This window comes from Papaver somniferum, chromosome 4 (genome assembly GCF_003573695.1).
Source record: "Papaver somniferum cultivar HN1 chromosome 4, ASM357369v1, whole genome shotgun sequence".
NCBI lineage: Eukaryota > Viridiplantae > Streptophyta > Magnoliopsida > Ranunculales > Papaveraceae > Papaver > Papaver somniferum.
Genome location: NC_039361.1, coordinates 90,155,715 through 90,227,803, shown reverse-complemented (window position 1 = coordinate 90,227,803; position 72,089 = coordinate 90,155,715). Strand labels below are relative to the sequence as shown.

Sequence of the window (72,089 nt, the reverse complement as noted above, 5' to 3'; positions counted from 1 at the left end):
TGGTCATTTCACAGACCGGTGTTATCTGGAGCCAGTCACAGGTTAAGGGGATACTACTAGGTGGTCCATATCCATCAGTGGGTGCAAATAAACATCCCAGTTCACTACACAACACTGTATCGATAATTCTCTTCTCATTACAACTCACCTGAAACCAAGAGATGTGTGAAGAAATGGCTGCAGGTTTTTGTCTGAGAATCGAGAGAGAAAAGAGGCGAATCAACATCTCAGTTGCTGAATCAACTCGAGAATGAAATGGAGGAGATGATTGTGGTGGTTAGATCGAGAAGTCAGAGATGTTGATATCTAGGGTTTGATGGGAAGATTTGGAAGCTGATTCAGAGTTTAAATGGAGAATTGTGGATGAATAACAGATGGGTAATGGTCAAAACTCGAATTCAGAGAGAAGAAAAGAAGAATTGAAGCCGAGAAACACACACAGTTGTGGTTTGATGTCGTTACAAGTGGTTTGTGCTTGGGGTTAGTGAAACAGATGGTGTCGAACAGATCCATGGAGAAATTTTTGAGCGTTTGTGAAATTAGAAGATGGGTTTTGCAGTATGAGCTCGAATTTGCATGGAAGAAGATAAATGCAGTTAAGGGTTGATTAGATGGAGGATATTAAGGTGATGATGCTCATTAATGGGTCGAGACTACAGTTCCTCAGCTGAGAAGGAAATGAAGAAGTTGTAGCCTGTTTGGGTTTAATTTGAAGCTGTTGTTATTATCAAAGTTGCAATGGTTATGAAGTCAGTGGTTAAGCTGCAGAATGGAGTTGGTGGCACTGATATTGCAGAAGGGTAATTGGTTGTTGTTGGTCCAGAGGGAGATGCAGATGCAGTTGCAGTTGCTTAGGTTGGAGGTTTTGGTGGTGGATTTGGTTGAGCTTTGTACTGCTGATGCTGAGTTGGTTTTGCAGGCATGTTGCAGCTAAAGTAACTGAATTAGCTACGAATCTGGTGGAAGTTTGAGTTATGAACTCAGGAGGTGGTGCACTGATGCAGTTGCAGGTCTATGGGGAATGAGGAGATAGAGTTGAGATGTTGTTCGAGAGAAGGAAGTGATGTTAGCAAGGATTCGAGATTGAATGACCTGAGCTGGTATTGATAGTGTTGTTTAGCTGCAATCGTGTACAAGGCAAAAGCTGAAACGAAGTTAGTAGTTGCAACTGCAGGGAATGATGTTGAACAGAAGAAGGCACTGGTGCTATAAATGGATGATCCCCAACTTTTTCGATTATTGGTATATAGAAAATTCGTCTTGCAAGTTGGGATGACGACTTTAAACAAAGCGCTAAATGGAAGGCAACCCACTAGTTTTGTGTATCTATCTCTATCTTTTTATTTTTTAAGTCTTTTATCTTTAATTTTCTTATTTTGGATATTTGCATATCAAAACTCCAACTTTTAGAGATTTTTGAACAATTTAGAATAAACACTAGCCTTTTTAAGTAGATGGAATTTTTTCTTAACAATGAGGTATGTATATTGGCTGAGTTGGGATGAGATGCCAACTAAATAGCTTGTTTAGTATTTATCCTCTATTGTTCAGAAGTAGCTATGAGTTGGAGTATTCAGTTTTTTTTTCTTACGCATATTATCTTCTTATTTTGTATATTATGTTATAAATTTCCCATCTTAAAATTTACTTTGGATGACTTAATTTACATCGAGGACAATGTAAAGTTTAAGTGTGGGGGAGTGTTTTCGCATATAGAGTTTTTAATCTTGTTAGTTTTCACACAAAAAAAAATTATTATAAAAAAAATTGTTTTAAACGCTCTGAAACCTAGAAACATGTGCCTTTAGGATGACACTATCAATCTAAATGGATGGAACCATCTTGGATGCAGGAGTTGAGGAACCCATAAACTAAAAGGACGGAATTATTCAACTGTTAGAAATAATATGATAGTTGTTACCATATCTCGCAATGTCACCATATCACCTTCTGTTTTTATTTTTGCAAACTTTTTGTTTATCTAAGTGATTTGGTGGGTCACTAACATCGAATTGTTATTATGCTAGGATGAAATAGAGTGATTGAGTTACTAAAAAAAAAAAAGACTGACCAATTAGACCAACCGGAATAAAAAATATGACACTTGGATAGCAATATGTGTGTGTTTTCCCGTCTCTGTCGCCTAAGCAAGCGTGGAACGCAGGATCCACATGAATTACCATGTAACTGCTGACAAGAAACATGCGCTTGGACCCAAAAGATCTAATCATGTCGTCAAGTAAAAATAAAATAAAAATTATCACTATTGTTATTATTTGTTCAATAAAATCGACTCATGGTTCCCTTGTATATGTCAGTAAATTAATCTAGAATTAAGTTTGTCGACCGCTGGTTCCTTTGTATATGCCAGCTGTGTTGATATTAGAATTCAGACCAGTATCTCAATCCAATAGGATTCATAGGTTCATATTGGCGGTGCCCTTCAGACAGATATGGGATACACTATTCACTTAGTCAACATTCACAAACATCTATCTCTATATCCATCTTATTAATCTATTCATGTGTGATTGTGGTTAGTCAGATTCCGAGTATTGTGGTTTGTTCAACTTTCTGAGTAGAGCTTAATTTACATATATATTAATTTGGATTCGCATCAGGGTACCTCCTCCAATAGCCATTTTGGATTCGTTCATAGATTTTTCACAGGTAGCTGGAGTTGGAAATACAGGTTTTGTAGGTAGACCTCTTGTAAACCTTCACGAGACTATAACTCGTCCACTAGCGACACCTAGGGGTTCAAAGGCCTGTTATTCATGCTAAGAGTAACCGTATCCTCGGCGACACGGAGTTGTATGTATGTTTTAGAATTGTTTTGTTTGATTTGCTCGAGGACTAGCAAAGTCTAAGTGTGGGAAAATTTGATAGGTGTGATGAACCTAGATTTGTATCTTTCGTTTATGCTTTCTTTGCGAGTTTTCATGTAAATTATGTATCTTATGTGTGCTTTTGAGTTATTTAGGTACTTTGGAGTCATTCGGAGCGAAAGAAGAGGAAATAGGCGCAAAATGAGTATTATGGTCATTTCACAGGCCGGTGTTATCTGGAGCCAGTCACAGGTTAAGTGGATACTACTGGGTGGTCCGTATCCATCAGTAGGTGCAAATAGCCATCCCAGTTCACTACACAACACTGTATCGAGAATTCTCTTCTCATTACAACTCACCTGAAATCAAGAGATGTGTGAAGAAATGGCTGCAGGTTTTTATCTAAGAATCGAGAGAGAGAAAAGAGGCGAACCAACATCTCAGTTGCTGGATCAACTCGAAAATGAAATGGAGGAGATGATTGTGGCAGTTAGATCGAGAAATCAGATATGTTGATATCTAGGGTTTCATGGGAAGATTTGGAAGCTGATTCATAGTTTAAATGGAGAATTGTGGATGAATAACAGATGGGTAATGGTCAAAACTCGAATTCAGAGAGAAGAAAAGAAGAATTGAAGACGAGAAACACACATAGTTGTGGTTTGATGTCGTTACAGGTGGTTTGTGCTTGGGGTTAGTGAAACAGATGGTGACGAACAGATCCATGGAGAAATGTTTTAGGGTTTGTGAAATTAGAAGATGGGTTTTGTAGTATGAGCTCGAATTTGCATGGAAGAAGATAAATGCAGTTAAGGGTTGATTAGATGGAGGATATTAAGGTGCTGATGTTCATTAATGGGTCGAGACTACAGTTCCTTAGCTGAGAAGAAAATGAAGAAGTTGTAGCATGTTTGGGTTTGATTTGAAGTTGTTGCTATTATCAAAGTTGCAATGGTTATGAAGTCAGTGGTTAAGATACAGAATGGAGTTGGTGGCACTGAGATTGCAGAAGGGTAATTGGTTTTTGTTGGTCCAGAGAGAGATGCAGATGCAGTTGCAGTTGCTTAGGTTGGAGGTTTTGGTGGTGGATTTGGTTGAGCTTTGTGCTGCGGATGCTGAGTTGGTTTTGCAGGCATGTTGCAGCTGAAGTAACTGAATTAGCTATGAATCTGGTGGAAGTTTGAGTTGTGAACTCAGGAGGTGGTGCACTGATGCAGTTGCAGGTCTATGGGGAATGAGGAGATAGAGCTGAGAGATTGTTCGAGAGATGGAAGTGATGTTAGCAAGGATTCGATATTGAATGGCCTGAGCTGGTATTGATAGTGTTGTTCAGCTGCAATCGTGTACAAGGCAAAAGCTGAAACGAAGTTGATTGACACAATTTTGTGTCTGTATTGTCCTCAGTGTCTGTATTGTTAGTGCTTTATTTTATACTTATTATAGTGTTTTTATGTTGGTTTAGGTGTTTTTGGAGAAGTACACTTGTGTGGAAAAAGTTGCTCGAAAAGTGCTTTTCGGACACCCGGAGAAAAAAATACTAAAGGCACCCTCACTTTGGATAAGGGGCACCTCAGTTGGGCACCTGCTATTTGCACCCACGGTTTGGTTAGGGTAGGTCACCTTCTTCACCTTTGAATTTGGAAATTGGCAGGAAAATTTGGTGTTTTAATGGCAGAATTAGGGTTCGAGTTTTGGTGCTCTTCCGGGGAGACTCAATGGCTGAAACTGATGGCAAGCATCTGTTAGAGCATAACAAGGATAGTAGGAGTGATTTTCTCGATTGAATTTGGCTAGAACTAGAGTTGGAAGGAAAATGAGGTGTGAACTTTTCACGGGTATTTCAAGCAAGATTTTGCTGGAGCTTTGGCCGGATTCAATGAGTTCTTTGGATTGGATATACCCTGCTTCGACTAAACAGGGTTGGTAATCACTTCAGATTCGATAAAACATGGTTTAATTCTTGTGTCAAGCAAAACAGGGGAAGAATATTTACTCGAGGATATCAATGGATTTCTGGTTATGTTTGGGAAGAGTTCTTGTCGCCTGAGCGTGTTTGATACATGCTGGGATGTGTGGAAGAGTGTTTTGATGGAGGTTGACTACAACAGACGCATGAAGAAGACAAGAATGGGAAGAAAACTTCTCGGGAATATTTTCATTGACTGCCGAGTAATGGGAACATTTCTTGGATTGATGAGGAGTTATTCTTGGTCCAAAGGTGTATAAATAGGTTGCTGGGGTCGAGCAGAAGGTGACGGAGAGTTTGGGAGATTACAGAGCATCACAGAGTCGGGAAAATCAAGTTTTGCTGAAATCACCATTTCTGCTACTGTGAAGAACACGAAGAACAAAAGACCCACAGAGACAGTCGTTTATCAACAGTGACAACGACAGAGGGGTGAGGGTCGTATGATACAACATCAGTGACAGTTTACATATATCGTTCTCTGTAACAGTTCGGTTTGTAACACTTATAACTGTTACAAACCCGATTTTTAATAGTTTTCTTCCATTTCATCTTTGTAAACACCCTTTGAGCAATAAAAATGAATTTTGAGTGTGTTTCCAACATGATGATGATCTAATTCTCCCACAACCAAGGCAATGAGGAAGCTATTCATGTATGAATAATTGGTAACTATTTTATTCTCTCTAATTTATAATTTATAATTCACTCAATCACTGCTTTGCAGAGTTTCAAATTGTTTGCATGATTTTCTTAATTACTTGTGATTCAAATTGATAGGTTATACTTTGTTTAGATAATCTATGCTTAGGGAATACAATTAATGTTTGAGAATATGCCTGATTATTTGTGAATTAAGAAATAATGGACTTAGAAGATAATTAGAGTTTTAGATTATATACCATAACTTATTCATGTGTGATAGTGGAATCAGTTTCTTGGTTATTTTTAATATCTTGAAATCAATTTTACAATAAGTTTTCTATTTTCAAGTTTTATAAGTCTAAAATCTTTTGCTTTCACAAGTCTCAACGAACCTATTTCTACAACAACTCAATTGAAAATCACATCAATTTTTGGCGCCGCCGACGCCGACTTGTCTTTAGGCTAGAGTTTTTAGATTTTTTTTTTTAGGTTTTTATTTGTTTTTCATTTTCATTTTATTTGTTCTTCTTTACGTTTTTGGGTTTTTGTCTTTTCCTTACAGATTTTGGAGTTTGGAGCGAAAGAAAAATTTGCCAAAAGCTTTTGGTGAATACTTAAAGATTTGGAGTAAAAGCAAAGCGAAAAGAGCGAAAGAAAAGGAGAATAAAAATTAATTAAAAAAAAAAAAGAGAGAGAAACATTTTTTTTAAGAATTTCTTTTAGATTATCTTTTTCTTTTGCACTTTATTTTTGGACTGTGGCATTTGGGACTTTATTTTTTTAACCCTACGGAAGGGTAGTTTAAATATAAATTGTTTGCAGAGAAGGACGACGATTACGATATCGCCTCGACCCCTCAGGTTCGTACATGACATAGGAGTTCTCGCCCGAGTCGACTATAACGGTTCATCCCCCGTCTAGTACGGGAGGTAAGTTTTTCGAAACACTCGCTAATCCCCTGTCAGCGAGTTATTGTATTCCTTCGTTTGCATATATGCTGAGGATTTGAAAACTGCTGCTTTAATTTCCTAGTAAAGGGCAAGGACTGGCCATATAAGATAAGGGTTCGGATTTCGTCACCGTTCCCTTCTAGCCCGCCTTAGGAAAACGAAACCAAACGCGAACCTAAGCCGATAATTTGACTAGAACGAGACCTATAGGGTAACGAGCTTAATAGGAAAGTCATTCGAAAAATATTGGTTACTCTGTTAAGCATGCTTCAAAGTTCATGATGGTTTCTGTGAGTTGAATACACCGCCTTGTAACGCCGGTGAGGTCTTGGGTATCAAAGCTCCACTGAGCTTCCCTCGTCTCGATTCAACTTACTTTAACTCGGATTGATTCCAGAGGGGTTTGCTTAAATTGTAACGAATTCCCTTTCGAAGGATTATAAGCTGGTCTAGAAACAATCTAAGTGGAGCCATCATAATTTTTGTTTGCTAGAAATCAGTAGGTTTCCTGTGGTGGAGTCAGCCTTGTTTGTGTTTTCATAGAACTTCCCTTCCTTTTAGGATTTCTTGCTTTTTCTTTTGTTTTTCTAGTGTATTCCCGAGGTCATTAGAAAACGGGCTTGGAAAAGAGATAATCTAGGTCGATTGATTAGTGAAAAACCTAGTAGTTCTTCTTGTGGAAGCGGGGAGCTTGAAGACTCTTCTTTTGAGAGCCCTGTTTTTGGAAACTTCAGTTTTGAGAATCTGTCTCTTCGTGAGGAAAATACCCCTAGTACTTCAGTTGTGCCAACGATGTCAACTTTGAAATATTACATGTTCCCAACTAGGTCCACCCGAGCTTCGTGGATTAAATTTCCAGCCACTATGTCTAATTTCGAGATAAAACCTAGTATTCTTCAGATGATCCCTATATTCTTAGGGAAAGATGATGAGAACCCTTATTTTCATATTAGGGACTTTGAGGAAATTTGTGGGACAATTAGAATAAAAGACCTTACTGATGAAGTCTTGAAACTTAAGATGTTTCCCTTTTCCTTGAGAGATAAAGCCAAGACCTGACTGAACAACCTACCATCTGAATCCATTAAACATGGCAGGAACTTATTGCTGCTTTCTATATGAAATTCTACCCTAAGCATAAAACTACGTCTGTTAGGCAGAAAATTAGTGCTAGTGTGCAACAAGAGGGAGAGTCTCTTTATAGGTTTTTAGAGAGATTCAATGATCTCCTATCCCAGTGTCCTCACCATGGATTTGATAAGATGAAACTCGTAGAGATTATTTATGATGGTTTAGACTATTCAACCAAAGCCATGGTTGAGTCTATGTGCGTTGGTGAGTTCACTAGTAAAAGTGTTGATGATGCTTTTTCCTTCTTAGGAGTTGTCGCTGAAAAATCCCAACAGTTGGAGTCTTGTGTTGAACCCCCCAAAAGACTCTTGGTCAATAGAAGTAGCACCAATGTGGTAGATACAAGCTTAGGGTCTGATGCTAAGTTTTCTTCTTTGTCTAGAAGGTTAGAAGCTTTGGAATTGAATTATCCTAAACATAGGTCTCTTGTTGAACCTGATGATAGGTTTAGAGCCTCTCAAGTGTCTAGTTGTGGAGTAGAACCCGATAACTCATTTTGGGAAGGTCAGGTTAGTGAAGAGCAAGCCCATGTTTTCTATAACAATGCTAGGTTTGAGAACCGTCAAAAGTTTGACCCATCCTCAGAGAATTACAACCCTGGTTGGAGAAACCATCCTAATTTTTCTTGGTCTAAGGGTCAGAATCAAGGACAGTCTAGTAATTCTCAGCCTCCCCCAGGTTTTGGTTATGCTAAGAACTCTTCAGGTCAACCCCAGTTTCAGAATGAGAAAAAATCTCCACCTTAGAAGAAACCCTTACTATGTTAGCAAAGAACCATGAGATGTTATCAAAGAACCACTATGGTTTTCAAGAAGAAACCAGGCAGAATTTTAAGAATAATTCCCAGTCTCTTGCTAACTTAGAACTTCAAGTCGGCCAAATAGCTAAGTTTCTTAGTGAAAGAGAAGATGGAAGGTTCCCTAGTCAAACTGATCCTAACCCTAAAGGAGAGAAATCGTACAATCATGTGAATTCTATAACAACCCTTAGGAGTGGAAAGAAAGTTGACAATAAGGTTGCCATGCCTGATAGTGAACATGTGTAGTTCACCCTTCTGAGCCAGAAAATGAGGAGACTGATAGAGTCTCCAAAGAGACCAATGAGGGTCATGCTGAGCCCGGCTTTGTTCCCAGAGCCCCGTTCCCCCAGCTGCTAGTTCCAACTAAGAGGGAGTCCAACTTTAATGATATATTGGAGGTTTTTAAGCAGGTTACTATCAACCTCCCATTGTTAGATGATTAAGAGATTCCCGCTTATGCCAAGTTTCTTAAGGATATGTGTACGCGAAAGCGAAAACTTAGTGTCCAGAAGAAAGCCTTCCTAGCTAGTCATGTGAGTTCTATTATTCAGAATACCACTACTCCTAAGTATAAAGACCCAGGGTCCCCTACTATTTCTTGCACAATAGGTAAATACCGTGTCGAGAAAGCTTTGCTTGACTTAGGAGCCAGTGTGAACTTACTCCATACCATGTGTACCTTAAGCTAGGACTTGGTGAGATGAAACCTACCCAGATGACACTTCAGTTAGCTGATAGGTCCGTTAAAATTCCTCGTGGTGTGATCGAGGACGTTCTTATTGAGGTCGACAAGTTTATTTATCCAGTGGATTTTTTATCCTAGATACCCAACCTGTCCCTGACCCAGAGAACCAAATACCAGTGATTTTAGGTCGCCCGTTTTTAGCTACATCCAATGCGATCATTAACTGTCGAAATGGTATTATGAATTTGTCTTTTGGTAATATGACTATTGAGCTGAACATTTTTAATATTAGTAAGCTACCCTCTGAACTAGATGACTCGAGCATAGAAGAGGTGAACATGATAGGAACATTAGTCGAGGAGTCATTACCAAACACTTTGTTAGAAGATCCATTAGAGAAATGCCTAGCCCACTTTGGGATTGATTTTGATGATGACGATGTGATTAATGAGGTGAATGCTTTGTTAGATTCAACCCCTTTGATAGACACTAGTAATGGCTGGAAACCTAAGTTCGAACCTCTACCCGTTTCTAGTCTACCCTAGTTCCTTCGTTAGAAAAGCCTCCTAAGTTGGACCTTAAACCATTACCAGATTCCCTGAAGTATGTGTTTTTAGGCCCATCTGAAACTTTACCTTGATTATAGCATCCGACTTGGATAGTGATCAGGAAAGTAGGCTAGTGACCGTCCTTCAGAATAACAAGGAAGCTTTAGGGTGGACCATAGCAGACATTAAGGGTATAAGTCCTACTGATTGTATGCATCATATCTATTTAGAGAGTGACACCAAACCTTCTAGGGAGATGCAACGTCGACTGAACCCTAATATGAAAGAAGTAGTTCGAACCGAGGTTCTTAAGCTGTTAGATGCAGGCATTATCTACCCCATTTCAGACAGTAAGTGGGTCAGCCCCGTTCAGGTTGTTCCCAAGAAATCCGGTATTACTGTAGTCCAGAATGATAACAATGAGTTAATCCCAACCCGGGTGACCACGGGTTGGCGTGTCTGTATTGACTATAGGAAATTGAACAAGGTCACTAGGAAGGACCACTTTCCCCTTCCCTTCATCGACCAAATGCTAGAGAGATTAGCTGGACGTAGCCATTATTGCTTTTTAGATGGATACTGCGGTTATAATCAGGTTGTCATAGCCCCAGAAGACCAAGAGAAAACCACTTTTACCTGTCCCTTTGGTACCTTTGCGTATAGACGCATGCCTTTCGGGCTATGTAATGCCCCTGCGACCTTTCAGCGTTGTATGCTGAGCATATTTTCTGACATGGTAGAACGGTTCTTAGAGGTCTTTATGGATGATTTTTCAGTGTTTGGTTCGTCTTTCGATGAGTGCTTGCATCATTTGTCATTAGTTTTGACTAGGTGTAAGGAAAAGAATTTAGTGCTTAATTGGGAGAAATGTCACTTCATGGTTCGTTCAGGAATTGTTCTAGGGCATATCGTATCTTCGAAGGGTATAGAGGTAGATAGAGCCAAAGTTGACCTTATTAAAACTTTACAGGTCCCAAAAACCGTAAGAGATATTAGGTCATTCTTAGGGCATGCAGGTTTTTATCGTCGATTCATTAAGGATTTTAGCTTGATTTCTAGACCTCTTTGCAATTTGCTTGCAAAAGACGTTAAGTTTGTCTTTGATGATGCTTGTTTAGAGGCTTTTGAGAAGCTTAAGAATTTACTCACTACCGCCCCCATAGTCCAGGCACCCAACTGGAACCTACCCTTTGAGATCATGTGTGATGCTTCAGATTATGCTATTGGTGTTGTGCTAGGTCAGCGAGAAATAAGTTACTTCATGTGATTTACTATGCTAGCAAAACTCTGAATGATGCCCAGTTGAACTATACCACTACGGAAAGGAACTATTAGCTATTGTGTTTGCCTTAGACAAGTTTAGATCCTACCTTAGGTTCTAAGGTCATAATCTTACTGATCATGCTGCTTTGAAATCTTCTTCCAAGAAGGATACTAAACCTAGATTGATTAGATGGATCCTATTGTTGCAGGAATTTTCCTTAGACATTAGAGATAAAAAGGTGCAGAAAATGTAGTAGCAGACCACTTGTCTAGGCTTTTGTGGATACCCTTAATGATTCCCTCCTGTAGGGATAGTTTTCCTGATGAACAACTGTTCTTTGTTACCCAATTACCTTGGTACCCGAATATAGTGAATTATCTTGTTACTGGTCGAATGCCCCATCATTAGGGTAAAAAAGATCGTTCTAGGTTTTTAGCCGAGGTTAAGCACTTCTTTTAGGATGATCCTTATTTATTTAAGTATTGTCCCGACCAAATTATTAGGAGATGTATACCTGAGAGTGACCAGTCCAGTATTATTTCCTTTGGTCATGATCATTCTTGTGGGGGTCACTTTAGTGCTAAGAAGACTGCTCCTAAGATATTACATTGTGGATTCTATTGGCCTTCATTGTTTAAAGACTCCCACAGTTACCGTGTTACTTTTGAACGTTGCCATAAATTAGGAACCATTTCCCGTAGGCACATGAAGCCCTTGAACCCTATTTTAGTTGTTGAGGTCTTTGATGTGTGGGGTATTGACTTTATGGATCCGTTTCCTAATTCTTTTGGTAACCTTTACATCCTTGTCGTTGTAGACTATGTCTCTAAGTGGATTGAGGCGGTTGCGTGTAAAACCAATGACCATAGGATTGTGATTGAGTTCTCGAAAAATAATATACTTACACGTTTTGGTACACCGCGTGCTATAATTAGTGATGGACGGTTGCACTTTTGTAATGGACCTTTTAGGCTTTTGATGAAGAGATATGGTATTACACATAAGGTAGCTACCCCATATCATCCATAGACCAGTGGTCAGGTAGAGGTTTCCAATAGGGAGATAAAGCGTATATTAGAGAAAACAGTTAATCCTAATCGGAAAGACTGGTCGTCTAGGATTACTAATGCCTTATGGGCTTACCGTACTGCATTTAAGACCCCCATTAGATTGTCACCTTATCGACTTGTTTATGGAAAGGCATGTCACTTACCTGTTGAGTTAGAACATAAAGCATATTGGGCTGTTAAGCAGCTAAATTTTTTACTAGACAAGGCAGGAGCCCATAGGAAACTCCAGCTCAATGAGTTGGAAGAGATTCATAGAGATGCATACGATAGTGCTAAGGAGTATAAGAACAAAATGAAACTTGTTCATGATAAGAATATTTTAAGAAAGTCATTTTCTCCAGGTCAAAAAGTTCTTCTGTATGATACCCGCTTGCATCTTTTCCCTGGGAAGTTACATTCTCGGTGGACGGGTCCTTTTATTGTTCGCACTGTCTTTCCTCATGGAGATGTTGAATCGAGACACCGTATGGTAGTAGTTCTTCAAAGGTTAACGGTCAAAGATTGAAACCCTTTTTAGAGCCCTTTCCTACAGGTGATGTTGAGGAGGTCCCTCTAGAGGACCCTGTTTACCCTTGATTGACCATCGAGGCGATTGTATGTTGTATATTAGTTTTTGATTTCTCTCTTCACCCAAGTACTATCTTTCCGACTTCTCTCTTTACTGATTCCTCATGTTACTTTACTTTTTGGTATTGCTCTTTCATTAAAAACATTGAGGACAATGTTAGATTTAAGTTTGGGGGTGGGGAAGAAACTTTTTGTTAGCTTTTAGTTGCAATAAATAAACTCTAGAGCCTAGAAATTTATGCTTATTAAGGTTGGCACTAACCAATCTAAGTGGATGGGAACATCTTGGTTGTAGGAGTTGAGGAACCAATCTGATTAGATGGAAACATCTAAAGAGTCTATTCATAAAAGCACATAGCTCAGGTGTTAGAATTAAAAAAAAAAAACATGGTAGTTTCGCCATATCTCGTTGAATCCTAATCCCTTTTGTTTTTATTTTCTTAAGTGATTTGGTGGGGCACACGATTCAAGTTGTTACCATTTCCAGGTGAAATAGAGTGATTGAGATACAAAAAAAAAAAAATTGAGACCAGACCATCAGACTAACCGGAATAAATTCAGTAAAGTCGACCACTGGTTCCCTTGTATATGCCAGTTGTGTTGACCTAGAGTTGGGTTTAACGATCACTGGTGCCCTTGTATATGCCAGTGGTGTTGATATTAGTCAGACCGGTATCTCAGTTAGGATAGGTTCATCTTGGCAGAGGCCTTCAGACAGATATGGAAAACACCGTGCACTTTAAACCATCAATTTTTTTTCTCTTTATCCATCTTCTTAATCTTTCCATGTGATTGGTTGACTCCGGTTATGATGTACAAAAACTATCTGAGTAGAGATCTGTCACTTATATAAGAATTTTAGTATGCTTGAGTGCAAACTCGTGTACATCAATTGGAATTTCGCATCAGGGTACTACCTCCTTTAGTCAATGTTTGTATGCCAACCAAGGAGATTCTTTAGTGCTTTCCAAGGTTCTGCGTAAACAGCTAGGGTCTGGAGTAAAGGTTTTGTGGGTACACCTCTGGTAAACCCTTCGGAGACAACACTTCGCCATCAGGGCCACCTAGCGGTTTAACGGCTTGCTGCACGTGCTAAGTGTAGTCATTTTATTTTGTAGATTATTTTTGCTCGAGGACTAGCAAATAATAAGTTTGAGGGTATTTTATTGACACAATTTTGTGTCTGAATTGTCCTCAGTGTCTGTATTGTTAGTGCTTGATTTTATACTTATTATAGTGTTTTTATGTTGAATTAGGTGTTTTTGGAGAAGTACACTTGTGTGGAAAAAGTTGCTCGAAAAGTGCTTTTCGGACACCCGGAGAAAAAAATACTAAAGGCACCCTCACTTTGGATAAGGGGCACCTCAGTTGGGCACCTGCTATTTGCACCCACGGTTTGGTTAGGGTAGGTCACCTTCTTCACCTTTGAATTTGGAAATTGGCAGGAAAACTTGGTGTTTTAATGGCAGAATTAGGGTTCGAGTTTTGGTGCTCTTCCGAGGAGACTCAATGGCTGAAACTGATGGCAAGCATCTGTTAGAGCATAACAAGGATAGTAGGAGTGATTTTCTCGATTGAATTTGGATAGAACTCGAGTTGGAAGGAAACTGAGGTGTGAACTTTTCACGGGTATTTCAGGCAAGATTTTGCTGGAGCTTTGGCCGGATTCAATGAGTTCTTTGGATTGGATATACCCTGCTTCGACTAAACAGGGTTGGTAATCACTTCAGATTCGATAAAACATGGTTTAATTCTTGTGTCAAGCAAAACAGGGGAAGAATATTTACTCGAGGATATCACGGGATTTTTGGTTATGTTTGGGAAGAGTTCTTGTGGCCTGAGCGTGTTTGATACATGCTGGGATGTGTGGAAGAGTGTTTTGATGGAGGTTGACTACAACAGACGCATGAAGAAGACAAGAATGGGAAGAAAACTTCTCGGGAATATTTTCATTGACTGCCGAGTAATGGGAAGATTTCTTGGATTGATGAGGAGCTATTTTTGGTCCAAAGGTGTATAAATAGGTTGCTGGGGTCGAGCAGAAGGTGACGGGGAGTTTGGGAGATTACAGAGCATCACAGAGTCGGGAAAATCAAGTTGCAGAAATCACCATTTCTGCTACTGTGAAGAACACGAAGAACAAAAGACCCACATAGACAGTCGTTTATCAACAGTGACAACGACAAAGGGGTGAGGGTCGTATGCTACAGCATTAGTGACAGTTTACATATATCGTTCTCTGTAACAGTTCGGTTTGTAACACTTATAACTGTTACAAACCCGGTTTTTAATAGTTTTTCTCCATTTCATCTTTGTAAACACCCTTTGAGCAATAAAAATGAATTTTGAGTGTGTTTCCAACATGATGATGAGCTAATTCTCCTACAACCAAGGCAATGAGGAAGCTATTCACACATGAATAATTGGTAACTATTTTATTCTCTCTAATTTATAATTTATAATTCACTCAATCACTGCTTTGCAGAGTTTCAAATTGTTTGCATGATTTTCTTAATTACTTGTGATTCAATTTGATAGGTTATACTTTGTTTAGATAATCTATTCTTAGGGAATACAATTAATATTTGAGTATATGCCTGATTATTTATGAATTAAGAAATAATGGACTTAGAAGATAATTAGAGTTTTGGATTATTTACCATAACTTATTTCATGTGTGGTAGTGGAATCAGTGTCTTGGTTATTTTTAATACATTGAAATAAATTTTGCAATAAGTTTTCTATTTTCAAGTTTTATAAGTCTAAAATCTTTTGCTTTCACAAGTCTCAACGAACCTATTTCTACAACAACTCAATTGAAAATCACATCAAAAGTTAGTAGTTGCAACTGCAGGGAATGATGTTGAACAAAAGAAGGCACTGGTGCTATAAATGGATGATTCAAGGGATAAAGAGATTATGAACACAGGAAAAAATAGAGTTGTTGATTACTAAAGTTACATGTCTTGACGCTACCGTAGGACATGGAAGACATGGGTTATAGTACTGGAAAAGTTGAATTCAGGTGAAGTAACGGATGGGTATGAAACTGAGTTGCACTGATGGATGAAATGGTGTTGAATTGGCAGTGTTGTTATTGCAGTATGGATTTGAATTGTGCAAGGATGAATGCTTGAAATGTATAGATGAATGTTAGGACAGGGAGATGTGGTCGCTGCTGTTGGTTGTCTGTCGGGAAGGAGATAAATTTTGTTTTAGGAATCACACAGGATGCTTGTTTAAATTCCTGGATTACTTTTTTTCTCGACCGGAAGTGAATGTTGATGCTAAGGTATGTTGGGCAATGTATGGAAGGGTTAAGAAGGTACTGATAGAGGCCAATAGGGATGCATTGTCCGGGTATGAACTGATGGAAATATGGGTTAGTATTGTCTCGAGTCTGAAGGTTGTTTTAGGAGATGTTTTGTTGCTGCAGGATGTGAGCTGTAGTGTTGGTCTTTGGCAACTTAGCCAAGACATAGCTTCAGCTAGCCTTGGTTCTGATGGTGGTAATGTGTTGGAGTTGTTGGGCTCCGTTTGAGGCCTGAGTTGTAGGCGAGAGTATTTGGTTGTAGTAAAACCCAGGTTTGGAAGGTGAAGTTTTGGTGGTATAAAAGGAAACCAAAACAAGGGGATCAATCTTATCTTCTTTTCTACTTTTGTTCCAGGGTTTAAAACACGAAACTTCTTTTTATTCTTGTTATGAACTCCATGAGCATAAGTACTTAATTTCTTTTAGTTATGGATTAGTTGGATTTCACATAACATGATTCTTTGATTCAATATATTAGTTTTGTCTCATATTTATCGTTCATGATTCTCTGAAAATATAGTTATGTGATTGACGTATTACAACATGATTTGATTGTTTGTTTTGTCAAGTTGCAAATTGGTAAAACTTGTAATCACATCTATTGCTAGTTTAGGGTTAATCATCGAGCGATAATCCTTGAACACAAGTAGCATAATTATGATTATAGCTTGTAGTGATACATCCTTGTAATCATATGTGAATCTTGACCTTTGTTAAATTATCTGCGCAATGTATTTCGATTGCATTGACTAGCCTTATTTCATGAATCTTAATGATCCATGGGAGTTGAACTTGATTAGCGCAAGGCGTTAGGTTATTCTTTTGGTAGAATTCATAATCGCATATTTTAATGTGTTTGTTGATGAAATCAGGAAATTAGCGGGATATCCTTTCGACAAGGTATTCTAGGGCTATTGATAATGAGAGATTAAATACCAATTCTAGTTATTAAGACAAGAACATGTTTGTGATTGAAAACGAAATCCTTAACCAATATCTTTATATCTTGATTTGCGTGTTTTATTTTCTTATTTGCTTTTAGTATAATTTTACTTTCATAAAAATCAGAAAAATCCCCGTTGCTTTACATAAGGAACCGAAACATATCGACAACCTAGACCTCTCTGTGGGAACGATCTTTTCTTGCCCTTGCTATATTTATATTTTGAGTAGTAAGAAAGTGTAATTATTTTTGACGCCTACGACAGCGATCACTCGCCGAGTAATCGCTACAGGCTAAATAACCGAGGCGATTTCCGATTTTTAGCGACTAAGACAACCGATTTTTGAGCGAAACTAGTTAACGATTTTTCCGAGTCGACCTTGCATGCACTAAAATAAGAAAGAAATTTTTTATAACCCCTCAGATGGGAGTTACCAAATAGAAACACCTCTAGATACATGATAAATACGTTCAATATAAAAATATTACACACTTATTTACTGGATAGTGCTAAATTTTAATTTTAATTAGGTACAAACCATGACTTATAAGCATCAATATAAAAGTCTCTAATAAATAGGTTCCAAGTATTAGACCGAGTTTTGGCGATTTCCAAGTCCGAACTTATTGCTCCTCGCTCTAAGCTCCCAACCGAGTAGGACCCAGGAACGATTTCGATTACTTTGGTTGTCGATTTAATTTCTGAAAATATGAATAATGCAAAAACTACAAGAAAAATATGAATGTACAATGAGGATGAGAATGATTAGGGGATCTTTCTTCACTAGTGAACATGGATCTTCTTGAAAATCGTTTCAACAAGTCCATATTAAACTAGATAAGTTCAAAATCACTTAAACTCCAAAATCACTTCGTAGAATAAATTCTCTACTCATTTATAGTCAATCAAGCCACTTTGAGTAAGCTCTTTAGTGTAACTTAACTAACCGGTATTTCTATGAGTCGGATTGATCCTTACCACATGCTCGTAAGTTCGACATGTTAACTTAGGGTTGTCAAATACACATCAAAATCCACAACATCAAATGATTTTGTGGAACCGTTATTTCCGAACAAGACATGGTTGGATTCTATTAAGATGTTGATGGATGCATATAACATGGATCCATCTAGAACATTGCAACAAAGTGTATGCTACGACTAACCGGAATTGGTCAGTGATAGACACACTTTTGTGTCTGAATTGTCCTCAGTGTCTCTATTGCTAGTGCTTGATTTTGTACTTATTATGGTGTTTTTATGTTTGTGTAGGTGTTTTTGGAGAAATACACTTGTGTGGACAAAGTTTCTCAAAAAGTGTTATTTGGACCCCTGGAGGACATTTGCTATACGGACCCCAGATTTGGCTAAGGGGCACCCAAGGTTATGCATAGCCCAAATTCATCCTCAGCACCCATCTGCTATTCGCACCCCAGAACAGGATAAGGGCACTTCATCTTCAACATTTCAAAACTGAATTTTGGCGGGAAAATAAAAACAGAACTGTGTGATTTTTCGATCGATATTTGAAGGAGTTCTGGGTCGATTAAAGGGCTGAAATTTGTTGGGTAGTTGTGATATGTCCCAAAAAACTATCATGAGTGATTTAATTGGCTAAATTTGGCTAAATAATTCACGGGAAGAAAACAGGGGAGTTTATTCTCGGAAGAGGATATCATGGGATTCGCGCGAGCAGCAGAGGAGTTTGCACGTGTTTGGAAGACCCTAACAACTATTTGGAGTGTGAAGGAGTTAAATATGGAAATTTGGAAGCTTCAAAACGCGTGTAGAGATCAAAAATCTGAATTAATTCCTAAACTGGCCGTGAAGAATAATGGAGAATTATACGAAGTTATTACGTGAGATTTTGTTGTTGCTGGGTTATAAATAGGTGCTGGAATATCATAGAAGGTTTACGGAGAGTTTGGGAGATTATAGAGCATCACATATTCGAAAAAAATCAAGTTCCAGATATATTTTTTTGCTGCTGTTCATCTGAAGAACGCGAAGAACAGACCATCCAAGACAGTCGTTTTTCAACAATGGAAACGACACACGAGCGTGGGTCGAGAATCAGCAAGAGTACTGTTCTATCGTTCTTTTCAGTTTGTAACACTTATAACTGTTTCAAACCCGGTTATCATTGTTTCTCCCATTTCATCATTTTTACACCACCTTTGAGCAATAAAAAATGAATTTTGAGCGTGTTTTCCTAATGATGAGCTAAACCCAATCCTTGGGGTGACGGAGGAAGCCATTCTCTCAAGAATTATGTGGTAATATTAATTTAATAAATTTATGCAATATTTTTATATGATTAATTGCATTGATAAAAAATAAATTAAATGATTCTTATTAATCAAATGTGTTTTCTCTTGATGATGCATGCTTAGTTTTTAGACTCTTAATGCGTTATACTTGCGATGAACATTTGATATTTTGGGAATCTGATTTTGGCAATACTTTAAAATCGAATCAACTGTTTAAATTGCATGATATAAATTAATTTAGAACCACATAAGTATTGATGAATGGTGAAATCCTAGCTCCAGCCTCTCCATAATTTTCACAACATATCAACATTTATTTGCTTTATTTTCTTTGCTTTAAAATTAAGTCTAAAATCGATTGCTTTCACAAGTCTCAACGAACTTTTCACTATAACTCAATTTGAAATCACATCATATCTATTTAGATAGTGATACCAAACCTTCTAGGTAGATGCAACGTCGACTGAACCCTAATATGAAATAAGTAGTTCGAACCGAGGTTCTTAAGATGTTAGATGCAGGCATTATCTACCCCATTTCAGACAGTAAGTGGGTCAGCCCCGTTCAGGTTGTTCCCAAGAAATCTAGTATTACTGTAGTCCAGAATGATAACAATGAGTTAATCCCAACCCGGGTGACCACGGGTTGGCGTGTCTGTTTTGACTATAGGAAATTGAACAAGGTCACTAGGAAGGACCACTTTCTCCTTCCCTTTATCGACCAAATGCTAGAGAGATTAGCTGGACGTTGCCATTATTGCTTTTTAGATGGATACTACGGTTATAATCAGATTGTCATAGCCCCAGAAGACCAAGAGAAAACCACTTTTACCTGTCCCTTTGGTACCTTTGCGTATAGACGCATGTCTTTCGGGCTATGTAATGCCCCTGCGACCTTTCAGCGTTGTATGTTGAGCATATTTTCTGACATGGTAGAACGGTTCTTAGAGGTCTTTATGGATGATTTTTCAGTGTTTGGTTCGTCTTTCGATGATTGCTTGCATCATTTGTCACTAGTTTTGACTAGGTGTAAGGAAAAGAATTTAGTGCTTAATTGAGAGAAATGTTACTTCATGGTTCGTTCAGGAATTGTTCTAAGGCATATAGTATCTTCGAAGGGTATAGAGGTAGGTAGAGCCAAAATTTAACCTTATTAAAACTTTATAGGTCCCAAAAACCGTAAGAGATATTAGGTCATTCTTAGGGCATGCAGGTTTTTATCATCGATTCATTAAGGATTTTAGCTTGATTTCTAGACCTCTTTGCAATTTGCTTGCAAAAGACGTTAAGTTTGTCTTTGATGATGCTTGTTTAGAGGCTTTTGAGAAGCTTAAGAATTTACTCACTACCGCCCCCATAGTCCAGGCACCCAACTGGAACCTACCCTTTGAGATCATGTGTGATGCTTCAGATTATGCTATTAGTGTTGTGCTAGGTCAGCGAGAAAATAAGTTACTTCATGTGATTTACTATGCTAGCAAAACTCTGAATGATGCCCCGTTGAACTATACCACTATGGAGAAGGAACTATTAGCTATTGTGTTTGCCTTAGACAAGTTTAGATCCTACCTCTTAGGTTCTAAGATCATAATCTTTACTGATCAGATGGATCCTATTGTTGCAGGAATTTTCCTTAGACATTAGAGATAAAAAAAGGTGCAGAAAATGTAGTAGCAGACCACTTGTCTAGGCTTGTTGTGGATACCCTTAATGATTCTCCTCCTGTTAGGGATAATTTTCCTGATGAAAAATTGTTCTATGTTACCCAAGCACCTTGGTATGTGAATATAGTGAATTATCTTGTTACTGGTCTAATGCCCCAACATTGGGGTAAACAAGATCGTTCTAGGTTTTTAGCTGAGGTGAAGCACTTCTTTTGGGATGATCCTTATTTGTGTAAGTATTTTCCAGGCCAGATTATTAGGAGATGTATACCTGAGAATGACCAGTCCAGTATTATTTCCTTTTGTCATGATCATGCTTGTGAGGGTCACTTTAGTGCTAAGAAGACTGCTGCTAAAATATTGCAGTGTGGATTCTATTGGCCTTCGTTGTTTAAAGACTCCCACAGTTACTGTGTTACTTGTGAACGTTGCCAGAAATTAGGAACCATTTCCCGTAGGAACATGATGCCCTTGAACCCTATTTTAGTTGTTGAGGTCTTTGATGTATGGGGTATTGACTTTATGGGTCCGCTTCCTAATTCTTTTGGTAACTTATACATCCTTGTCGCTGTAGATTATGTCTCTAAGTGGATTGAGGCGGTTGCGTGTAAGACTAATGATCATAGGGTTGTGATTGAGTTCGTGAAAGATAATATACTTACACGTTTTGGTACACCGCGAGCTATAATTAGTGATGGAGGGACGCACTTTTGTAATGGACCTTTTAGGCTTTTGATGAAGAAATATGGTATTACACATAAGGTAGCTACCCCATATCATCCAAAGACTAGTGGTCAGGTAGAGGTTTCCAATAGGGAGATAAAGCGTATATTAGAGAAAACAGTTAATCCTAATCGGAAAGACTGGTCGTCTAGGCTTACTGATGCCATATGGGCTTACCGTACTGCGTTTAAGACCCCCATTGGAATGTCGCCTTATAGACTTGTGTATGGAAAGGCATGTCACTTACCTGTTGAGTTAGAACATAGAGCATATTGGGCTGTTAAGCAGCTAAATTTTTCACTCGACAAGGCAGGAGCCCATAGGAAACTCCATCTCAATGAGTTGGAAGAGATTCTTATAGATGCTTACGATAATGCGAAGGAGTATAAGAAAAAATGAAACTTGTGCATGATAGAAATATATTAAGGAAGTCATTTTCTCCAGGTCAAAAAGTTCTTCTGTATGATACCCGCTTGCATTTTTCCCTGGGAAGTTACGTTCTCGGTGGACGGGTCCTTTTATTGTTCGCACTGTCTTTCCTCATGGAGCTGTTGAGATCGAGACACCAGATGGTGGTAGTTCTTCGAAGGTTAACGGTCAGAGATTGAAAACCTTTTTAGAGCCCTTTCTTACAGATGATGTTGAGGAGGTCCCTCCGGAGGACCCTGTTTACCCTTGATTGACCATCGAGGCGATTGTATGTTGTATATTAGTTTTTGATTTCTCTCTTCACCCAGGTACTATCTTTCCGACTTCTCTTTTACTGATTCTTCATGTTACTTTGCTTTTTGGTATTGCTCTTTCATTAGAAACATTGAGGACAATGTTAGATTTAAGTTTAGGGGTAGGGAAGAAACTTTTTGTTAGCTTTTAGTTGCAATAAATAAACTCCAGAGCCTAGAAATTTATGCTTATTAAGGTTGGCACTAACCAATCTAAGTGGATGGGAACATCTTGGTTGTAGGAGTTGAGGAACCAATCTGATTAGATGGAAACATCTAAAGAGTCTATTCATAAAAGCACAGAGCTCAGGTGTTAGAATTATTAAAAACATGGTAGTTTCGCCATAACTCGTTGAATCCTAATCCCTTCTGTTTTTATTTCTTAAGTGATTTGGTGGGTCACACGACTCAAGTTGTTACCATTTCTAGGGTGAAATACGGTGATTGAGATACCAAAAAAAAAAAAAGTTTGAGGTCAGATCATCGGACCAATCGGAATAAATTCAATAAAGTCGACCACTGGTGCCCTTTTATATGCCAGTTGTGTTGACCTAGAATTAGGTTTGTCGACCACTGGTCCCCTTGTATATGCTAGTTGTGTTGATATTAGTCAGACCGATATCTCAGTCCATTAGGATAGGTTCATCTTGGCAGAGGCCTTCAGACAGATATGGGAAACACCTTCACTTTGAACCATCTATTTTTCTCTTTATCCATCTTCTTAATCTTTCCTTGTGATTGGTTGACTCCGGTTATGATGTCTAGAAACTATCTGAGTAGAGCTTTGTCACTTATATATGAATTTTATTATGCTGAGTGCAAGCTCGTGTACAACAATTGGAATTTCGCATCAGGGTACTTCCTCCTATATTCAATGATTGTATGCCAACCAAGGAGATTCTTTAGTGCCTTCCAAGGTTCTGCGTAGATAGCTAGGGTCTGGAGTAAAGGTTTTGTGGGTACACCTCTGGTAAACCCTCCGGACACAACACTCCGCCGCTAGGGCCACCTAGCGGTTTAACGGCTTGTTGCACGTGCTAAGTGTAGTCATTTTATATTAGATTTTCTCGAGAACTAGCAAATAATAAGTTTCGGGGTATTTGATAGACACACTTTTGTGTCTGAATTGTCCTTAGTATCTCTATTGCTAGTGCTTGATTTTGTACTTATTATGGTGTTTTTATGTTTGTGTAGGTGTTTTTGGAGAAATACACTTGTGTGGAAAAAGTTGCTCAAAAAATGATATTTGGACCCCTGGGGGACATTTTCTATACGGACCCCAGATTTGGCTAAGGGGCACTCAAGGTTATCCGTAGCCCAAATTCATCCTCAGCACCCAAATTTTTCCTCAGCACCCATATGTTATTCGCACCCCAGAACAGGATAGGGGCACTTCATGTTCAACATTTCAAAACTGAATTTTGGCGGGAAAATAAAAACAGAACTGTGTGATTTTTCGATCGATATTTGAAGGAGTTCTGGGTCGATTAAAGGGCTGAAATTTGTTGGGTAGTTGTGATATGTCCCAAAAAACTATCATGAGTAATTTAATTGGCTAAATTTGGCTAGATAATTCACGGGAAGAAAACATGAGAGTTTATTCTCGGAAGAGGATATCACGGGATTTGCGCGAGCAGCAGAGGAGTTTGCACGTGTTTGGAAGACCTTAACAACTATTTGGAGTGTGAAGGAGTTAAATATGGCAATTTGGAAGCTTCAGAACGCGTGTAGAGATCAAAAATCTGAATTATTTCCTAAACTGGCCGTGAAGAATAATGGAGAATTATATGAAGTTATTACGTGAGATTTTGTTGTTGCTAGGTTATAAATAGGTGTTGGAATATCATAGAAGGTTTACGGAGAGTTTGAGAGATTATAGAGCAACACAGAGTCGAAAAAAATCAAGTTCTAGAAATATTTTTCTGCTGCAGTTCATCTGAAGAACGCGAAGAACAGACCATCCAAGACAGTCGTTTTTCAACAGTGGAAACGACACACGAGCGTGGTCGAGAATCAGCGACAGTACTGTTCTATCGTTCTTTTCAGTTTGTAACACTTATAACTGTTGCAAACCCGGTTATCATTGTTTCTCCCATTTCTTCATTTGTACACCACCTTTGAGCAATAAAAAATGAATTTTGAGCGTGTTTTCCTAATGATGAGCTAAACCCAATCCTTGGGGCGACGGAGGAAGCCATTCTCTCAAGAATTATGTGGTAATATTAATTTAATAAATTTATGCAATATTTTTATATGATTAATTGCATTGATAAAAAATAAATTAAATGATTCTTATTAATCAAATGTGTATTCTCTTGATGATGCATGCTTAGTTTTTAGACTCTTGATGCGTTATACTTGCGATTAACATTTGATATTTTGGGAATCTGATTTTGGCAATACTTTTGAATCGAAACAATTGTTTAAATTGCATGATATAAATTAAACCACATAAGTATTGATGAATGGTGAAATCCTAGCTCTAGCCTCTCCATAATTTTCACAACATATCAACATTTATTTGCTTTATTTTTTATTTTTTTTGCTTTAAAATTAAGTCTAAAATCGATTGCTTTCACAAGTCTCAACGAACTTTTTATTACAACTCAATTTGAAATCACATCAGTCAGTATCAGTTTCATGGGATATACTGTGCAGATATATCCTTTTCTGGGATCTGCAAAGGAGTTGTGCACTCCTTTACAAACTTTTCGAACGTGGAGAGCTTGGAGTGAAAACATGTTTACGTTTAATGTCAGGCCCGTTAAGGATGACCCTTGTGAATCTCCGCTTGTATATTTCCTGGACAGGCTAGATGAAATTGGAGGTCAGGATGAAACGCTTAGTACGTATAAGAGTTATTCTGATGAGATGAGGCTAGAATGAAATGCGATCATTCTAAATATGTTGCTGCTATGAATGTGACAAAGATCTTGGTTTCTACTTCCAGAATGGAGAATAACGAGTGGCTAAAGGTATGCATGCTCTTCTTCATTTCACATTTTCCTTCTTCTTATTTTTGAGTTGTTTGAAACTTTTGACCCTAGGGTTAGTCTCGGTCTACCAAATTTCAGAATGATGCACGCCCAAGAAAATTAGTATCACAAGCTTTCTGCAAGTCAATCTCCATGGAGCATTTAGGACTGCCATTACTTCTACGATAGTTTTTGACAATTTCATGAGCAAGCATGATATTATACGGAATTCTCCAGACCTTCCGGAATTGAAGGCAAATTGACAAGGACTAATAAAATTTTAAAGAACATACTTCATTCTCATAGAAATGATTTTAGTAATGCACTTGTAGGTAACATTACAACAATATATAGGCCAGCGGAAGAGTTCATTAGATTATCCACATTAAGATCTAAATTATGAGTTAGAGACGTTTTCCGAAGTACCATACTCCATACATATTATTTTTTATGAAGCTTAGGGTTCAGAATAGGCTTGAGAACCTCTCTGACACCACCACCACCCCCATCACTCTGCATATAACCACATCATCCTAAACAATGTCATGAGAAACATCCTTATCTCCAGAATCGGAACTAGAGCTACTAGCATCCTCAAGAAGAGGATTTCTAGTCCTTTTTGAAGTATTAGTCACCAACCCTCCTTGTCAACAACACTTCTCACGTACCTTCTTCTGAGAACCAACATTCATCTTCTTCTTAGGCTCAGACTCTCTCTCTCTCTCTCTCTCTCTCTGTATGCTGAGGCAGAACAATGTCTTTAGGAATAAATGTTTTGTTGGCACAAGCACCACTAGTATTACTAAAAACAGAACAATGTTCACACCTAGGCGGTTTCCAGGTATACTCAACAAGTATATTCTTAAGCCTCTGGTCGTCTAATTTATTGCAGGTCTCACCTTCCTTCCTCTCAATATAAGAATTGGTTGGGATTGATCTTGTACTTGTTTTTATAGCACATCATTACTCTTATCATTTGATATTGTAGATGCAACACGCTTAGTTTTCCGTGAGTGGGGAAGCAGAGAGGCAAGCAATTGTTATTGCACAATCATAAGGTGGGGGGAAGAGTCAGATTCTGATACAAGTTAGATTTTTGTAGGGTGTTTTTATCTTACCTGTATGATGAACTCCGTTATACCAACGATGGAAAGATGGACGAATACTACAAGACGCTAGAGAGACTTCTGAGCAACATTCATGTGAACTACTAATGATGCAAGTTAATGTAGCACAATGTGAAATTCAGAATTCTAGCTTAAGTTTATGAGTCAAGCAGCAGTAGACGTGTATATATGTACTTATGATATGTTTATAATCACCAAAACCAAAAAATAGTACAATGCTTTCGACAATTGTACATGTTCTCACGTTTTCTCTATAGAGATGATATCCCAAACATTAATGGAAACAGCACGAAGTTCATCAGTAAGAAGTTTACTTAGCACAGTGAGGAAGATGTCCTTTCTTTCATTACTACTAATCTCTGTATCAAGAAAAATGCTTGTCCTCTGTCATGCTATAAATAAACCTTGATCCATAATAGGATACTCTAATGTCGATTCGCAGAGGTAATCATTAGTAAACCTGACTTTGTCTAATAAGTGAGCTGGAACGTCCGCAAACATATCAGGATCATGGTAGTTCATAGACGCAATGTTGTTTAGCTCAACATCCTCAATAAATAAATAATCTTGAAGAAGGCCAAGATGTGATTCCTGCTGAGAACAATATGAAGTCGACTCGTTTCCTTGAATCTGGTTTCTTTGGTCCGGTTTCCATGTGCTTGCATTCGTGTTTGTGCAGTGCTGATTGTATCCTTGAAGTTTCATGCACGGCAAATCAGTATTAATTCTGAGGATGGGTCGAAATTCTTGAGAACTTGTATTCTCTGCATCAGCCTGTAATAGGTTACTTATATGTGGTGCTGTTGGAAATCCGTGCTTGAAGTCGTCACTTTTATCTTCAAGATGCAAAGGCTTGATTTCCAAATGACATGCTTTATCTCTTTCGCCAACCGATGTTCCAAGATTAATGGAGGAAGGACTTGGCTGTAGAGATTCAGACTGGATCTTGTTCTGCTGACTAAGCAACGCAAGATGTGTGTAACCATACAGTTTTTGCTCTTGTTTAGGGAGTTGCTTCATTCGCATAATTGGAACCTCCCTGTTCCAGGAGTGCTTCTGAGAAATGTTGGCCTCAAACGATATGTTATTAACATCTAGCTCTGGTAACACAAGAGAGTGACTGAAGCCTATCTGAGAATTATTGGCCTTCCTGGGAGAAGGTACATCACCATTCAAAGTTTTTCTGCTTCTAGGTTCTGTTACCGATTTGAATGAAATAATACCGTTGAGATCGCCTTCATGGGTTTCCAGGGCAGCACCTTCGACCAGTAAATTGCTGCTAGTGTATCCAAAACTGCCGTTGGCTGCAGTGTTTTGGAGCACAGGACTCGAGCTCTTATGAGCAAAGGTCATAGGAGGATCTTTCTGGGAAAAGTCAGGCTGCTTTATTCCACAAAAAGATGATTTTGGGTCATTTGGCTTCTGCAGCCTGCTCAGGTAGAGGCGATATTTCTACACAACCAATTTTATGTCAGTGATCAACTACAAGATGCTCTGATCATAAGCCAGTTTTAAGCTTTCATGATTAACTAAAAGAATTTTATAGAGAGGAAGTTCTGCCAGAATAAGTCAAATGAATAAGGAAAAGTCTCGTAGTTTGGCCAAGCAATTTGCTAACAGGTAATAATTTGATGTTGATCGAGTCCAAATGGGTTGCAGAAACATTTACCTGTAGATGGCTAGCAACATTTTCTCTTGTCAACCAAGGAACATTCATTAAGTCAAGTATTTTCTTCGGCCCTACTTCTGGCAGAAAACAAAATAGCAAACCATGGATTTCACTAACTTATGGGATGACATGTAATAAAAGTAAATGACAGTAACAGAAGCAAGAATGGCCAGTTTTAAAGATAATGTAATACCATTCATAGAATGCCAAAAGAAAAGTTAGGTACTACTCACTATCAAATCCAATCTGATTTACGGCATTGACAAATTTCTGATGAAGATCTACAGACCAAACAACTCTAGCTTTCTTAACAGAAGAAAAGTCACTGTATTCTTGGTCATCACATTCTTTATTATCCGTCTCTTTCCTTTTCTTCCCTGAACTCAGGTCACTTCCAAGAAGGAAATTCCCCTCTTCAAATCTTTCGGATCCGTTTCGGAACAGAATCTCCTCATTTCCTTCGTAACTTTCGATGTCTCTGACCTCATGTATCTTCTTCCTGAGGACATGCTGCCATATATTCTTAAGTTCTTTCATTCGCACAGGCTTAAGAAGATAATCACACGCTCCATGTTGAACACCTTTCATTACCCTGCTTGTTTCCCCATCAACAGACATCACTGTGATATTCATAAGATGATACTTGTCATAAGTAAAGATCCATTTGATAAAAAGAGAAAAATATGAATTTTAATAATACTGAACAGATTTTCTTTTAAATAAGCTAAAAAATGATAGAGAACTGACTTATGACAGGCAGATCCATCTCAAGTCCAACATGTTCAAGGAGCTTGAAACCATCCATGTCAGGCATATTAACATCGCTGATGACAATATCAAATCCATCTTTCCTTTCACGAAGCAAGTCTAACGCATCCCTTGCTAAACAGCAAGTCGTCACTGCAACACGCCAAGCAACAAAATACAAAACAAGGTCACAATCATACTACAATATCCTTCTAAGAGCAACACAGTAGCTATAAAATTCCGGAATTTACCATTTTCAGACTATTAAAGAGGCTAAAATACACATCTAATTACAATATGCCAGTTTTTAATCATACCAAATGTAGTTGAGAATAAGAGCGTGTACATATATAGGGTAGAAACATAAAATCCTCATTCTTGCTTGCCAATTTGTTATATTAAAATCTACAATTAAAACTCACCAAGAACATTAATTTAGCAGCAATCACTGCTGGAATCAACAAAATAAGTAAAATCAATGTATTCAATTAAGTTAAGTAAAAAAAAGGGTGCGAGAGAAATTTAGAGATTTTTAGTGTGAGAAATGGACAGACCGACCTTCGTAAGAGCATCTTTTTAACATCTTCTCAAGGATTTTTAACCAAGTAGGATCATCATCAACAACAAGAACACGTAGACCAATTGGAAACGAATCTGATCGAGGGGAACTAACATAACCATTGTTGTTAATCTCCATTGATCTGTGGTGATGATGATATTGATCCATAACCATCCCAAAATCAGGGTCTTTTGTAGTTGTTGTTGTTGGGAGTAAGTAGAAGAGGAAGGAAACCAAGGGGTTTGCTTTCGGTTAGTGTTATGTATATGAACTATGGTGCAGAGAGAGAGAGAGATAGACTCTGTGAATAACTGAGAGGGACACACAGAGCAGAGAGTGAAGTGGAGGGAGCAAAGAATACTGGCGCAGACTAGTCAACGGTCCCTACGGCGCACGTTAGTCTCTTTCTCCTACTTGCAGGCAGCATCTCCTTTTAAGAGCAACTCATGAAGCCAAAAATCATCCCTATTTTTGTGACTGATCATCCACGTCTTATGAAACAAAAAGTGTTATTTATGGATGATTGTAACATCCATATGTTTGCACAGTCTAGATAGGAACTCCTCGGATATGTGGAGGTAGATAGGTCCATTCAATCATAGTAGGACATCCATATGTTACTGAAGTCTAGATGGGACTCCTCAAATATGTGGAAATAGCTATAGTCTGCTGGATCATAGGATGATCGGATGTATTTTTTTTTGTTTCTGTTTTTCTCATCCGCTCACTAGATAACAGAATTTATATTTTTCTTTTTTTTTTCTTTTTTTTTCCTTATCTGATCATTGACTAACGGGATATATTTATTTTTTTAGTATTTTAATATAATAATAATAAAAATAAGAAAAAGAGGGTCCTAATTAGTGCATATTTATCTAGATCTCCGTAGTGGAATAAATCTCCATAAAATTCTCATCATCCTTGCTTATAAGGATTCTCCTTGAGATGTGGATGTTTTAACATCCACACCGTAGGAGTTGCCCCAATGACACTACCTATTTTTTTAATTGTGTAATAGTCTAATTAACGTCCCTTTGGTTACCATCAAAAAAAAAAATATATATCCTTTTGGTTTTGTAAATTTACTAGAAATAACCCGTGCAGTAACGTCAAGGCATGAAACGGTTGGTCATCATGCATGATTTGAATAAATGGTAGAAACTATGATAAGACTTATTTTGGCCCCCGAGAACTTGTAGCTATGAAAATCTTAGATATTTTTCATCCAAACAATTGATTGATTAAGATAATAAATTCTAATAAAAATGCCAGGTAAATTATTTTATTTTGTCCTAAAATAAATAATTTTTTAGTCGATCCCAAAGATTGATGGTGTTAGAGCATTGCTTGGTCGAACTCGCAAGCTTGTTTGTCACGTTTAGTTTCCAAAACTATAAGTCTTGATTTCTAGTCTACTTATAGCTAAGTCTCGGATTAGGATAGTAAGTGCAGTTGAGCTTTAGACTCCACGATGTTCATCGAATGAAGATGAAGAACTACTCAAGGGAACTTGTGGAACTTCATCAACAAAAGGTATGTGGAGACTTGAACTTATCTATCACTCAAAAGTATATCTATTTTATCTCCTTTTTTTGAGACAAAATTCGTATTCCTATGTAGACCTCAATTATACACATTTGCTATTTCGAGCCGAGTTTATCACACTTATCTATTTCTCGAAATATGTGTTGGTAAACTTTCGCTTTGGCCAAGTTCATCTTTACTCGTGACGAAAGTCACGTTGATTATTTCAATAACTTGAAAATTGCTTTGATGAAAATAGTTTGTGAACAACAACTATTTTAACATCCTCTAACAAAGTTTTAATGATTGAAATGAGAGTTTAGAACAAGTAACCATGTTTAGATATAAACATAGTGTGTTCTCACATTTGTGTAAAGTCCAAAACCGAGAACCTAAAGTATGTGTACCCGTACGCGTACCGGCGGTTGTTGGAAATCTGGGTGAATATGCGTACCCATACGCATACGGGCGGAAGTTTCACATCAGTGAATTTCTGCTGGAGTTTGGAGTTAAAAACAAACTCAATCCGGTCACTTAAGTATGCGTACCCGTTTGCATACCTAAGCAGGTTACTTTCTAAAATCGGTTTGTTCATGAACTAAAACATTTATATATTAAGGAATGTAATCTTTACAAACCGTGGCTATAATGTTCATGAATTGATTCGAGTGAATCAGATTTGATTCGATTGTGTCTTGTATATTATTATAAGATCTAAGCAATTGAACAACTCTCAAATTAGTTCATTGGAGTCATTTGAACTAGTTATGGTGAAGATGAATAAGGGTGATATGAAAATGCTCATACGGATATCATTGGTTAGATATTGTTGAACCGACTAGGTGTGCACGTTTAGGTACGGTTACTCAAACCTAAATGAAGGTACATTTCATTTGTGTATAACAAGCTAAGTTCGATCTAACGGTTGAAAGATATTAGCTTGAATCTAATCAGGTTTTCATCTTATGGTGAATATTGAATGCTTTGTTACCAAGGTACCTTAGATTGCAAACCCTGATTTGAAATTCTCTATATAAAAATGGAGTTTTTTCGAGCGACGTGGTTAATCGGAGCTTCTGGTTGATTCTGTCCCCACCATTTTAAATTTCAGCCAATAGAATTTCAGGAGAATCTTTTGGGCCCACGGAATATTATTTAGCCAATCACATTTTTGAAAATAATTACCTAAAATTATTAAATCTTATTAATCTTGGAAACATAACAAAACAAATAATTAACTGAAATTACTAAATCTTATTAATCTTGGAAACATAACAAAACAAATATAAACAACTTAAATAAAATTAAATATGCAATATTCATCATGATATCATCATAAAATTAGATCAATCACATGAATTAAAAAGAAAAAAAATTCAATGTCCAATGTCCATTTACAGTTTTTGTAATATAATCCGTCTAATTACAACTCCAAACAACGGGTAAAACAAATACTTGCAACTATACTTTCAGTTGGTATTAAATAACTCGACCATTGATAAAATTTGGATTAACGATTAATTCAAAAAAATACAAAATTTAGATTGATGATTAAAAGAAAATACCAGATTTATGGAGATCACACATGAATCAAGAAATCTTTTTTCGAGGGATTAAAAAAGGTATGTTAATCCTGTACAAATAAAAACTATAGAACATCATTAGGAGTAAGAATCGCTAAATAATAAATATTGCAAAGAGGGAAAAAAGAAATAAAACTCAAGCGACAAAAAAATGGTATAGGATATCTAAGATATCAGAATAAATGTGGATATCAAAATATACAATAATTCTTTTTAGCCCACCAAATATCCCACGGTCAATCCCACCGGATGACGTGGCAAGACTCTCCTGATTACTGGTTTTCTTTTTCTTATCTGACGTGTTTTTCCCCATTTTCTTATTTTCGGTATCAACTTTTGACCTTGTGTTTTAGGAGAAAAAACCATGAAAAGAGATCACTGAAACATGTTAGAATTAAAGCCATCAAAGAACAAGGTAGTAATACGTATACAAACCCTTATTAAAAATCAAACTTGATTTTGTTCATTGTGAATCTTTATAACATTTAATTAGGGTTTATTAATTTTATACCAAATTTTTACATGGTCTGATTAAAAAAACAAAAGGCCTGATTTACAATTTATTTTTGAAATTTAGAACAGCCAAACCAAAACTTATAGGTTTCTAATCAATCAAGGAATATGGAGTTTTTAATGTACATTCTGAGAATGTTGCATCTGTGCGTGGATCATCTACGTACTAGACATTTTGAGTGTTGCTTCTGGATTTGGAGTACCTCAAGCATGGAGTGGTTCACCTGTTGCCAACACTACACCAGCGTACAAGGGTACTCACTTGCGTGGAGGCGAGCTTACAGAACATAATGTGATTGCATTCCAAGCAGTCCAAGCATATTTTGGCGACGAATTATTAGCTCTGCTGAAAAGCAACACCGAAGATAGTGAAATAGAAAGCACTTGTCTGTTTTTGTTGTCTGACAATGAGTTCAGAACTGCCTGTGAACATAGAACTGACAGTCTCATGCTGAAACTTACTCTGGATTTGTTTCCCACTTATTTGGTATTGCTCAACCTTAGACAACATAAAGAGAAACAACATAACTTAGATTTTATGAATTAAACATTTCATACACGTACCATAGTGGGACTTTGAGGTTTCCATTGATTTTCTATTACAAAGAAACTATTTCATAATCACCAGATTCTTTGAAATGATGCACTTCCGACTGATCCAACATCGTCGACTCGTAAACAAGAAATTTGTTGCCCCCTTTAGTGCAGTAACCAATCCAATCCAAGTCAGCATGATTTATGAGGCTAAACCTCTGAAGTTCCTTAACATAATCTATGTTTTCTTGATGCCGAGATTTTTTAGCAGGTCGTTTCACTGCAACTACCTGTACCATGAGCAAAGAAACAACTGCATTATATTTCACATCATCGCCATGGCTCGTTAGAGCAGAAAATATTTCACATCATCGCCATGGCTCGTTAGAGCAGAAAAAAAAACAGTAATAGCAAGTAATCCAGGTTAATTGACTTGTTTGATGCTCTACCAAGACGACCTTTATACACAAGACCCAAAACATAATTCCAAATGTACACATTTAAAACCAGAACTTGCGAAAGATGCAAACTTACATCTGTTAAATCAAATAGTGCAACTTAAAACAAAAACAATTAAAAAACGTTGCCCAGTAGCACCTGGTTCTTTAGGTTTTAAGAAGGTTAAAGCACTGGACTACTAAAACAATTAAACAACTAAGAAACAACTAAGAAACCGATCAAAAGAAATGAAGTCACCCCACAAAAAAAGGCACACACTTGGCAAAATTCTCATTTCATATACACATTTTGGTATAGTCTTTAAGCAAAGCATATTTTTGACAACTCCCTTTTGGTTGAACCTTAAACACAGGAATTGCTACTTAAGTTTGTGTTATATCAACATCTACTATCATTATAAACCTAAAAGCAAATCCATAAAAATTAAAATGGGACAGTTCCAAAAATTACAATAAATAACCAAAAAGAATCTAATAGTAACACAAAAAACTGGAATAAGTTTGTTGCGTCAAGAAATGCAAAACACCCAACCATTTGAGAATCAATGAATCAAAGAATCATAGAAATGAAATTATACGAAACCAAAAGAGGGTTTGTTTTGGTTAGTTCCAGAATGATTTTAATATAGGATTCCTAAACCTAAACCAAATAATCTCACTCACTTCTCAAAACCTAAACCAAATAATCCATATCAGAGTATAAGTGTATAATAATAACCTCGTATCAGTCACAATTTTTTTTTTGAAATCAACAGAGAGACAAAGTAACCTAAGTTCATGAACAACAGTATGATAGCTAGGTTAAACGGATTTAATATTAGCTAAAATCCCGAATTTTGACCTTGAAATTGAAACAAAACGAAAGAGTCAGAAATACAAAAACACTAGGGTAAAAATTGAGATTAGGGATTACTAAATCCGAGAAGAAGAAAATAGTGAAAGCACGTCAGCTAAGAAAGATAAAAACTAAAAATCACAAGTCTTGTCACGTCGTCTGGTGGGATTGACCGTGGGATATACTGTGGGCTGAATAGAATTATTGCAAAATATAACAAAAATAAATAATATTGGAATATGATGCCGATACATATCGAAATAAATGTGGATATTAAAATATAATTATACGGATGTTATTTCCTAAGAAATAGTTCTTTTTACATTTTAAAAGAAAAATAATTTTTTTTTCTATTCTTAGAATATAAAAAATGCGCCATATTTTTTTTGTCCGCAAATATTTTCTTGGTTAATAAGGCTATAAAAAAATATATTGGCTATCAAAAAATATATTCGTCATATAAAATTGTAGAAAATTCTATAAAATTTTGTATGTTGATAATATTATTTCCAAAATATCTTTTTTTTTTTTTTTTTTGAAATTTCAAACCTTGATCCCTCTCTATATAAAGGGATCTAGCCAACAACAAATCCGATTGTTTGCATCTTGCGATTTATTTTGCTAGGGTTCAGTTGCTTTTGGTTTTCTTTCTTTTCCCCTTTACAGTTTTATTGTCTAATTTATTCATTTTTTGTTTTGTATAAAGATCAAAAATGTGATCAATGGGTGTGGCAGTGGGAGCTCATGACTATTGAAACCGTTATTTTGTAGATTTGTGGCCTTGATAGTAAAGTCATGAGAGGTATGGAATCGTGAAATCCTGTTTTTTTTCCTGTAATCTTGAATTTTTTTTCTTGATTTTGATTTGATTTTTACTAATTTTTTTTTCGAAGATATAATAAATCGAAATAAAGTGAATATGATCAAGCACATAATGAGAACAAATATTAAGAATTAAGATAATGTAAGTTTTTCTCCCAACCCTATATTTTTCCTTTTTCGGCCGCTCCACATCTCTTTATTCTGGATCTTTCTTTTCTTTTACTCGCTTTCTGACGACTTCTCTTTCCTTTGTTTTTCAAAAGGAAATAAAGTATCCATATAAAGGGAGAATCGGCTGGTGTACGAAATCGTGAAGAAACACTATGGTCTGTAAGAATTATTCAATCAATAACTTATGATTTTATTTAATTTTACTACGGGCTTATTGATGCATAAAATTCTTATTATTGTTTACGTAGGTTGTTGAAATCAAAATTTTTGTTTATTTATTTTCTCTATTAAGGGGATCTTGGTATGAAATCAAAAGATGCAATAGGTTGATGAGAAGGCTTCTGTTAAAAAGAACGAAGAATCTAGCAGTGAAACAGTTTGACATTTCATGTGATCACTATTTGGTGAGCAATCTAAAACTCTCCAAGCTCAAGTTTTATCTTATATAAAAAATTTATTTTAATGGAATCTGTATATAGTCATTCGATGATAATATAATATATAGGCATTCGATGATAATATAATAATAAAATTTGTATAAGAAAAATTAATAGCAAAACTTTATGTTGAAGATAGATTAACTAACTTTATATTCTTTCCAATTCACTCTCAAATTATTCCACTCCGTTAATAATGTCATACTTATCTATCCTTCTTCTATCTATCATCTATATATATATTTATACTGGCTTGCTGCGATCTGATACTTCCCGTTGTCCCAAATGAAACACATTGTATCTCAAGAAGGAACTGAGGTCTATACTTATCTATATAAGTTAAAATGTTAGCACGTTCAATGTGCGTATTAAATTCTGTTTTTGTTGCCTGATATTTTTGGTAAAGAAAGCACTGATGCAATGCAAGCTTACAGTAACTGATAAAAAAAAAGAGGTAAGCTTACAACACAATTTTGTAAAGCATATCAAAATGGAGCAGTATAGAACTTCCATGAATGTACAACTTCGTAAAGCATGTCAAAATGGAGCATCATAGAGCTTCCATGAATGTGCATGTCATTTTCATTTGAAATCGAGTGCATGCCATGCCATTTTTTTTATGTTGGCCATATACCATAATTTGCAGAATATATTTTACCAGTCATCTTTTTAGATAGTCGTAGTCCAAGTAAAAGATGTCGAAATTTCACTTACTTGATTGTTACGTACATTATTTTTACGTACATAAACTTGGCGATGCAGATCAGTAGTGTTTATTTAAGGTTATTGAAATGGTGATGCCGAAAGATGATCCGCATAACCCTTTTGACTACTGTAGAGTCTATCTTCGCGTAATGAGCAAACAAAAAGCGTCAAATTAGTATACCGTAATTTACATCTATAAATATAATCCCTATAATATACATTGCTGACAAAAGAGAATATAATTGGACATTACATTTGGGTATAGTCCCTATAGAGTTATCTTATTTTGCGGAGATATATTGTTTCTGATTGTGACTCACTTGAGGTCTACCACAACCGTACGCATTACACTGCAACTACTGAAGATCTATTTTTTTTATTTTAGAAAATATGGCTATGTCGAGATCTACAAGAGTGTGAAGGTGTTACAGTGAAGAAGCAGTTTCGCTGTTTTTGGCCCAACAAGTCTTTCATTCTAATTTCTGTTCTCTCGCTATGGCATATGGTCATCAACACCAAGATCAAAGCTGTTGTCACTCTCGCATATGGTCTTCAATACGTATGGTGGTTTACTCTATGCTTTAATTAAGACAAATGGAAAGATGATGTTCTTACGACGGTATTTTTCATAGTTCATGAGTGTTTTTTTCTCGCTCAGATTCTCCACTTTTACTGACCACCGTTCTCTGTTTTTCTACAACTATTCTACACAAGAGGTACTCACAACGATAAATCCATGAGGTTCTTATAGTGTTTTGATTGATATTCTGATTCGAGGAGGGAAGAATTAAGGGGAGGGACTAAAATTTTTGAGGAAAGCATGACTCTTTTACGAAGATGATAAATAATAAAATGTCTATTATATCGTTAATTATAATTAGGTTTACAAACCAAACAAGACCCAACTAAAAATGAAATAGGCTTGGCCTTCTTCCTCAGATCGACCATTGTTACAGATCTACACAATAGGCACCTCTGCATTTCCTGTTTGTGATCAAATGATTCCAAACAGACAGACGCAAAGCAAGGAGTAATCAAATAAGAATTAATGGTCCCATAATACCAAAACTGTTTAATTAATTTTATGTAAACATCACCTAACCCTTTCAATCCAAATTAGAACTCAGATGACGGCATGCAACTGATAAAGCCAAATTAGAACTTAGTAAAACTGATAAAGACAAAGATTCTTAATCATCTGACGCAAATAGACATTAGTAATCTAATCACACTAATGAGTAGCTAATAAAGAAGGTCATTTTTTTTGGGGGGGGGGACGGAATAGATAAACATGAAGGATTTTTGGGTGGATTGAGAACAAGAAGTGTTTAAAATAAGTGTTTGACTTTGATCATGTATTTACTGCAGTTTGGCCAAAATCTTTCCCTCTGCATATGGGCTTCTTCCCACCTAATATCAGGACTCCCAAATGAATCCCTTTAAATATAGTTCACAATATCCACTGAATTCACGGGAACGCATATACTCATTGGCATAGTGTAATAATTCACACGGGTACATCTATATAACTCATGGATTTAACAAATTCCAAATTCTCTGATGGAAGAAAAAAAAAATTCTTACGAAGTAAGAGATAACAAAATGCTAAAGAGGACACGAGTATACTAGCAGAAATGAAATTAATGCAACAGTGGTCTGAGAATGAACATTAGTATTTTTTACATTCTTTTTCCGTTGCACCTTATAAGTATTTTCATACTTTAACTTGCTCTTAAACTATGAAATTATCTTAAAATTTTTTTAACTAGAATCAGATAGATCTGTAATCAATGAAATTTTTTATAAGTATATTATTATATATGAAAATAATATATTATTTTATAAAAATCATTAGTAACCTTAGTTTGTGATTTTTTTTGACATAGTTCAAATTTATCATGTGCCTTAAAGAAAATTTAAATAGAGAAAATCAGATATTATATGTAAGGTACTCCATAATAATTATTATTTAATCTTGATAATAACTTCAATTTTATAATGCATTTTTATTCGAGTGACTGCAAAGTCCATTTGCAACAGACATCGCAGGAAGATCAACTATAACTTCTCAAAAGGTAAGAGTACTTAGAAAGCATGAAACAAGACTGAACAAAGAAGTGCACTTCCAGTCAACATAATTTTACTCCACGAATATGTAACTAGCTACTACTCTTTTCTGTGGTTCTTTCGGAGGAAAACCAATCACTAAACAGTAACATTGAGAAAAATTACGTTTAGTTATCCCAAAAGGTCACTATGAAAATCATAAAGAAAATTTTTTAGTATCAAAATATTATAATCATGGAAGATGTTTTTGGTTCGATTTTTAGCAATAACTATATGTATGTCTCGAGAAATATAAGATTCTACTTTGCCGATCAAACAGTATTACTGCGGTTGCCAAAGACGACGAAAACATTCCATTGCATAAATTTGATTTTATCGAATTAGAGAATATTTCATTGCACTATGTAGGTAAATTCTCATTAAGTATCTCTATGTAACTTTTCGATGAGTTCATTCTATTTGAGACAAAGGAATCTTTGAAAATCCAGAGAATGATGATAATTTTTTAAGAATATAATGCATCACAATCTCGATGTCGCATGGCTTGAAATGATTAGATGATGAACAAATAGAGGCAAGAGTATATAAAATCCAATAGCATAAGCTCCAAAATTTTAAAAAATATTAAAAACTGGAGAAAACTAAACTCACGTAACTTTTAATTAGTTAGTTTGTGAAGCAATAAAAGCCCGTAAGTTGTGAAGATGTTGAAATGCAAGCTCACGGTTTGTAATCAGTTTTTCTATTGAATTGAATTTTTATAAATGTTTTATTAATTTTTAGGGTCACGAGTTTGTTGAATTTTCGTTAATTTCTTAAATTTTCTTAAGTGAGACACTGACCCGTGCGTAGCACGGGTGACCAACTAGTCTATATAAAGGAGAGCTCTAGAAACTAGGAAACCTAATCCCCACACCTCCTATGTGATACTAGTTGCATAAGCTAGATTCGATTCTCCTTTAACCTTAGGTTTTTCACGAAACCATGTAGGGTAACGACTTAAAGACTTCATTGGGATTGTGAAGCCAGACCCAACTATTTTCTCTGTAGTTGCTTGATCTGATCTTGCTGTTTTCTATCGTGATTGAGTACAATCATAAGATTGGCTTGAGATTTATATCTCCAATAGGCAAGATATAAAAGTAGTCACAAACACTTTCGTCTCATCGTTTGTGATTCCACATATCTTGTTTCGTTAATCGATTAAGATTATTGTGATGTGATTGACAATACTAGGTTGTTCTTTTAATATATAAGTCCGGGTTATCAATTGGTTCTTGTTCACCTTGATTTATCAAAAGACAGAACAAAAACTCGTAGGTATATCCGTGAGAGACAGATCTGAAAAAGCGGGGGTCTAACAACACCAACCAATATTTCGCTTATCAATCTGTATGGACAAAATCGAATATATTTTTAAGAGAATCAACAAGATTCAATCAATTAAAAGTATATCAACGAGTTTATATCTCTCTTGATTTGATTTACTCAAGCAGGAACTGCAAGTTCTAATCAAATGCAAGGAATAACTTGGATGGTACCAAAGACTAATATCCAAGGATCAATCAATGACAATCAACAAGCAAAGGTTTGATTAATCTAATTGATGATCTAACGCATAACTTGTATTATTTCAATTATAAAGATAAAACAATATAATGCGAAAATTGAAATAACACAGACACCAGAAATTTTGTTAACGAGGAAACCGCAAATGCAGAAAAACCCCGGGACCTAGTCCAGATTGAACACACACTGTATTAAGACGCTACAGACACTAGCCTACTCCAAGCTAACTTCGGACTGGACTGTAGTTGAACCACAATCAGTCTCCCACCGATCCAAGGTACAGTTATACTCCGTACGCCTCTGATCCCAGAAGGATACTGCGCACTTGATTCCCTTAGCTGATCTCAACCACAACTAAGAGTTGCTACGACCCAAAATCGCAGGCTTTGGCAATATACAAATCTGTCTCACACAGACAAGTCTATCAAAGGATCAATCTGTCTCCCACGGATAAACCCTAAAGATTTTTTTTCCGTATTTTGATAATAATCAAGGTGAACAGGAACCAATTGATAATCCGGTCTTATATTCCCGATGAACAACCTAGAGTTATCAATCATCTCACAACAATCTTAATCGTATGGTAGCGAAACAAGATGTTGCGGAATCACAAACAATGAGACGAAGATGTTTGTGATTACTTTTTATATCTTTCCTATCGGAGATATCAATCTCAAGCCAATCAATCTGATTGTACTCGTACGATAGAAGATGCAAGATCAGATCACACAACTACGATAAAAGTAGTATCGGTCTGGATTCACAATCCCAATGAAGTCTTTAAGTCGTTAACCTGGTTTTAGAAGAAAAAAACCAAAGGTTAAAGGAGAATCGACTCTAGCACGCAAACTAGTATCACACGTAAGGTGTGGCGATTAGTTTTGCACAATACTAGATGTCTCCTTTATATAGTCTTTCAAATCAGGGTTTGCAATTAAGTTACCTTGGTAACAAAGCAATCAATATCCACCGTTAGATGAAAACCTGATTTAGATTCAAGCTAATATTTCTCAACCGTTAGATCGAAAACTTAGCTTGTTACACACACACTTGACAATGCATGCTTCTAGGTTTGTTAACCGTACCCAAACGTATGCACTTGTTGGTTCAACAATAGTTAACCAAGATGTTATCCATGTGAGCATTTCATACCAACCATGTTCTTCTTCACCATAACTAGTTCAAATGACTTCAAATGAACTAGTTAGAGAGTTGTTCAATTGCAAGGAAATTTTATGTACTACATAAGACACAATTGAAGCAAAGATGATTTGATTCACTTGAATCGGATCATGAACTTTTATAGCCACGGTTTTCAAACTACATTCCTTAGTCTTTTTAAGTTTAAGTTCAGAAACCATCTTCAGATATATAACCTTCTCAAGTTCGCAGACTAGGTTCGCAGACTTAAGTTACCGGGCAGAGTTTACAAACTCCAACAGAAATTCTCGGGTATGAGAACTTCGTCGGTTCGCGGACTGGGTTCGCGGACTGAGTTCACGGACTTATCTTCACACGGTAGTTCGTCAACTCCAGCAGAAATTCTCGGATTTGAGAACTTGGGAAGTTGGCGGACTGAGCTTGCGGACTTGGCTCACGCCATTCTTCCAGTTCTCTTGATCAAAAAAGTTCGCAAACTTTGGTTCAAGGAGTAAGACTTATACATAAATATGTTTCCACAACAATGCTTATGTCCACCATTGGTTATGTAATCTAAACTCTCATTTCAATCATTGAAACATTCTTAGAGGACGTTATACAGTTGTTACACCATTTCTCGTCAAAGCAATTTTCAAGATGATTGAAACACATCATGACTTTCGTCACTAGGTAAAGATAAACTTGATCGAAGCGAAAAGCTTACCGACACATATTTCGAGATATAGATAGGCGAGGTATACTCGGCTCGAAATACCAAATGTGTATAATCCAAGTCTATATATATATCATACGACTTCTTGTCTCAAAGAGTATGAGATAGAGTAGATAGAATTTTGAGTGATAGATAAGTTCAAGTCTTCACATACCTTTTTGTCAAGAAGTTCCACCAATTCCTTGAGTAGTTCTTCTACTTGTATGATGAATCGCCATGATGTCCTTGATCTCAACTACACTTTTATCCTAGTCCGAGACTTGGCTATAATAGACTAGAAATCAAGACTTATAATTTTGATCACTAACATTGAAATACATGATTGAGATAGAAACACATGCTAGTTCGAACGAGCAATGCTCTAACAATCTCCCCCTTTGTCAAGTTTAGTGACAAAACTATCAATACATATGGAATACAAAAAAGATAAAGAAACTTTAGTAGCTCATATTCCACATGTCTAATCTTCAACATTCCTCGAAATCTTCGTCACTTCCAAGTACTCCAATGATCCCAAAGGTTGTAAGTTTAGCATCACCGTTGTTGAATATCTGTAGCTATAACAATGAGAAAACTTAGTTCTCGGTCATTGTTATACAGTGTCATAGTATTATTACACATCGTCAAAGTTCAATTGTATCACAACTTCAACAATAATATTATGGTGATATGTATCACTCCCCCTTAGTTAATACTCCATCTCACATGGAAACCACTCCCCCTTACAGAATGATCCGAAAACCATATGTATTTGTAGTGTGAACTACATATTAATTCTCCCCCTTTTTGTCAATAAAATTGGCAAAGGTACAAGAACGGGATCATAATGAAATTTCCGAGAGAGACATTTCATGACAAAAGGAAAAAAAATACATACCAACTAATTTAGATGCAATCATAAAGCCGAAGCTAAATGCATTCATCAAGGAGTTTAAAGATACAAGATAACCCCTCTAAAATTCCACAACCGCACACCTCTCAAGACATGACCATTAAGCACAAGTTCAAAAGAACTCTCCCCCATTAGATGTCATTCCCGAAAGAACAACAAGAGCGACCTTAATTTCGAAAGAAAAGAAGGATTTTTATTGGACACCAAAAACCATAAGAATGATTTCCTATATCCAAAAACTCAATCAAATTAATCACAAGTAAACCCACGATTAATTTAATCGGAATATGCAATCAAGTTAAACACAAAATGTGATCAATTCAATTGATTGTGCTCAACATAAGAGAACTTATGGAGACACAAAAATACTCAACTAGATTAATTACAAGAGAACCCATAATTAATCTAATTGGAATACACAACCAAACTAATTACAAAAGTAATCAATTTAATTGTCAATTGTTTTGCTCGACATAAGAAAACTTACGGAGCAATAACTAAATAACCAAACAAGATGATTAATTTAGTTCAATATGCTCGACATAACATATCTCACGGAACAACAACTAAGCTAAAAAATCAACTTGGTTGTATAGTGCTCAATATAAGATACATTACGGAGTCTCACTGTAATACATAAAATATGGATCAGGGATGATCAATACTGCGGAATACACAAGGTTTCATTCTATCTTCAATCACTATTTGCATAACGACAATTAATAGACATAATCCTTGAAAACAAAAGATTTTAACCTATCTTTCATCAAAATATTTGATAATATAGGCTTAACATTTGTATTTGTCAAAAGTCCATTCATTCTTTTACCAGTACGTGAATATCGAACACGAACGACTTTACTTTTGACAAAGTATGGGACAAACATAGTTCACGGACGTAAACACCAATATCCCATAACAAATTGTAATATATCAAATCATGAAGATTAATACTGCAAAAACATCATCCTCCAAATAGTTTTTAGAATTTAATACCAATAAACTTAAAAAAAGAACAAGAAGAAGAACAATAATAGCTATGTGTAGTCACAATCATTTCTATTCAAAGCACTAGTTATTCTTCCAACTAAACCAAAAACAAGACATACTAGGCAACAAATAAAACAAGCTAACGGAAACAGACTCCAGTCCTATTCCGAACACGAACTAAGATCATATGGACGGTTCAGAATCCTCATGAGACAAAGGGTCTTTGAGCTTGTGATCAACATCATTCATTGCAACATCCGAGAGGTGATTCTCTTTGCGAAGATCATTAATGTAAGACTTTATGAGACCAAGGTCAACAGTAACCTTTTCCAACTCAGTTTTCAATGCATCAAGAATTTTCAGAGTCACAATGAGCTCTTGTTTTGCTTCCCCAAAGTACTTAAGAAAGTCATGAACAACTTCAGCAGAAATTATATCATCCTTTTCAGCATCCTCATGAACATAGGCAAAATAATATGAAGCATTAGGATGATCTTCATCTACAAGGGTTCTTTTCTTCTTGGACTCAACAACACAACCTTTTTCAAGGAATCCTCTTGCAAAACCACCATAACAAGATGAATAAGAAGACATTCTTGACAACCCAGAAGCCAACCTAGAGTATGTGTACGTGACTTTCGTAACTCAATAGGTTGATATTTAAGGGTCTCTTAAGGAAGGGATTCCAGGGTTTTCTTAAATAGTTGACTCGTCCCAGAACACGGATATCCTTTCGAGTACAACATGACCCCCAAAAAATAAATCCCAAAAGGGACTTTTGCAACAAAAGACTCGAAAAATTCCATAACTCAGGAAGCCAATTTTGAGCATAGTTGAAGCAAGAAATAAGATTCAGAAGAAGACTTCCTAATGAAACTTTAAAAACAATACTTTAAGCACAGTGAATCTGCAATCAAAAAGCTTAGCTATGGACGATAAGAAGATAGCTCAACTTAACAGACGCAAATGCCAAAAGTATACCTGAAAATTAACACATCTTACTCAACAGGGTTTTTATGAGTAAGCTCTTCAACCCTTGTGATTAATTAGCACAAGTATGAGCCACAAGCTCATCAAGAGATTTGTGTTTATGGTCAAGTCTCTTTTTCCTCCTGAATCTAGAGAGGGACTCCTTTTTATATGAGAAATTATCATAAAACTTAATGTCGTCAAAATATGAGACATAGTTTGATTTCTTACCAGAAATATTTTGGTTTGAGGAGGAGGAAAACCTGTTGACGAATTCCTATACCCTTCAGTTATCTTTTTCAGATTATCTCTCATTTCATCAATTTTTCTTCTTTCTTCTGAACTTCATTTCTCAACAGGAGCAGCGTTTTTTCCGAGACCACGATTCGATCTTCCTTTAGACGATGTTTATTAAGACGTTTTTTTTGTTCTTGAGTGTTCGAGGAACTCATTAAACTGACTTTCCTGGTAACATACACGGGGTAGGTACAAAAAAAAATTGGTTTAGTCATACGAATGTCAGTTACACCTTTAAGAACTAAATCTAAGGTGCGTTGAAGTTGAACCAATGAGTTTTTCTTCAACCTAGAGGTTCCCTTTCGTTTAACAGAACTCTTTACCTCACAGACAAGACATACTTTCTGATCATCAGAATGATTAGATAGTACAGTCTTAATATCATCGTTAGAAGATTTCTTCCCTTCATTTGATGTGAAACATCCTTGAGTGTTGGTGACTTCAGGCACATTCGTTTTACTAGAAGGGGCTTCCGTTTTTACTTCAGAGCATGAACCATCTTTAGTTGTGTCATAAGTACTTTGCATATTAGATTGCTTTGAGCATCCTTGAATAGGGAGCTTACTCAATCGATGGTGAATTTCCAAGGCATCTCTTCTGAGGATAGCTTCAAGAGACATACACGAAGAATGAACTTCAGAATTACCTTTGGGTTTGCAATCTCTTATTACACCAAGTAGAACATTGACATGGTGCTTCAACCGATTGAATCTATCATCTTGGATTCTAACAAGATTTAGAATCAATTCACTCTCTTCAGATGAATCCCCGTTCATTAATGGAGAGGCTCACATTTGAAGGGTAATCGGAAGTACACATGTCAGTGTTAGTCTGTCTCGTCAGTACAAAAGTTTCATCTATATTCGAGATTGTAGAAACATTCCCTTTAATAGAGTTAGACGAGATGGAACTTTTATTTCTGGTAAAGCGTTTATCAGAGATAGTACTCTTGTCCATAGAGTCATATCGCTACAAACACAGAATTGTACGGTCTTAAACGTGTTTTCCTGCTCTGATACCAATTGAAAAAGCGGGGGCCTAACAACACCAATATCAATGAGTATATCAACAAGATTCAGTCAATTAAAAGTATATCAACGAGTTTATATCTCTATCTTGATTTGATTTACTCAAGTAGGAACTACGAGTTCTAATCAAATGCAAGGAATAACTTGGATGGTACCAAAGACCAATATCCAAGGATCAATCAATGACAATCAACAACCAAAGGTTGGATTACTCTAATTGATGATTTAACGCACAACCTGTATTATTTCAATTATAAAGATAAAACAATATAATGTGGAAATTGAAATAACACAGACACCAGAAATTTTGTTAACGAGGAAACCTCAAATGCAGAAAAACCCCGGGACCTAGTCCATATTGAACACACACTATATTAAGCCGTTACAGACACTATCCTACTCCAAGATAACTTCGAACTGAACTGTAGTTGAACCCAAATCAGTCTCCCACCGATCCAAGGTACAGTCGTACTCCCTACGCCTCTGATCCCAGCAGGATACTGCGCACTTGATTCCCTTAGATGATCTCACCCACAACTAAGAGTTGCTATGACCCAAAATCGCAGGCTTTGGCAATATACAAATCTGTATCACACAGAAAAGTCTATCAAAGGATCAATCTGTCTCCCACAGATAAACCCTAAGTATTTTGTTACGTCTTTTGATAATAATCAAGGTGAACAGGACCCAATTGATAATCCGGTCTTATATTCCCGAAGAACAACCTAGAGTTAGCAATCACCTCACAACAATCTTAATCGTATGGTAGTGAAACAAGATGTTGCGGAATCACAAACAATGAGACGAAGATATTTGTGATTACTTTTTATATCTTGCCTATCGGAGATATCAATCTCAAGCCAATCAATCTGATTGTACTCATATGATAGAATATGTAAGATAGGATCACACAACTACGATAAAAGTAGTATCGGTATGGCTTCACAATCCCAATGAAGTCTTTAAGTCGTTAACCTGGTTTTAGAAGAAGAAAACCAAAGGTTAAAGGAGAATCGACTCTAGCACGCAAAATAGTATCACACGTAAGGTGTGGGGATTAGTTTTGCACAATACTATATGTCTCCTTTATATAGTCTTTCCAATTAGGGTTTGCAATTAAGTTACCTTGGTAACAAAGCAATCAATATCCACCGTCAGATGAAAACCTGATTTAGATTCAAGCTAATATTTCTCAACCGTTAGATCGAAAACTTAGCTTGTTACACACACTTGACAATGCACGCTTTTAGGTTTATTAACCGTACCCAAACGTATGCACTTGTTGGTTCATCAATAGTTAACCAAAAGTTTATCCATGTGAGCATTTCATATCAACCATGTTCTTCTTCACCATAACTAGTTCAAATGACTTCAAATGAACTAGTTAGAGAGTTGTTCAATTGCAAGGAAATCTTATGTACTACACAAGACACAATTGAAGTAAAGATGATTTGATACACTTGAATCGGTTAATGAAATTTTATAGCCACGGTTTGCAAACTGCATTCCTTAGTCTTTTAAGTTTAATTTCAGAAATCATCTTCAGATATATAACCTTATGAAGTTCGCAGACTAGGTTTGCGGGCTTAAGTTACCGGGCAGAGTTTACAAACTCCAGCACAAATTCTCAGGTATGAGAACTTCGCCGGTTCGCGAACTTAGCTTCACGCAAGTAGTTTATCAACTCCAGCAGAAATTCTCGGGTTTGAGAACTTCGGCAGTTCGCGGACTGAGTTTGCGGACTTGGCTCACGCCATTCTTCCGGTTCTCTTATTCAACAAAGTTCACAAACCTTGGTTCAAGGAATAGGACTTATACACAAATGTGTTTCCACAACAGTGCTTATGTACACCATTGGTTATGTAATCTAAACTCTCATTTCAATCATTGAAACATTCTTAGAGGACGTTATATAGTTGTTACACCATTTCTCGTCAAAGCAATTTTCAAGATGATTGAAACATATCATGACTTTCGTCACTATGTATAGATAAACTTGATCGAAGCGAAAATCTTACCAACACATATTTCGAGATATAAATAGGCGAGGTATACTCGGCTCGAAATACCAAATGTTCATAATCCAAGTCTATATATATAGCATATGACTTCTTGTATCAAAGAGTAGGAGATAGAGTAGATAGAGTTTTAAGTGATAGATAAGTTCAAGTCTTCACATACCTTTTTGTCGAGAAGTTCCACCGGTTCCTTGAGTAGTTCTTCTACTTGTATGATGAATCGCCATGAAGTCCTTGAGCTCAACTACACTTTCTATCTAGTCCAAGACTAGCTATAATAGACTAGAAATCAAGACTTATAGTTTTGATCACTAACATTGAGAAACATGCTTGAGATAGCAACGAATGCAAGTTCGACCGAGCAATGCTCTAACAAGATCTATCTACATTCAATAGACTTTTCTGTGTGATACAGATTTGTTTATCAAGTCTTCGACTTTGGGTCGTGCCAACTCTTAGTTGTGGGTGAGATCAGCTAAGGGAAACAAGTGCGTAGTATCATGCTGGGATCATAGACGTAAAGAACGCGACTGTACCTTGAATCAGTGTGATATTGATTAGGGTTCAACTAGATTCCAGACCGAAGTTATCTTTGTACTAGGCTAGTGTCTGTAGCGGCTTAATACAATGTGGTTCAAATCTGGACTAGGTCCCGGGGTTTTTGTGCATTTGCGGTTTCCTCGTTAACAAAACTTCTGGTGTCTGTGTTATTTCTTTTCCGCATTACATTTTGTTATGTAATTGAAATATCACAGGTTGTGTGTTGAATCGATCAATTGGTAAATCCAACCTTTGGTTGTTGATTGAAATTGATTGATCCTTGAACATTGGTCTTTGGTACCGTTCAAGTTATTTCTCTTGTATTCAATCAGGCTCGCAATTCCTATTTGTTTGATTGCTGATTGAATCGAGAGATTGAGATATAACTCTTTGATATACTTTTTATTAAGATTGAGTCTGAGTGTCTAGTTGATTCTCTTGAAAGTATATTGTAGTTAGTCCATACATATTTCTAAGAGAAATATTGGGTGAGGTTATTAGACCCCCGCTTTTTCAATTGGTATTAGAGCAGGCAAACACGTTTAAGACCTCATAAGTCTATGTCTGTAGCGATCTGACTCTATGGACAGAAGTGCCATCTCAATAAACGTACCACCAGTCTTCGATGGATCGAATTACTTATGGTGGAAAATTGCGATGTTTTCCTTTCTTCAAGTGCGTGATTTTGAATCATGGATTTACGTTGTTAATGGCTAGTCCTCCGGTTGTTACAAAAGGCACTGTAACTGCTCCAAAGGATATTGGTGATTATGATGCTGCCGAGATTCTTGCTGTGAAGTAAAATTCTGACGGATTGAATGCAATCATCCATGCCATTGCCCTAGACTTCAGCACCATGTGACTACGTGCACTCGGTCTAAAGAAGCTTGGGATTTATTAGAAACCATATTTGAAGGGAATACCTGTGAAAAAGAAGCTAGGCTTCAAAACCTAAATTCTGATTGAGAAAACCTTTGTATCGTAGATGAAGATTCATTTGATGAGTTTAATCACAAAGTGTCTGAAATTGTTAATGCATCGTTTGCATCGGGTAAGACTATTCCTGAAAAGGACATTGTGATAAAGAATATCAGATCTCTGCCATCTTGATACGATTCTAAGAAACACGCCATCGTCGAAGGAAATAACCTTGATGTTCTTTCCAGAAATACTCTTGTTGGGAAGTTAAAGATCTTTGATCATGAGCATATATCCAAATTGGGAAAGGATATTGCTTTCAAGGCACAAAAGAACACTAAATTGCTTGATAAAAGCAAAAGTGTTGGCATCTCTGATGATGATCTTTCTGAGACTGATTCTTCGGATGAAGATCTTGACAAGTCAGTCTCATTGATCACTGTTGATGGTGGATTTTCAACAAATGGAAAAACCGTAAAATCATGAGGCATGTTTTCGACACGGCTTTCAGGCATGCAATGATTCATATTTTACGAATCCATGATGAGTATGTTTTCGAAAAGCCTTCACTAGCTGAGCGTTTTGATCCCTGACATCTCATCGTGACCTCTGTGCAGAATAACATAATTGGGCGATTCTCCGTAGATTGGGAGCTTAACGCCTTCAGGACGTCGGTGACACTCATTGTTCCCTGACTGCATGAGAGAGACCCTCCTCCACATAGAAGAATAATTGGGAGGCAGACGCCTTCAGGACGTCGGTGACAATCACCGTTCCCTGATTATGTGGAGAGACTGTGCATAGATTCAGGCGGTTCTCCGTAGATTGAGAGGACTAACGCCTTCAGGTCATAAACAACACGTGACTCCCTGACTATGCACCATTCAGAATAGATGTGACGCTTTAACTGGATAATATCTTTTCTGCAATAGATTAATCCTGTCGTGACATTCACTACTGAATTCCTAGAATAATCTATTATTGCTCCTATTCCATAGAAGAATCCACGACCCGATCCCATGGAATGACAATAACAATTGCTCGATTCTATGATCGAATCCACGGCTTAATCTCATAGAATGGCAATAAAACAACCGTGCTATCTCATTACTCCGATTTCATGATCGAATCCACTGATCTCATGAAATGGTAATAGATAATCTTAATTACTCCGATTCTATGGTCGAATCCACGATCCCATAGGATGGTAATGCTTGTTTTATTATTATGAATTCGTAGTCGAATCCACAGTTGATCCTGCGAATTAATAATGAACAACTATTCATTTTTATTACTCAGTTTCATGAATTATTCTCCACTGAATTCATAGATTGGTAATAAATACTCAACAACCGGGCATCTGGACCATCACTGAGTAAGTCCCACAAAAATGGTGCGAGTGTACTCGACAATGATGCACGACTGAGCACCCGGATGCACGAACGAGTGCAAAAAAATATGAAATAATGAGGAATCCTTCGCAAAACAGGAGAAAAAAATAAATATTAATAAAATAATAAGAGGCGCCCAAGGCCGGGCCCACCAGCCGGCCGGCCGGACGTGTCCTAGCCATGGTCGGTCCGTGCCTCTCCCATTATTTTCCTTATTTTTTGTTATTTCGTGAACTCACGAAAACTCCTTGGTTTTAGCAACTTTCCTTGTTTTTGCAAAACCCGTGAATTCTCCATAACTTCGTGGATTCACGAAATAATATTATAAAAAAGGAGAGGTTTGCGGGACCGGGGAACCCAGACGGCCGACCATGCCCGAGACGTGGTCGGTCCCAACCTCACAATCCTTAGATTTCATAATTATTATTCCCTAATCTCACGAAACTCCTCCGTTTCAACAAAAACTGATGGATTCTCCATAACTTCAAGGATTCATGAAAAATAATAAAATAGGGAAAGGTGCGTGGGACCGGACAACCTAGCCGTCCGGCCATGACCTAGCCGTGGTCGGTCCCATACCTTGCAATCCCTAATCTTGCATAATTATTATTTTCATCAATCCATGAAACTCCAGGGTTTGAGAAAAATTTAATTATTTCTCCATATTTTCTCAAATATTGCTCAAATCATGAAAAACCAAAAGCCAACATAGGCACACGACTGGCTAGCCTCTCACGGAAATTTTAAATATTAAAACACTTTTATTTTAATATTTTCAAAATATTGATGAATTGATCATACATGCTCATTCCAACAAAAATCGAGAATTCTCAGTCAAGATGAAACTCTTCTGAAAATTCACGATATTGCTCGAACGCGCATCAGAAAATACTGAAACCCTCAGTATGGAAACACGGACACCACGGAAATACGTGCATGCCTTCATGACCGACCAGGGTCATTCCTAGGGCTTTCCAAGGCCGGTCCCACACGTTTTCATAATTCTGACCTAATTTGCTCAATTGCTCATACTGGGCCCGAACTCTCTCCAACAAACTGGGGGATTCTCCAAATGACCAACAACTGGTCCCGTGACCACCAAGAGCCGGTCCCATGATCTCTTGGTCGGTCTTCATCTCTCGTACCTAGGTTTTATCACCTAATGATGAATCCAGCAATATTTCAATAAATAATGAATCCTGCATTTAATCATCGTTTTTTCACCAACTCTCAAACTGAGAACCCTGGTGCGTGCTCACTCGAGCACTGGGCACCCATGGACGCTCATCATTCCATTTGTTCGGTCCCTCCTCACTCATGACCAATTTTCAGCAATTCACCAGTTGATGAAGGATTGATAGAATTAGGGTTTCGAACAAACGCTCCACGAATCACCATTCTGAGCAAATTCAAACACAAAATAATGTTGATTCAGCAATCAACATCCAAATTAATAATATTCGGTAATTCACCAATATTTTTGATTAATATTTTATTGGGTCACGACACCAGTAAATAATTCGTCGAATTGAGCAATACTTGCTCAGTTGCTCGAATATTGATCCAACCATCAATGTTCAGTAATTCATCAGTAGTTTGTCGAATTGCACGTCAAATTATTAATATTCAGTATTTTGTTGAATTGAGCAACACTTGCTCAGTTGCACGCCAAAATTATCAAATTCGTCGAATTGAGCAATACTTGCTCAATTGCTCGACAAACTCTCAATATTCAGCAATTCGTCGAGTTGAGCAATACTTGATCAGTCGCTCTAGTCAGTAATTCATTGACATCTCAGAGAACTACATGTTCAATCCATGAATCACTGAGCATTCACCACTTATCCTCGATTCAACGAAACTAGACTCACAGTCTAAATCAGTCAACAACTGACTAATTAATACATGTATGCCTTGCAGACTCCACGATTCGTGAAATATCAATCACGTCACAAATGGGGGGATATCACTTAGGGTTTTGGTCTTGCGGTCTACGGCACGTGGATTCATCCACAACGAGAAATGTGCGTAAGACGTGTAAACGGTTGAAGGAGTTAGCAAAGTAGTGGGTGCACGATCAGTCAAGTATCCGCACGACATGGAACTGACTTTACCACGATCTCCCACTTTCCCACTCTTTCACTCAAGAAACCGTCACACTTACAGGTAACAGTGGTACATCATTCTTGCAATATAAATGAGTCTAAATCGTGGACATCAGGATATCATCAATCATCGATTATTATCATTATCCGTCAACAACTCGATATAAACTTATTCACATAACTCAACTTCAGCAGTTCAACAATATTGCAGAAACCTTCAACACACCCACAACCTTGATCATCACTGATCCCACACAACTCTCAGCTTCCCTCCTACAGATCAACCCATCTCCCTCTTCGCGACCGAATTGACTCTTAAACGGCCATTGTCTTGGTTTAGGCCGGAGTCATACAGATTGATTTCCTGAATCTAAGCGCCCCTTTGCAGCGGTGCATCTGTGTGAGGATTAACATTTTGCCCGGCTGAGGAGTCTCGACAGCACGCTCGACTCTTCACTTTCCCAAAAAACTGGCGGCTCGTTTTTCCCCATCCACAATCACAAGACATTTTAGAGATCTTATTTTGAAGAGAAGTAAACGGTTCACTAGAGACAACTCTAAGTCATCAGTTAAACCCCATAATCATGTTCCTCATAAAAATAGGGATACTGATGATACTGATGACGAGGATATGCCACAATGCTTCAAGTGTAAAGGTTTTGGTCATTTTGCAAATGAGTGTCCAAATCGTACAAAGTTCACTGGAAGCAAAGGTCTTGCTGCAATTCTTTATAAAATGTCTGACCATTATGAATCTAATGAAGACGAAAAATCAAGCGTTGCACTCTTCTGTGAAAATACCAATTTTGATAACTGTAGCAATACGTTCATCAACCTCGATATTCTTCCAGAAGAAATTTCAACCACATTGGAGAATAAAATGGATTTGTCTTTTCTATCTGAAATTATTTTTCTGATGGTGTAGGTTCCACCATATGACTAGCATCCTGCACAGATGTGATGTATAAACCTTCCTACAGTTTGACATGTTCTTATTGTACTCTCAGAAGGCATAAGTTATCGAAATGTTTCAAGTAGAAACATAAGATAACATATGTCAACAAACTTCAACAAAGAACAAATCGACTGAGGTATGTTTTCTTAAACCCACTTCAAAGAATTTAATTTCCAAGGATGTGTCAAGACCATTAAGAAAAAGATTTCGGTCTGAAAAGTCTAAGAAATAGAGAACTAGGAATTCCTTTCAAGAAAGGTATGGTGGAAAGATTATTGTCTACCCCAGCACAACGTAATTGTGTTAGTAAAGTGTCTTGTTTCACGTGCCTGGGTAAAAAGAGACTAGAGTTGGCGCTCCACAGGCTTTAGAAAAGGTGTTCCTTCTTGGTTTTGTTGTTGATTTTTTTTTACTATTTTGGAATTCTTCCATCTTTTCATATCTAATTGATATTGGAAAGACTCTTCTCTGTTCTATCAATAAAAAAGAAGGTTAAAATAGACAATTCTGCCTTTTTTGGGGTAAGAGTTGTGCGTACGTGAATCCTTTAAATGTATAAAGGTTCCGTAACCCTATATTCCTTTTTCCTTCTCTAAGAAACTCTTTTATCACAAGTTTGCTTGTAGAGCTTGTTTTGAGAATTTCCTCTCACAAACCCATATTGTTATGGAAACTCCAAGCATCATAACTTCTGATAGAAAATATGTTAACATGATTGTTAAGCCATAAATCATGAAGGAAAAAGACAATCCTCCTGTTCACTCAAATTTTGAAAAGAAAAAGGAGGAATGTGAGAAAATCAAGGACTGTCCCTTCAAATCTTCAAAAAATTTATGGTGTTTTTGAAGAATTGAAGGAATCAAGAAAGGAAGTGCAGCAAATAAAGGCTTTTGTGTTTAAGACTCTTGAAATTTAGAAGGCCCTGGTTCGGCATCAGTCAAGAAGGTTTGTTGATATCAACTCCTTTCTTCATGAACCTTATGTCCCAATGGCTGTTGATGACAAGGAGTTCAGGGACAATAAAGAATTTTTCAAAGGTCTTAATGTCTAAGAAACTTCTTATGAGAATTTATTCTTGTGTTTTTAGAAGGATATCTAGGGTTTGGAATAACAATTATTATGAGTACACACCAACGATTTTCATCTTGCAATTCTAAAGTTTATTTGGAAGATGATTTTGCAGTATTAATCTTTATGGTTTTATATTTTGCAACTTGTTATGTAGTGTAGCACAGATAAAGGTGAAAGCAAACTAGTTGTTGAAGATGAGGATAGTGTTTAAGTTTCGTCAAAAACTTAACAAAATTTGTTTCAAGGATCAAGATTCTAGAGTTGTAGTTTGATAAAAATAATATTGATTGATATTGATAAAAAGATGTGTCTCTAAAAAAGAAGGCATAACCTTTAAATAGGTTCACAAGAACCGACTAAACGGAAAAGAAAAGGAATTCTACGTAAAATAGGAAAGTAAAGGACTTGCAGGGTAAGTAAACTAAAACAGACATTGGATCAACTGTAACAGTTGATACGAAAGTAACAGATCAACAATCATAGTTAATACTGTCGTAAGGGATCAACAATCATTGTTGATACTTAAACAATGGATCAACATAAAGATTTGATACAAATAAAGATGTACTACATCATTATGGGATACGTGTGTTTGAGTCCGTGAACTATGATTGTCCCATAAGTGGTCAAAAGTTAAGTCTTTCATATGTCAATATGCAAGTATTGATAAAATATTGAATGAACTTTTGACAAACAAAAGTTATGCCCTTTTATGTCATTAAGCAAATATTGATGGAAGAAAGGATGAACTTTTGTTTACAAAGATTAAGTCTATTGTATGTCATTGTGCAAATAGTGATGAATAGTAGAATGAATCTTTGTTTATTCGGCAATATTGATCTTCCCTGGTCCATATCTTTATGTAAATACTGTGTGGCTCCGTAAGTTTTTGTATGTGAGCATTTCCGATTAAATTAATCATGGATTATCTTGTGGTTAATTTAATTGAGATTTTTGGATACAAATTCATGTTTCATGTTATTTGTTAATGTCCAAAGAAATCCTTTTGTTCTTGTAAAAGTAAGGTCGCTCTTGTTGTTCTTTCGGGAATGACATTTTATGGGGGAGAGTTCTTATTTGAACTTTTGCTTAATTGCCAAATCTTTGTGGGGAGTGCGGATGTGGAATACTATAGGGGTTATCTTGTATCTTTATAAACTCCTTGATGAATGCATTTAGTTTCGGCTATATGACTACATCTAAAAAAGTTGATATGTGCTTTTCTTTTGGTCATGAAGTGTCTCTATGGAAATTTCATTAGGATCCCACTAATTTTCGTACCTTTGCCAATTTTATTGACAAAAAGGGAGAGAAGTAATGTGTAGTTTACACTACAAATACACATGGTTTTCGGATTATTATGTAAGGGGGAGTGGTTTTCATGTGAGATGAAGTATTGACTAAAGGTGAGTGATACATATCACCATAGTATTGTTGTCGAAGTTGTGATACAATTAAACTTTGATGTTGTGCAATAATACTATGACACTGTATAACAATGATTGAGAGCTATTGCTTTCTCATTGTTATTGCTACGGATCTTCAACAACGATGATGCTGAGTTGAACACATTTAGAATCATTGGAGTACTTGGAAGTGACGAAGATTTCGAGTAATGTTGAAAAACCAAGGAGATCAAGCATTTGGATGAGAAGCTACAAAGTTTATTTATTTTGTATTCCATATGTATTGATAGTTTTTCATTAAAATTGACAAAGGGGGAGATTATTAGAGCATTGCTCGGTCGAACTCTCAACCGTTGCTATCTCTAGCTTGTTTGTCAAGTTTATTTGCCAAAACTATAAGTCTTGATTTCTAGTCTACTTATAGGTAAGTCTCGGATTAGATAGTAAGTGTAGTTGAGCTTTAGACTCCACGACGTACATCGAATGAAGACGGAGAACTACTCAAGGTAACTTTTGGAAATTCATCAACAAAAGGTATGTGGAGACTTGAACTTATCTATCACTCAAAATTCTATCCATTCTATCTCCTATTTCGAGACAAAAGTCGTATTGCTATATAGACTTCAATTATACACAATTGCTATTTCGAACCGAGTTTATCTCACTTATCTATTTCTCGAAATATATGTTGGTAAGATTTCGCTTTAGCAAAGTTCATCTTTACTCGTGACTAAAGTCATGTTGATTATTTCAATAACTTGAAAATCGCTTTGATGAAAATAGTTTGTGAACAACAACTATTTTAACATCCTCTAAGAAAGTTTTAATGATTGAAATGAAATTTTAGAACAAGTAACAATGTTTGGATATAAACATAGTGTGTTCTCACATTTGTGTAAAAGTCCAAAACCGAGAACCTAAAGTATGCGTACCCGTACGCGTATCGGCGGTTGTTGGAAATCCGGGTGAGTATGCGTACCCGTACGCATACTCGCGGAAGTTTCACATCCGTGAATTTCTGTTAGAGTTTGGAGTTAAAAACAAACTCAATCCGGTCACTTAAGTATGCATACCCGTTTGCATATCTAAGCAGGTTACTTTCTAAAATTGGTTTGTTCATGAACTAAAACATTTATATATTAAGGAATGCAATCTTTACAAACCGTGGATCTAATGTTCATGAATTGATTCGAGTGAATCAAAATCGACCTTGCTTCGATTGTGTCTTGTATACTATTATAAGATCTAAGCAATTGAACAACTCTCTAACTAGTTCATTTGAGTCATTTGAACTAGTTATGGTGAAGATGAATCAGGTTGATATGAAAGTGCTCATATGGCTAACCAATGGTTAACTATTGTTGAACCGACTAGGTGTACACGTTTAGGTACGGTTACTCAAACCTAAATGAAGGTACATTTCATTTGTGTATACAAGCTAAGTTCGATATAACGGTTAAAAGATATTAGCTTGAATCTAATCAGGTTTCCATCTAATGGTGAACATTGAACGCTTTGTTACCAAGGTAACTTAGATTGCAAATTCTGATTAGAAATCTATATAAAGGAGAACTCTAGCAACTGGGAAAACTAATCCCCACACCTCGTGTGTGATACTAGTTGCATAAGCTAGAGTCGATTCTCCTTTAACCTTAGGTATTTTACGAAACCTTGTAGGTTAACGACTTAAAGACTTCATTGGAATTGTGAAGCCAGAACCTGATCTTGCTGTTTTATATCGTGATTGAGTACAATCATAAGATTGGCTTGAGATTTATATCTCCGATAGGAAAGATAGAAAAGTAGTCACAAACACCTTCGTCTTATCGTTTGTGATTCCACAATATCTTGTTTCGTTAATCGATTAGGATTATTCTGAGGTGATTGATAATTCTAGGCTATTCTTCGGGAATATATGTCCGGGTTATCAATTGGTTCCTGTACACCTTTATTTATCAAAAGATGGAACAAAAACTCGTAGGTATATCCGTGGGAGACAGATTTATTTATTCAATAGACTTTTCGGTGTGATACATATTTGTTTATCAAGTCTTCGACTTTGGGTCGTAGCAACTCTTAGTTGTGGGTGAGATCAGCTAAGGAAATCAAGTGCGTAGTAACCTGCTGGGATTAGAGATGTAAGGAACGCGACTGTACCTTGAATCAATGTGAGATTTATTAGGGTTAAACTACATTCCATACCGAAGTTAGTTTTGTAGTAGGCTAGTGTCTGTAGCGGCTTAATACAGTGTTGTGTTCAAATCTGGACTAGGTCCCGGGGCTTTTCTGCATTTGCGGTTTTCTCGTTAACAAAACTTCTGGTGTCTGTGTTATTTATTTTCCGCATTATATTTTTTTAGATAATTGAAATATCACAGGTTGTGCGCTGAATCGATCAATTGGTAAATCCAACCTTTGGTTGTTGATTGAAATTGATTGATCCTTGAACATTGGTCTTTGGTATCGTTCAAGTTATATCTCTTGCATTCAATCAGGCTCACAATTCTTATTTGTTTGATTGCGGATTGAATCGAGAGATTGAGATATAACTCTGTTTTGGGGTAAAAACTGTTTCTGCGGGATTTAGTAAATTTTGGGTGTGTTGATGAGAAACGAATTTAGACCTAAACAAATGCACTGCATGGGAGTACTTTAGATTCGAGAGACCAATATGTACAATCCTGTCCTAAACCAAGAAATGGCCGTTCCAGTCTTGCTTCGGCCACAAAGTGAAGGAGAAGGGTTGGTCTTGGGGAGGGAAGCGAAGAAGGTGTTGAGACCATAATCGTTAATTCTGAAGGTGTGGCTATTTTTATGACTTGTATCAGAATGTGGAACTGGCTTGCAATGTAATCTATTAGTTCTTTTGTGTTTTTCTGGATACTTGTGTTGTTGTTAACCAAAACTCTGTTGTTTGGTCGAAATAGGTAAAAACCTATTTATACAAGTCATAATTGAACGTACCCTGATCTCGTAGGAAGTGGGAGTGATTGAGTGATGGAAAAGTGGGGTAATGTGTTAATGCTAGAAACCACGTCCCCACTATGAAGGAAACGAGTTAGTTTACACCCACTACTTCTTGTCGCCACTAACTGCCCGCTTTCCTAACACTTTCTTATAATGGGCGTGTTGCACGCCGCACGCTGTAAACCGCCATACCAATACCCTGATGAGCATCCCCCAGTTTGTGACATGTTTGATGTCTCGAGTATTTCGTGGAAAATGTGCAACAAATTGCTGAGTGGGTCTCGTGTGCAAGACCTAATTATTCTGATCAATCGTGTGCCAGCTAGGTGGCGGATGATCATGTTGTGGCAAGTAAATCCATGGAACTTGACGCGGGAAAATGGCGTGTGAACCTGAGACTTATTATGGGCCGGTTAACTCCGTGGCGAAGTTGGACGGCCGTGATTATAGCTTATGAGAAAAGGTGGTCGTTGATTATGGCCACATCTCGTTGGAACCTTGTAATGGCATCGTGGCGCAATTGGCACATGCCAGTGACATAGTAGCATGATTAGCGCATGCCAGTGACACAATGGAACGACTGGCCTATGCCAGCGGCATAATGGTGCAAATAGCATTTGGCGTATCCATGGCCGTTGTATCTTGGCATATTGGTGTTAGACCCAAATATGGCTCGGCAACATTGGCTCTAGTTGTCGTATCAAATTTAATGCCCTAGGTAACATTATTTGGCATGGTTGGCGTAGAAACTTTATATAAATTAGGGTTTGGCGTACCAAAACCCTAATTAGAGCGCGTGGCATGTGGCCGCGGCACGGTAACATTTTTTGTGCAAATAATGCCATAGCCGCATCAAAGGAATTATGGCAGGCCATAGTGTGGGAATGACTACAGGCGCAAGGATAGCCGTGGGTGGTCATAACACGGTGCCCTTTTTAGGATTTTATGGGTCCCACATGGCTCGTGGCATGTTGTGGGGCCAAAGTGACGTAATTTGATCCATGACCAAAAATTAGGGTTTCGACTAATGCCACTAAAGCAAAATCGTGTTTCTGATCAGAATACCCTGACTGGAATATGTTGTGGCGTTAGCCATGAACAAAAGTGGGTTAGCACATAACTGCGTTGTTTGTGGCACGTTGTTTGTGGCACGTTGGCATGCCAATTAGTATGTTGGCGCGGAGTGGCACGTTTGGCATGCCATTAGCATGTTGGCGCGGTTCGGAAAGCTAATTGGCATTGCGGCCATCCAGTGTAATTTGCCTCTTTTAATACTGTGGCAGGTTTAAAGCAACCTGGTTGGTCAATAGGAAATGGGGCCGGCCAAACATAGGGTGTGGCCACATCTCTAGTGCGCATGGCGGGTTTAAAGCGACCTGATTGGTCAATGGAAAGAGGGCCGACAAGGTATGGGCCCGGCTACACATCATGTGCATGTGGCGGATTTAGAGCGAACTGATTGGTCAATAGGAAAGAGGAGGGACGACAAGCAGCATGGGGGCGTGGTCACATCTTTAGTGCGCGTGGCGGCTTTAGAGCGACCTGATTGGTCGATATGAAAGAGGGGTCCGGTCAAGCAGCATGGGGCATAGGCGTCTACGGGTGGCGCCTAAACTGGCCGGCCATGGCCACGCCTCCTTTTGTTGCCGCTCCTTTTTTCTGCGGCTCCAATTTTATTTCTTGTTTTTTGGTAGGACTTTGCTCCTACTAGCTCCATGGTGGATTAGTATCCTAGCTTGCCTAGGTTTGGCCTCGACCAATAGGGTTCGAGATATTTTCACATGCGAAAAATGCCTAATTTTTGCAAATTAATTAGGTCAAAACTTGAATTTTGTGAGTTATCACAAAATTGAACAAATTTAACAAATTCTGTGTGTTGACACAAAATCCTTTTATTCTCAGAGAGCAGTTAGCGCATCTTCTGATTGAGCATTTTCATGCAGACCTTAATTTTGACACTTCGGAAAATTCGTGCTACTCAGCTGCGAGTGAACACTAATTGTCATGTCATACCAATACTAAGGGTTCAGCTGGGGAAATAGCATAGGAAAATACTTAATAAACCATACACTAATGAATAATGTAGGCGAGAATTTACAGAATGTTTGGGTTTGTTACTACATGCACCATTCTGAATAAATATACTGAATTGCTCAGTACATGTGTGGGTAGAGAGGCCCGGGCACTCATTACTTTAATATGGCTCAGTCCTTTTGCAGACGGTGCATTAAATATAGGATTTTACATTTTTAGCCCTGAACTAAAAACCACCATCAACGAACTCTTTGATATATTTTTTTATTAAGATTGAGTCTGACTGTCTAGTTGATTCTCTTGAAAGTATATTGGAGTTAGTACATACAAATTGCTAAGAAAAATATTGGGTGAGGTTGTTAGACCCCCGCTTTTTCAGGTGGTCTTTGTTACTGATTTATGGTGTATCTAGACCATTATGCCGAATCTTCATCGGATGAGCAATAAAGTACATGCTCCTAGAAATTCTTCCTTGGTCGCTTGCACTATCGTCCTGTGTTTGTTATCCATATGATCTGCTGATTCCATTCTTATATATCCCAGGTTATCTTCATTGCATAGTTTCGGCGAAGCCTCTTATCCCTTCTCTCATTCTCGTCATGAATCATCAATAAGTCTGTGTACATGTGATGCATGAAGTATGGTGTTTCCTTCATTTTCCTCCTCAAAGGAATATTGATATTCTCTCACCGAGGATCAAGAAAATAAAATAATAGATTTAGTAGATGCATAGGAAAAAAGAAACCACCCAAAAAGTCAGGGAGGTTTATGAAAAGATTGAGGTTTCTGTTAGAGCATTGATCGGTCGAACTCACAAGTGTTTCTATCTCAAGCTTGTTGTCAAATTTAGTTTTCAAAACTATATCTTGATTTCTAGTCTACAATTAGTTAAGCCTCGGATTAGGATAACAGTGTAGTTGAGAAACGGACATCACGGCAGTCATCATAGTGTTCTACCATTTGAAGGCGAAGATCAAACGAAACTTTTGGAGAACTTCTTCAAAAAAAGGTAAGTGGAGACTGAACCACTTATTTCTCAAGTTATATTCATCTTTATATCTATGAGACGTTGCCCCTTAACTAATTATACTATTGTAAGCATATCAATAATTTCGAATGAAGTTTATCTTGTAATTAGTCCTCGAAATATATATGACTAAGCTTAATGAGCATTTTAAATACTTGATGAATTTCGGTTAAGAAAAATTATTATTCATAATCTAAATTATGATTCAAGATTATCATTCAAAAATATCCTGGAACAGTGATATGTGTCATTGATGTTTTTTGGGAATGTTTTGAATTGATCTAGAGAAAAATATAGAACTATTATAAATCTGGATACATGAAAATATGCATGCCTGTTTGATCAAGGTAGTCAATATCGGTTGTACAGGCCGATATTACAGGTTTTTATTGGATATCGGAAAATACCTCTACGATATCAAAAATATCGGCGATACAAAGACGGAACGATATTATCGTACAAACAGACCGATATATCGGTTTTACTTGTACACCGATAATACCGGTTTCGCGAATGAATTTTTCATCAACATGCATCTAGTCTTTACAAACAAGTATAATGTCAATTGGAAAAGGTAAAAATACCTAATATATTTATAATATAACAAAAAATCAATGACTATATGGTAGGATATAAGATGGAAACCATATAAAAGATAAATATGAAGGATAATAAAAAAAAATTATCGGCATAATGGGACAACAATCACAATGCTGGCTAATAAACCACCTTGTATTATGGGAATTTGAGATGTGTGTATGATTCTTATTATTTTTATTATGGTTTTATAATTATTTGGAATCATATATTAAATGATGTATCACCGATAAAAACCGATATTATCTTTTGTATAGGTGTATCAGACCCGGCCGATACGAGACCGATACGCGATATTAACTACCATGACCGTTTCACATACTTGAAAAACTGTTAATAGGTCCGGAGCCATAGTACATGTACCCAGTACACGTACCGGCGTAGCAATAGTTCGACAGCGACTTAGCGGTACACATACTCAGTATCCATACCATAAAATTCTGTGCACTTGTGAACCTGGAATGGTACGCATAACTATGCATAACGAGAAAAAAAATTGTTGGTTCTGTAACTGGTGTGGCATTCATACCCGGTACGCAAACCGAGAAAGTTCTGTATGTTTCAGAACTTATATTTTCTTAAGGGACACATACCCGGTACATGTACCATGACAAATAAAGTCACGAACAAGGCTGAAGTACACGTACTTGACCTGTCGAATATTTTCAGATGCACATAAAATTATTTCTATGAGATAATTAGCATATGAATAAATCTCTAAGAACACTACATAGACATGATTGATCACATTATAACTGTTGATGGTGGTTTTTAGCTTAGGGTTAGAATTGTAGACCCTTACATCTGATGTAACATCATAAGAAAACGGAGCCATGAGTGTCAACCTCTTCACTGTCACATTTATTGAGCAACTCAATACTTTCTTATGAAATTTACCCAGAACGGTGCATGTAGCAACAATCCCAAGCATTCTGTAAATTTTGGCACCTTGCCTACACTCAATTAATAAGTTTCTTTGAATGCTTTCTATGTTATGTTCCCCGCTGAACCCTTAATGTTGATATGGCATGAAAATTTGTGTTCACTCACAACAGAGTAGCATGAATTTACAAATATCAAGGATAAGGTCTTTGCATAAGGTATTCGATCAGAAAGCATGCTGCTCTCTGGCAACGAACTTAAAAGAACTCTGTGTCAATACATAGAATTCAATCAATTATCCTGTCTAATTTGCAAAAGTTAGGGTTTTGCGCCTTGCGCAGTATATCATACCTTGCTTGTCGAAATTAAGCCCAGGAAAACTAGGTAATTAATCCGCCATGGATTAGCAGATGCAAAATCTTTCCCAATATTAGAAAACAAGGAGCCGCAGGATAGGAGCAGCAACAAAGAGAGGCTTGGCCATTCCTTAGGCCAACCGGCGCCATTTCCCATTGGCCACTCCCCATCCTAAACTGTACCTATTTTCCTCGACCAATCAGGTCACCTTAAACTCGCCACACACACATAAGTTTTGGCTGGGCCCATACTTGCCGACCCTATTTCCCATCGACCAATCAGGTCGCACTAAACCTGCCACGCGCACCAAAAGGGTGGCCACGCCCATGCTTAGCCGGCTCCCTGCTTTCATTGACCAATCAGGTTTCTCTAAACCTACCACAGCTTTAAAGGGTGGAAATTGTGTCAAAAGATTACCCTACAAAGTTGGCTTCCCCAAACCATGCCAACATGCTAACGACATGTCAAACATGCCAAAAAACAAACATGCCAAACGCGCATGCCAGGCGCGCATGCCAAATGGCATGCCAAACACACCAAAAGCATGCCAATTGTACACGCCAAACAGGCATGCCAAGTGCACATGCAAAACGTGCCACCTACCGCATACTATATGCCATATACGCTAATTAGGGTTTCGACATGCCAAACCCTAATTTAGGCAAAGTTGTCGCGCCAACCGAGCCAATATTGTTCCACATAATATGGGGATCAATGTGGCCATTAAAACTAATGTTTCCACACCACGTTTGAATCTAACACCAACGTGCCAAAAATCCAGCGGCCATGGCTACGCCAGGCGCCACTTGCACCATCGTGCCGCTGGCATGCACAAACTATTCCATTCATTCCGCAACGTCACTAGAATGCACTAAAGGCGCCACTGTGCCATTGTCAGGCGCCAACGGAAGGTAGGAACAATCAACGGCTACCCTTCCCCATGAGATGCAATCTCAGCCATCCAAGTTTGCCACCAAACTAACAGACTTGTGGCAAACTTTAGGCGACCAGCCGCCTAAATCTCGTGGCCATGGTTATGCCAGGCGCCACTTACACCATCATGCCGCTGGCATGCACAAACTATGCCATCCATGCCGCAATTCCACTGGCATGTACTAAAGGAGCCACTGTACCATCCCGAGAAATTCTGCTGGAGTTGACAAACTTGTTGTGTGAGTACCAGTACATGAACCCAGACCGCGAACAGGCGGAAAGTATTTGCCGAGGTTTTCTGCTGGAGTTTGTAAACTCTGCCCGGTTGCTTAAGTCCGCGAACCTAGTGTGCGAACTTAAGAAGGTTATATATCTGAAGATGATTTCTGAACTTAAACTTATAAAGACTAAGGAATTCAATTTGCAAACCGTGGCTATAAAGTTTATGAACCGATTCAAGTGAATCAAATCATCTTTGCTTCAATTATGTCTTGTGTAGTACATAAGATTTCCTTGCAATTGAACAACTCTCTAACTAGTTCATTTGAAGTCATTTGAACCAGTTGTGGTGAAGAACAATATGGTTGGTATGAAATGCTCATACGGCTAACCTTTTGGTTAACTATTGTTGAACCAACAATATACACGTTTGGGTACGGTTGACAAACCTAGTAGTGTGCAGTTCATTTGTGTATAACAAGCTAAGTTTTCGATCTAACGGTTGAGAAATATTAGCTTGAATCTAAATCAGGTTTTCATCTAACGGTGGATATTTTTTGCTTTGTGACCAAGGCGAAACCCTGATTTGAAAGACTATATAAAGGTGACATCTAGTATTGTGCAAAACTAATCCCCACACTTCACGTGTTATACTAGTTTGCGTGATAGAGTCGATTCTCCTTTAACCTTTGGTTTTCTTCTTCTGAAACCAGGTTAACGACTTAAAAACTTCATTGGGATTGTGAAGCCATACTGATACTACTTTTATCGTAGTTGTGTGATCTGATCTTGCATCTTCTATCGTACGAGTACAATCAGATTGATTGGTTTGAGATTAATATCTTCGATAGGCAAGATATAAAAAGTAGTCACAAACATCTTCGTCTCATTGCTTGTGATTCCGCAACATCTTGTTTCGCTACCATACGATTAAGATTGTTGTGAGGTGATTGATTTATCTAAGCTGTTCTCCGGGAATATAAGACCGGATTATCAATTGGTTCCTGTTCACCTTGATTATTATCAAAATACGGAACAAAAACTTTAGGGTTTTTCTGTGGGAGACAGATTGATCCTTTGATAGACTTGTCTGTGTTAGACAGATTTGTTTATTGTCAAAGCCTGCGAATTTGGGTCATAGCAATTCTTAGTTGTGGGTGAGATCTGCTAAGGGAATCAAGTGCGCCGTATCCTGCTGGGATTAGAGGTGTAGGGAGTATAACTGTACCTTGGATCAGTGGGAGACTGATTGGGGTTCAACTACAGTCCAGTCCGAAGTTAGCTTGGAGTAGGCTAGTGTCTGTAGCGGCTTAATATATTGTGTGTTCAATCTGGACTAGGTCCCAGGGTTTTTCTGCACTTGCGGTTTCCTCATTAACAAAATTTCTGGTATCTGTGTTATTTCAGTTTCCGCATTATATTGTTTTATCTTTATAATTGAAATAATACAGGTTGTGCGTTAGATCACCAATTAGAGTAATCCAACCTTTGGTTGTTGATTGTCATTGATTGATCCTTGGATATTGGTCCTTGTACCATCCACTTTATTCCTTATATGAAATCAAATCAAGAGAGAGAGATATAAACTCGTTGATGTACTTTTAGTTGATTGAGTCTTGTTGATTCTCTTAAAAGTATATTAGAGTTTGTCCATACAGATTGCTAAGCGAAATATTGGGTGGTGTTGTTAGACCCCCGCTTTTTCAATTGGTATCAGAGCAGGAAAACACGTTCAAGACCTCAAAAGTCTGTGTTTGTAGCGATCTGACTCTATGGACAAGAGTACTATCTCTGATAAATGCTTTACCAAAAATAAAAGTTATATCTCGTCTAACTCTACTAAAGAGAAGGGTTCTACAATCTCGAATACAGATGAACCTTCTGTACTGACGAGACAGACTAATACTGACATGTGTACTTCCGATTACCCTTCAAATGTGAGCTTCTCCATTAATGAACGGGATTCGGCTGAAGAGAGTGAATTGTTTCTAAATCTTATTAGAATCCAAGATGATAGATTCAATCGGTTGAAGCACCATGTCAATGTTCTACTTGGTGTAATAAGAGATTGCAAATCCAAAGGTAATACTGAAGTCCATTCTTCGTGTACATCTCTTGAAGCTAGCCTTAGAAGAGATGCCTTTGAAATTGAACATCGCATGAGTAAGCTCTCTATTCAAGGATGCTCAAAGCAATCTAATATTCCAAGTACTTCTGACACAACTAAAGATGGTTCATGCTCAGAAGTAAAAACGGAATCCCCTTCTAGTAAAACGAATGTGCCTGAAGTCACCAACACTCAAGGATGTTTCACATCAAATGAAGGGAAGAAATCTTCTAACGATGATATTAAGACTGTACTATCTAATCATTCTGATGATCAGAAAGTATGTCTTGTCTGTGAGATAAAGAGTTATGTTAAACGAAAGGGAACCTCTAGGTTGGGAAAAAACTCATTGGTTCAACTTCAACGCACCTTAGATTTAGTTCTTAAAGGTGTAACTGACATTCGTATGACTAAACCAATTTTTTTTTGTACCTACCCCGTGTATGTTACCAGGAAAGTCAGTTCAATGAGTTCCTCGAACACTCAAGAACAAAACAGACGTCTTAATAAACATCTTGTAAAGGAAGATCGAGTCGTGGTCTCTGAAAATAAAGCTGCTCCTGTTGATAAAAGAAGTTCAGAAGAAAGAAGAAAAATTGATGAAATGAGAGATAATCTGAAAAAGATAACTGAAGGGTATAGGAATTCGTCAACATGTTGTCCTCCTCCTCAAACCAAAATATTTCTTGTAAGAAATCAAGCTATGTCTCATATTTTGACGATATTCAGTTTTATGATAATTTCTCATATAAAAAGGAGTCCCTCTCTAGATTCAGGAGGAAAAAGAGACTTGACCATAAACACAAATCTCTTGATGAGCTTGTGGCTCATACTTGTGCTAATTAATCACAAGGGTTGAAGAGCTTACTCATAAAAATCCTGTTGAGTAAGATGTGTTAATTTTCAAGTATACTTTTGGCATTTGCATCTGTTAAGTTGAGCTATCTTCTTATTGTCCATAGCTAAGCTTTTTAATTGCAAACTTACTATGCTTAAAGTATTGTTTGTGTCTAAAATGTCTTCTTATTTTCGTTAGGAAGTCGTCTTTTGATATTTTTTTTCTACAAATTTGCTCAAAATTGCTTTCCTGAGTGATGGAATTTTTCGAGGCTTTTGTTGCAAAAATCCCTGTTGGGATTTAATTTTGGGGGTCAGGTTGTACTCGAACCGATATCCATGTTCAGAGACGAGTCAATTGTTTAAGAAAACCCTAGAATCCCTAAGAGACCCTTAAATATCAACCTATTGAGTTGCAAAAGTCACGTACACATACTCTAGGTTGGTTTCTGGTTGTCAAGAATGTCTTCTTCTTGATCTTGCTATGGTGGTTTTGCAAGAGGATTCCTTGATAAAGGTGTTGTTGAGTCCAAAAAGAAAAGAACTCTTGTAGATGAAGATCATCCTAATGCTTCATTTTATTTTGCCTATGTTCATGAGGATGCTGAAAAAGATGATATGATTTATGCTGAAGTTGTTCATGACTTTCTTAAGTACTTTGGGGAAGCAAAACAAAAAGTGTTGATGCGCTGAAAAATGAGTTGGAAAAGGTTACCCTTGACCTTGGTCTCATGAAATCTCACATCAATGATTTTCGTAAAGAGAATCACCTCTACGATGATGCAATGGATGCTGTCTATCACAAGCTCAAAGACTAGTTGTCTCATGAGGATTCTGAACCGTCCATATGATCTTAGTTCGTGTTCAGAATAGCACTGGAGTCTGTTTTCCTTTAGATTGTTTTATTTGTTGCCTAGTATGTATTATTTTTGGTTTAGTTGGAAGAATAACTAGTGCTTGAATAGCAATGATTGTGACTACACATAGCTATTATTTTTCATCTTTTTGTTCTTTTTTAGGTTTGTTGGTTTAAATTCTAAAAATATTTGGAAGATGATGGTTTGCAGTATTTAATCTTTATGATTTGTTATATTGAAATTTGTTATGGGATATTGGTGTTTACGTCCGTGAACTATGTTTTCCCATATTTTGTCAAAAGTAAAGTCGTTCATGATCGGTATTCATGTATTGATTTAAGGATGAATCGACTTTTGACATATACAAAAGTTAAGCCTATATTGTCAATTCTTTGATGGAAGATAGGTTAAAATATTTTGTGTTCAAGGATTATGTATATTAAATATCGTTATGCAAATAGTAATGGAAGATAGAATGAATCCTTGTGTATTTCACAGTATTGATCTTCACTGATCCATATTTTATGTAATACTATGAGGCTCCGTAATGTGTTTTATGTTGAGCACGATACAACCAAGTTGATTAATTTTTGATTATCTTTGTTGGTTGTTCCGTAAGATACTTTATGTTGAGCATTCTTGAACTAAATTAATCATCTTGTTTGGTTATTTAGTTATTGCTCCATAAGTCTTTTTATGTCGAGCAAAACAAATTACAATTAAATTGATTACTTTTGTTATTAGCTTGGTTGTGTATTCCAATTAGATTTATTATGGGTTCTCTTGTAATTAATCTAGTTGAGTATTTTCATACTTCGTAAGATTCCTCTTATGTTTAGTATATGAACGACTATCCTATTCATTTTCTAATGGTTATGTTAGTCGTATGCTCCGTAAGTTCTCTTATGTCGAGCATAATCAATTAAGTTCATCACTTTTGTGTTTAATTTGATTGCGTATTCCGATTAAATTAATCATGAGTTTACTTGTGATTAATTTGATTGAGTGTTTGGATATAGAAAATCATTCTCATGATTTTTGGTGTCCAATCAAAATCCTTCTTTTCTTTTGAAATTAAGGTCGCTCTTGTTGTTCCCTTGGGAATGACATCTAATGGGGGAGAGTTATTTTGAACTTGTGTTTAATGGTCATATCTTGAGGGGTGTGCGGTTGTGGAATTTTAAAGGGGTTATCTTGTATCTTCAAACTCCTTGATGAAGGCTATTAGCTTCAGCTATATGATTGCATCTAAATTATATGGTATGTATTTTCTTTTAGTCATGAAATGTCTCTTACGGAAATTTTATTATGATCCCGTTCTTGTACCTTTGCCAATTTTATTGACAAAAAGGGGGAGAATTAATATGTAGTTCACACTACAAATACATATGGTTTTCGGATCATTATGTAAGGGGGAGGGGTTTCCATGTGATATGGAGTATTGACTAAGGGGGAGTGATACATATCACCATAGTATTATTGTTGAAGTTCTGATACAATTGGACTTTGACACTGTGTAATAATACTATGACACTGTATAACAATGATCGAGACCGATGCTTTCTCATTGTTATAGCTACGAATCTTCAACAACGGTGATGCTAAACTTATAACCTTTGGGATCATTGGAGTACTTGGAAGTGACGAAGATTTCGAGGAACGTTGAAGATTAGACATGTGGAATAGGAGCTACTAAAGTTTCTTTATCTTTTTTGTGTTTCATATGTATTGATAGTTTTTCACTAAAATTGATAAAGGGGGAGATTGTTAGAGCATTGCTCGGTCGAACTCGCGTGCGTTTCTATCTCAAGCATGTTTGTCAATATTAGTGATCAAAACTATAAGTCTTGATTTCTAGTCTACTATAGCTAAGTCTCGGACTAGGATAGAAAGTGTAATTGAACTTAAGGACTTCATGTAGATTCATCATACTTCCAGAAGAACTACTCAAGGAACCGGTGGAACTTCTCGACAAAAAGGTATGTGAAGACTTGACCTTATCTGTCACTCAAAAGTCTATCTACTCTATCTCCTACTTCTTGAGACAAAAAGTCGTATGCTATATATAGATTTATATTATACACATTTGGTATTTCGGACCGAGTATACCTCGCCTATCTATATCTAGGAATATGTGTTGGTAAGCGTTTCGCTTCGACCATGTTTATGTTTACCTAGTGACGAAAGTCATGATATGTTTAAATCACTTTGAAAATTTCTTTGACGAGAAATGGTGTAACAACTATATAACGTCCTCTAAGAATGTTTCAATGGTTGGAATGAGAGTTAAGATTACATAACCAATAATGGACATAAGTATTGTTGTGGAAACACATATGTACATAAGTCATATCCCTTGAACCAAAGTTTGCGACTTTGTTGATCAAGAGAAACATGAAGAATGGCTTGTTGCCAAGTCCGTGAACACAGTCCGCGA

General features: G+C 37.0%; 1 protein-coding gene and 1 long non-coding RNA gene across 3 annotated transcripts; one reads left to right on the top strand and one right to left on the bottom strand.

The window, feature by feature from the left end:
- Window positions 1-26,291: 26,291 nt before the first annotated feature.
- On the bottom strand, window positions 26,292-29,652 carry LOC113276103 (two-component response regulator ARR11-like). Of its 2 annotated transcripts, none has more exons than XM_026525687.1 (5): window positions 29,164-29,652; window positions 28,606-28,758; window positions 28,092-28,478; window positions 27,859-27,932; window positions 26,292-27,641 (listed from the first exon to the last, which is right to left on the bottom strand). In XM_026525687.1, exons 1-5 carry the CDS (start codon window positions 29,336-29,338, stop codon window positions 26,577-26,579), a joined length of 1,854 nt encoding a protein of 617 aa, XP_026381472.1. In that variant the 5' UTR covers window positions 29,339-29,652; the 3' UTR covers window positions 26,292-26,576. The 2 variants fall into 2 exon arrangements, with proteins under 2 accessions (XP_026381472.1, XP_026381471.1); XM_026525686.1 differs by having other exon boundaries at window positions 27,859-27,935; window positions 29,164-29,648.
- Window positions 29,653-35,196: 5,544 nt separating this feature from the next.
- On the top strand, window positions 35,197-37,509 carry LOC113274077. The gene is made up of 5 exons (XR_003322768.1): window positions 35,197-35,413; window positions 35,505-35,575; window positions 35,697-35,759; window positions 35,897-36,008; window positions 37,132-37,509. It is a non-coding gene; the product is annotated as an uncharacterized LOC113274077 (long non-coding RNA).
- Window positions 37,510-72,089: the final 34,580 nt, after the last annotated feature.

Coding starts and splice junctions, on each gene's coding strand:
- LOC113276103 (XM_026525686.1), bottom strand. CDS start 29,338: ATGGTTATGGATCAATATCATCATCACCACAGATCAATGGAGATTAAC. Junction 28,759..29,163: donor AAAAAGATGCTCTTACGAAG/GTCGGTCTGTCC, acceptor GGCGTGTTGCAG/TGACGACTTGCTGTTTAGCA. Junction 28,479..28,605: donor GATGGATCTGCCTGTCATAA/GTCAGTTCTCTA, acceptor TGAATATCACAG/TGATGTCTGTTGATGGGGAA.